The following is a 72089-nucleotide window of genomic DNA, read 5'->3' as shown; positions in this document are numbered from 1 at the left end:
TTTCAATTTGAACAACAATAACATATTATTATTGAATTTCTTTTACTAGTGTCTCATAGTTCTCATAGACATAGGTGCACCATTTTTTGAATAACTTTTGATATACATATCCAAATTTAAAAAAATTTATATATTATTGTAGTGCACTTGATTCTTTACAATTTAAAAAAAAAAATTGTATTTTCGATTTGTTTAGTGCAACTTATGCTTCACGCACGAACAGGGACCAAATTTTCAAGATGTGCTCGATTCGAAAAATCATAAAAAAATAAATACTCAACAAAAAAATACGCATTTCTAGTGCTCACTCTTAACTATCTTTCTGCCAAAAGATTTTTCAAAATACTAAATCTAACTATGACTTTTTTGATGCGCACGTCAGACACTATGTTATGTTTTTCAGAAGAAAAAAAAAACAGGGTCAGTTTTTCGTGCGCGAAGGATTTGACCCCCTTAATCTTATCCAATTTTTAAAAAGTTTAGTAGTTTGGAAACTAGATTCAGAGTACTATAATATTTGTTCTTTTATTATCTTCATATCTTGAGTGGATGACTTTCAAATTTTGCCTCTAAGTTCAGGTTCACCTGATTTCAGAAAAAAAAGTGTCCACTTATACCCCCCTTTTTGACCACCATCTTTGTGCACTTACCCACATAATAAAATTAAAATCTAATCATCCATAAGGAAATTATGCGTAAACAACATTCACTGAATCTCAAATCAAAGCATAAACCAACATAGCATAATATCTGAATAAAAACATCACCACATAGTGTATCCATAATAACCACTGAAAAGTCAACCACGGTCAAAATAGTATCAAAAAATTATGATCGAGGGAGGGGTACTACTAATCAACACTTATCTATCGATCCTAGACTTTCATTATGAGCTCATTTTGATTGTTGGGGATTCTTCACCTAGAATCTCTACATTTTTGTAGCCTCCTCTGGTCCATTATTTTCCCTTTTCTCCACCCTTGACTCCCTCTATCCCATAACATACAACCACTCCCTTGACCTAACTATCTTTCCCATACCATGTCTACCCCAGGCTGAAATGTAGAGTGTCATCCCATTTATGCTCACCTTGTAATCCTAATATCCTCCCATTATCCTAGCTCCTTCTACTCTCATACCTTTATACCATTTCTTCTCTTTTCCCACTACCTTATACTATACAACACCATTTCCCACATCCTATTAACTTCCTTCTACTATAATCCATCTTATTGTTAATCCTTTGAATTCTATTTTACACCCTACTACCACACTACATACTCTTATAGATCTTCTCATGAGTTATTTCCCTCCTACCATTTCCCCTATTATTTCTATTTTTTTTTTAATAGTTCCTCCTACACATGATACTTATACCATTTTTTGATCCATTAAGTGAGACCTTAATATTCCCACCCTAATACCAACCCCAATATATCTAAATTCTCTAGGCCATTACTATACCCTACTATCTCGATCTCCTCATAAGCCCTAGTTTGTCCCTAGACTACCTCTTATATAAGTAGAGGACTTCTATTCTTTGATACTTCAATCTCTCTCCCACCTTCTAGTATTCTTGCTATCATAGTGATCACATCGACTCTTGTTAACATAACTTTTGAGGATGCCTTCTTATGTTACATGAATTCACAGTCTATCAAAACATATCAAAAGTAGAACAAAAGAGAGAAGAGAACCAAATGAAAGAAAGAATTTTAAAAAAAAACAACTTACACTTAATAACGATGTAAAAGGAAACATATTTTATCATCATTAAAGGCTCAAAAATAAAATAAATACAATGATCCTAAGGCTTCAAAATTTTAAATATCAGGTCTTTACAAATAAATATTCTCACATCAACTCATATGAGCTCAATACATTCATAGCTAGATATTAGAATAGAAAAAGGAAGTATAGAGAAAAGAAAGAAAGAATGGACCATGAGAAAATGCACAAAATTGTTTACCACAAAGTAGACTAGCGGTTGGACCTGGCAAAGGTCCAATGTGTAACACCGATAGGAATTCAACTGTGCCCATTTTGCAGGTGAAGACTCTAAAAGAGGCAGAGCCAGTGCTGATAAGAACCTGAAAGTACAACGACAAGCTGACTCTGAAATGAAATAACATACATCTAGAGATGTTGTAACAAGGTCATCGCCTTGCTTTGAACTTCTCCCACGAACACGAACTTATTCCCAGTACCAGAAAATCACACAGAAGTAACTGCATTCTAGGAACCCAAGCTCATGAAGAAATTACATCAAGTGTCTACACGCAACTGATAAAGTTTTCAAGAAACCATTTCCAATCTAGAAACTCTAAGAAGACGCCCACAATTATATCTGTGATCGATTTTACTATATATGTTTTGATGGGAGTGCCTTCAACAGTAGCATAAAGATGTAGCTCTGCAACAACCATATGAAGATTTTGCAAGAGAGAAATAATGAGAGATGGATTATGAGAATCTGAAGCAGTGCAAGACAAAAAAAATTAGTAATCCAAATGTGAGTGTACACTTCAGCACTGAGGTTTTCAAAACTTGTTGCACTCTATTTTTTGGCTGATGAGATATATTATGACCACCAAGTCTTTTGTTTTTGTCAATTTGGTTTTCTTGAAAATTTGGGTTATCAGAGAAATTGGTAATGGGCATTGGGTTTCATTGCATTTGGTTTCAAAGTATATTTTATCTTGGTTTTTCATTCATCCCTTTCAGTAACCGTGACCACTAATTTTTTTTATCTTTGTTAATCTTCACTGGTTTTTAGAGAAATTGGTGATGGCTATTGGAATTGATTGGTTCGGGTTTTAAGTTCAATATAATCGTGGTTTTATATTTTCAAATTGGGCAACAATTGAATTTTCATGATTATTATGTATTTTTGGTCATTTCTTGGCATCCAACTATAGCTAAAGAGGTTTTTTTTAAATGTCACTTAGATATTTTAACTGTTAGGTTTGCTACATTGGATTCAGTCTTAATCAGGGTTTCTTGGGTTTGGAAAGTTCTCTGCAATTAAGTTTTTCAATTGGGCCGAGAAACAAGTTTTCCTATAAAATAATTTGAAATGGGTAGCATTTTAGTCCAAGAATTGTTATAAACTGGAATAGGGGCACTGCAGTGTGAAAATAATGGGAATTGATTGTATTAGATTAAAGCAAAAATATGCCCACAAAAACAACCGAGCTTGTTAAAGTCAATTTTCATGTAATTCTACCATACAAGCAATGAGGGAATTCATTGCAATGTAAGGCAGTAAAGGCAGTAATTGCAGTTAAGTCTTTTGTATTCACAGTGCAATATAGTCCCTTGTACTCATGTACATTTAGGAATTAAGCAGGATGGTTTTCGTTCCAATGTAGTTGAAATTTCTGCAATTTCCTTTTTAACAATTGCAATGGCTTTATTTCAGTATATCTTGAAGATGAGATCATAAAATCATAAAAACTCTGCCAAAAGTATGAAGACAACTCAGAAATATATGCAATCCCATGATATGCAAATATTCTAAAGCATGAAGCCAGTCATCTCAAATCCATCAACAAGACCGCTAGCAAATTACAATGAAACTAACAAATTTATATGCTCAAAATTTTGGGGGAAAACAACAAGAGGAAAAACCGACAATCAAGAAAACAAGAATTTCTCACAACAACCATACCTATTGGCTAAAAAAAAATAACTCTGGTTAATTCAGAATGCCCCAAATGATTCAATGCCTTGATGATATATTTGATCACTCGTTTGTCTCGAAGTGTCTGATTTGATTTCCCAGTTATGCTATGTTTCCACTTTTTCTTTCTTAAAGAAGTTTTTGATTGTATCTATTTTATCACCATGTTTATTCTGTAGTAATTGTTCAAGGTTCTCATAAATAACTTGGACTGTATATATTGATTTTACAATGATCAACATGTTAATTATTTAAAAATACTATACAAACCTTTGTTGCCTATGAAAGTTCATACTGCATGATCTTTCTCAAGATGAAGTTTTGTTTGGTTAGATTAGTGTTTGTGATATGGATGGCTCTATCAAATCTTTACCACCTATGAAAGATGCATTACAAATTTGTAATATAATTTTTACAAATTGATATATTTTTATACCCTAGCAATACCTGATGCATGACAAATTTGTAATACAACTTTTACACATTGATATATTTGCATACCTAACAATTGGCATCACAAACAGTTCCAGATACGATAGGCATAAGAGACTCTGTAGGTGGGATCTCAAACCTGGAATAGTCTGATATGCACTTTTCTTTCCTTACAATATAAGGTGGGACTTGGGCGGTGCGGCTGAATGGTGCGAAGGGCAAATGTTAACTTGTAGCATTGTTGGATGGCATGTTAAAGACGCGGAATTATCCACCTGCACAGCTGGTTATTATTAGTTGGCATGTATCATTGATAACCAAAGCCCATTGTTGCTAGATGAAAACGCTTTTTTTTTGGCTCACAAAACAGTTTGACACGAACAACCGCCCCTTTCATGCCATTTTTGTCAATGGAAACTCCACAGCTGCTTGGCCCTGCCATTAGAATGTTGTCTCACGCCAGTAAAATTCGACATCTTCCAAAAATTTATGTCCTTTAGCATGCTGAAATTTTAGGTTGCCAAAAAAAGGTTTACAATGCTTATATATCCGTTCACCGCTACGGGACTATTTTAAACATTTTTTAAGTGGAAGCACATATCATGCTTAATTGGATGTTAGATGACATAGATTTTGAAACAAGATTATTTATATAATCACTACCTACACTATAATTCACTGCCATAGGTGGAAGCACATATGCAGCAGTGAACAACGATTATAACTGAGGGCATTTGTCATCATTAATTTAGGGGAAAGTATATATTGGGAAGCAATATGCCAGATACTGCAACTCGTATACTATTGTTTCACATGATGAGAAGGAACATTACATTGATTCTAGGGAATGGGGAGGATAAATGTAATTATTGGATATTTGTCATTTTACACTTAAAATAAAACGGATTGCATTCCAATACTTTAATAAATAAATTTTATTTAAGAGGAATTATAAAGTGAATATTTTTTATACAAGGAAAATTTTAAGGAAAAGAATTAATCCTATCTTGATACTTCATCTTTTGATCAAAATTTAAATTAAATTGTTTATTTTTCTTTTTCTAAAGATTGTATTCACCACTTTGAAATTACTTATATAATTTTGAATTTTGGGTCCCATGATTGTAAAATTATTAAACATTAAATTAATAAAAAAAATTCTAATCATTTAGTTTTCCATTATTATTCAATAATAATAATAATACTCCTATCTTGATACTTCATATTTTGGTAATTATTAAAATGGTAACATCCATAAGTTTGAATTGTGAATTTAAAATAAAGAAGGACGCCCAAATAATAAATCGAAGAGGTCCTGGAATTATATAAATAAAACATGATTAAATTACCTCTATAAGAATATTTGCCATTAATTTACATACAAAGGTCCCATACTTCTTTTTGCATTCCCGTTATCTAACCCAAGTGGATCACTTATAATGCAAGGCATCGACAAAGGATAGCGCGGACAAAGGTAAAGGCAAGGAGGACAAGGACTTTAAAGGCCTATTCAAGTTCCTCACTAACGAATGGGCTAAGAAGCTGCTCTGTAAGAAGAGTCGTGGGAAAAAGAATTAATTTTCTACATGTGGAGAAGTTTTTTGTCTATGCGGTGTAGTAGGTTGGATAGGTCTAGTTTCGTCTTATGTTTATATTTTAATGCTTATAGCCCTACGTGGCACTGGAAGTATACTCTGACTGGTAGTATTTTATTGTTGATAAACTCTCGTAAGATGGTTTTTGTTTTTGATAGAGGTAAAAGGCTGCTTCTGTGCTGATTGTTTTCAGACAATGGTCCTTCCATTGTTCTCTTAATTGTACCCAATCAGCCCCCTCATTTTTTACTGCTTTTATTATCAAAAACATGCAAGGCACCAACTTTATGGTGCTCTGCACCGACTTTATGTGGTAGGGGGGTAACTTTACTGCCAAAAATGGCACCGGCGGTGAGTCCATTGACGATGCAATGGCTCGAACCAGCCAAGAAGAATTGATGACTTGGGATTTTAATGGCTTTGTCTGACCATGCTCCTCTGTGTGGCTGGCACATGTATTCACTCAGTTTTTAATTAAATTTAGAATCCCTATCTACACATCTAATTAAGGTTCCTATTGTTGCAAAATCTCTTGTAATCTCAGGAGTACGTTTAGTGTGGATTGCAGGAGTACGTTTAGTGTAGTTTAGCCTGATCAAAACTTTTCGGTGATTGAATTGACTAATAATTTTTCGACATAGCAAAAACTTACTGGCGTGACGTGAAATCAAGAATTCGTGGCGTGAGACTCTTTCCCGACATGGGCTACCCCCAAGGGGAATAGCCTATTGGCTAAAAATATTGTACGATCACACACAATATTTGAAGTTTGCCCACTTGGTTGAGTATAGCCCAGAAGCTGAAATGGCCATAGGATTGAACCCTCCTTGTAAAATTTTCAGCTAAACCTGCATAAGAGATTATGGATCTAGCTAGAAATAAAGGAAAACAGAACAAAAATAGAGCATTAAGAAATCTAAATCAAGTGAAATTCTTATATTAATTCATTGTTCTTTATAGTAGCTGAAAGCATGATTTATACAGCACTTGAACCACCGCATGATCTAACATTACGGTAAAGACAAGAGAAGACTGAAATCAGCAGCCTTAATTAAGGCAGAAAGAATGAATCTAAATCTAACAGAGATCGATTAGTAAGGTTAGTGATCCACAATCTGCGGTAGTGAACTAATAGTTATTTGAAGTTGGAATTAACCACCAACACCCACCCTTAATTCTAACCAAGGAAAGAGGAAAGAAGAAAGAATTGAGGAAAGAGGAAAGAGGGAAATCCTAGTGGGAATAAAACCCCCCCTCAAAATTAACACTAACTCTGCTTGATACCTAATATGCTACAATGTCTTGCGACCAAATATCTTGCAGAAAGTGCCTATTTGTTCCTTCACAAAGGAGAGAAAGAATGTCAATACAAAATGTAGCAAAATGAATGTTGTAGTAGGTTCCCGTGCAACAAATGATGTCTCTTCCTTTTGGAAGATAGAAACCTCGAGCTGTCAAACTACTGAATTCCCACTCAAGTGAAATGTATGAAGGAATAAAGATGAATGGCTCTAGAAAATACTCATGTTTCTCCAATCCAATGCTGAAATGTGACTTTTCCATACAAGATTCAGGAACACTGACAACTGAAGTGAGAGATTTGTTCGAATGTGAATCAAGATGTGTCAAGATAGTAGCATGGAGTGGCTGAGAGGGAACAAGAGAATCCAAACCAAAAGAAGATGCAACTTGATGTGAGCTAACATCGGAGAGAAGACATGTGCCCTCAATATTGTCATCATGATCTAGGAGAGATTCAACAAACAAATGATAAATGTCTAATAGGATGATATCTCGCACATCAAGTGGACAAGAATGAACCTGCTGAAGAGAATCTGAAGTAGCATTCGAAGAAGCCAAGATCTCTATCAAACTTGTAGTTGGAGGTGTGGAAAGAGGAGAAGCAGGAGGAGATGTCTCTGTGTAATCAAGACAATCAAGTCTCTTCCAATAAGCAATTTCATCTTCAGTGCCATCATCATACATAGGATCATCATCATTATCAAGGGAGAGAAGCATGTCTTCATCTGGAAATGGAGGTTCATTGGGATCTCCGTACATTTCCCATATAGTGGCCCAAAGAGTGCAAGGGCACTCAATGTGTGATAGAGCCCATGATGTATAGTCCCCAACAGTTAAACCAATTAATCCTAAGACATGATCATTTCTACTTTCCCATGCAGATTTCTGCCAACAAGTACTTGGTTTGGGAGTAAGTCCATATAAATGAGGCAAAAGATGAATCCAGTGACAATGCTTTAGAATTCCATTACGCCAAGACTTGTAATTTTCCTCTTCCAAAAAGATGACAGATTGATGATATCTAATTCCCATTTTAGACCAGACTACCCCTTTTGGAACTTTATTTCAGTTCATTTGTAATACAAAAATACCAATAGATTCCCCCAAAGCAATGAGAATTCCATTCTAAAACAGCTCAGAATTTCATTACCTGCAAAAAAATAAATGTTCTGCTCCTCCCTTCTAGCTTCAGGCTCTGATATCATGTAAAATTTTCAGCTAAACCTGCATAAGAGATTATGGATCTAGCTAGAAATAAAGGAAAACAGAACAAAAACAGAGCATTAAGAAATCTGAATCAAATGAAATTCTTATATTGATTCATTGTTCTTTACAGTAGCTGAAAGCATGATTTATACAGCACTTGAACCACCGCATGATCTAACATTACGGTAAAGACAAGAGAAGACTGAAATCAGCAGCCTTAATTCAGGTAGAAAGAATGAAACTAAATCTAACAGAAATCGATTAGTAAGGTTAGTGATCCACAATCTGCAGTAGTGAACTAATAGCTATTTGAAGTTGGAATTAACCACCAACACTCCTAACATACCCTGTGATGCCCAAGTAAGAGTAGAGGAAACCATCACTGTTTATCCCGCACACCCAACTGAAAGGAGGACCATGTTTCTATCCAATCTAGGTCAGCAATTAGCGTTCACTATGGAGACCATTCATTTATTTGTGCCAAATCCTGCAATAACTTCATCTGAAGCTACTGAGATGATAAGTGACGCCCTGAGTAAGCTTTTGGTGACCTACGATTTCATTGTAGGAAGACTTGAGTTCGATGCCCATGAAGAGGGTTCTGTTCACCGGTCAGTCTTAAATTACACACGTTAAATAATGTTTTAAATTTAAAGTGTCAGTCAATTCTGAATGTCTCATATTTTTAAATCTAAATGACTGTCTCACATTTTTAAATCTAAAAATCAAAGCTTAATATGTGTTCGCCTCTACCTCCACCAACTTATCACTCTCATTCCGCAATTCCTATCTAGATTAGATTCGTTCTCTCTCATTCCACAATTCCTATCTAGATTAGATTCGTTTATAAATTTAGAATATTAGAAGCTCAAATGGAACTCAAGTATTCTAGATACACTCCTTAGAATGAGACATATATTCACTTACAATACCAGTGGAGGAAACATTTCCATGCAATGGTGCAACTTAAAGCTGTGATTGCTTGCTTGCTGCTACTCCACATTTATTAAATAGATGGTAAGTTTGATTAAAACATTTAACGCTACTTCCCATTCTATATAAAAATAAGAGTTGTTCTATATAAAAATAAGAGTTGAATTTAGCAACCAAATTCATAGAATAATATGTATGATCAGCTAGAATAATAAGTCTATTTGATTTATTGCTCAAACACATATTTTTCTCCCTCTCCATTCAATTTCTCTTCTCTTTAAAGAGATGTCAGTGCCGCCGCTTCTTTTATTTTCAGTTACACTCAATCAGATTCTCTCGCCATAAAAGAATATTTGTAACATTTTTCAAATGAATGTCATTGAACCGAATAATATGGATGATATTAAAATCGAGTCCTCTCAAACACATTGATATCACCAACACTACACCGCATTTTCAAATATTATATGAGCACACACCATATTTGAAGTCTGCCCATTTGGCTGAGTATAGCCCAGAAGCTGAAATGGTTGTAGTATTGAGCACTCTTAATATACCGTGTGATGCCCAAGTAAGAGTGGAGGAAACCATGACTTGTTTATCCCGCACAGCCAACAGAAACGAGGACCATGTTTGTGTAATTCATTACTAAGGATCAAAATTTGTGTATGAAAATAATTCATTAGAAGACCTTATCCAAGAGGTAAAAATAAGGGTTTTTCAATTGTTTTGAATGTAATAAACATGGTCATAGATCTTATGAGTGCCCAATCTTACAACAATCTAGAGGAGTGAACATATCTGAAGAGGATAGGGGAATTGTTATAAACTGGAATAGGGGCACTGCAGTGTGAAAATAATGGGAATTGATTGTATTAGATTAAAGCAAAAATATGCCCACAAAAACAACCGAGCTTGTTAAAGTCGATTTTCATGCAATTCTACCATACAAGCAATGAGGGAATTCATTGCAACGTAAGGCAGTAAAGGCAGTAATTGCAGTTAAGTCTTTTGTATTCACAGTGCAATATATTCCCTTGTACTCATGTACATTTAGGAATTAAGCGGGATTGTTTTCGTTCCAATGTAGTTGAAATTTCTGCAATTTCCTTTTTAACAATTGCAATGGCTTTATTTCAGCATATCTTGAAGATGAGATCATAAAATCATAAAAACTCTGCCAAAAGTATGAAAACAACTTAGAAATATATGCAATCCCATGATATGCAAAGATTCTAAAGCATGAAGCCAGTCATCTCAAATCCATCAACAAGACCACTAGCAAATTACAATGAAAGCAACAAATTTATACGTTCAAAATTTTGGGGGAAAACGACAAGAGGAAAAACCGACAATCAAGAAAACAAGAATTTGTCACAACAACCATACCTATTGGCTAAAAAAAATAACTCTGGTTAATTCAGAATGCCCCAAATGATTCAATGCCTTGATGATATATTTGATCACTCATTTGTCTCGAAGTGTTTGATTCGATTTCCCAGTTATGCTATGTTTCCACTTTTTCTTTCTTAAAGAATTTTTTGATTGTATATATTTTATCACCATGTTTATTCTGTAGTAATTGCTCAAGGTTCTCATAAATAACTTGGACTGTATATATTGATTTTACAATGATCAATATGTTAATTATTTAAAAATACTATACAAACTTCTGTTGCCTATGAAGGTTCATACTACATGATCTTTCTCAAAATGAATTTTTGTTTGGTTAGATTGGCATTTGTGATATCGATGGCTCTATCATATCTTTACCGCCTATGAAAGATGCATTACAAATTTGTAACATAATTTTTACAAATTGATATATTTTTATACCCTAGCAATACCTGATGCGTGACAAATTTGTAATACTTTTACACATTGATATATTTGTATACCTAACAATTGGCATCACAAACAGTTCCAGATACGATAGGCATAAGAGACTCTGTAGGTGGGATCTCAAACATGGAATAGTCTGCTATGCACTTTTCTTTCCTTAAACTATAAGGTGGGACTTGGGCGGTGCGGCTGAATGGTGCGAAGGGCAAATGTTAACTTGTAGCATTGTTGGATGGCATGTTAAAGACGCGGAATTATCCACCTGCAGAGCTGGTTATTATTAGTTGGCGTGTATCATTGATAACCAAAGCCCACTGTTGCTAGATGAAAACGCTTTTTTTTTGCTCACAAAACAGTTTGATACGAACAACCGCCCCTTTCGTGCCATTTTCGTCAATGGAAACTCCACAGCTGCTTGGCCCTGCCATTAGAATGTTGTCTCACGCCGGTAAAATTCGACATCGGCCAAAAATTTATGTCCTTTAGCATGCCGAAATTTTAGGTTGCCAAAAAAAGGTTTACAATGCTTATATATCCGTTCACCGCTACGGGACTATTTTAAACATTTTTTTAAGTGGAAGCACATATCATGCCTAATTGGATGTTCGATGACATAGATTCTAAAACACGATTATTTATATAATCACTACCAACACTATAATTCACTGCCATAGGTGGAAGCACATATGCAGCAGGCACATATGCAGCAGTGAACAACGATTATAACTAAGGGCATTTGTCATCATTAATTTAGGGGAAAGTATATACTGGGAAGCAATATGCCAGATACTGCAACTCATATACTATTGTTTCACATGATGAGAAGGAACATTACATTGATTCTAGGGAATGGGGAGGATAAATGTAATTATTGGATATTTGTCATTTTACACTTAAAATAAAACGGACTGCCATTCCAATACTTTTATAAATAAATTTTATTTAAGAGGTATTATAAAGTGAATATTTTTTATACAAGGAAAATTTTAAGGAAAATAATTAATCCTATCTTGATACTTCATCTTTTGGTTAAAATTTAAATTAAATTGTTTATTTTTGTTTTTCTAAAGATTGTATTCACCACTTTGAAATTACTTACATAATTTTGAATTTTGGGTCCCATGATTGTAAAATTATTAAACATTAAAATTAAAAAAAAATATTCTAATCGTTTAGTTTTCCATTATTATTCAATAATAATAATAATACTCCTATCTTGATACTTCATATTTTAGTAATTATTAAAATGGTAATATCCATAAGTTTGAATTATGGATTTAAAATAAAAGAGGACGCCCAAATAATAAATAGAAGAGGTCGTGAAATTATATAAATAAAACACGATTAATTTACCTCTATAAGAATATTTGCCATTAATTTGCATACAAAGGTCCCATACTTCTTTTTGCATTCCCGTTATCTAACCCAGGTGGATCACTTATAAATTTATATAAAAAGGAGGTTACCCATGAAATGTGAAGATAAAATGAAGTAGATATAAATAACCCTAATGGTGCCCATTGATATCGGTGCCACTAAACCCTAAAATATGTAAAAATGAAGATTATTTTTTGTACAACAGTTTTAATAAAAATCACTAAAATATATTGTAAACATGTAGGCAACATGCAAGGCACGTGATGAGCTGTTCTAATTTCATGCAAATGCACACACACAGAGCATCTGTCACCAGTTGAATCGTGATGGAGTTGTTCGTAAACATAACACTGAAGAGGGCAGAGAACTTCATGGTGCTCTGTACCGACTTTATGTGCCAGGGGGGTAACTTTACTGCCAAAAATGGCACCGGCGGTGAGTCCATTTACGATGTAATGGCTCGAACCAGCCAAGAAGAATTCACGACTTGGGATTTTAATGGCTTTGTCTGACCATGCTCCTCTGTGTGGCTGGCACATGTATTCACTCAGTTTTTAATTAAATTTAGAATCCCTATCTACACATCTATTTAAGGTTCCTATTGTTGCAAAATCTCTTGTAATCTCAGAGTACGTTTAGTGTGGATTGCAGGAGTACGTTTAGTGTGGTTTAGCCTGATCAAAACTTTTCGGTGATTGAATTGACTAATAATTTTTCGGCATATCAAAAACTTACCGGCGTGACGTGAAATCAAGAATTCGCGGCGTGAGACTCTTTCCCGACGTGGGCTACCCCCAAGGGGAATAGCCTATTGGCTAAAAATATTGTACGATCACACACAATATTTGAAGTTTGCCCACTTGGTTGAGTATAGCCGAGAAGCTGAAATGGCCATAGTATTTAACCCTCCTAACAGACTCTGTGATGCCCAAGTAAGAGTAGAGGAAACTATCACTGTTTATCCCGCACAGCCAACTGAAAGGAGGACCATGTTTCTGTCCAGTCTAGATCAGCAATTAGCGTTCACTATGGAGACCATTCATTTCTTTGTGCCAAATCCTGCAATAACTTCATCTGAAGCTACTCAGATGATAAGTGACGCCCTGAGTAAGCTTTTGGTGACCTACGATTTCATTGTAGGAAGACTTGAGTTCGATGTCCATGAAAGACGCCTTTAAATCAACTGTTGTGGAGCAAGGGTTCTGTACATCGGTCAGTCTTATATTACACACATTAAGCAACATATTAAATTCAAAGAATGTCAGTCAATTCTGAATGTCTCACATTTTTAAATCTAGAAATCAAATCTTAATATATGTGATTTAAGCCGTCTATTATTCACCTCTACCTCCACCAACTTATCTCTCTCACTCCACAATTCCTATCCTATTATAAATTTAGAATATTAGAAGCTCAAATGAAACTCAAGTATTCTAGATACACTCCTTAGAATGAGACATATATTCACTTACAATACCAGTGGAGGAAACATTTCGACGCAATGGTGCAACTTAAAGCTGTGATTGCTTGCTTGCTGCTACTCCACATTTATTAAATAGATGGTAAGTTTGATTATAACATTTAACGCTACTTCCCATTCTATATAAAAATAAGAGTTGAATTTAGCAACCAAATTCATAGAATAATATGTATAATCAACTAGTTCACACGAAAATGTTAGATGATATATCAATTTTGCATTATTATTAGATAAATGTCGGAAGCTCCAATCGATCTTAAGTCTATTTGATTTATTGCTCAAACACATATTTTTCTCCCTCTCCATCCAATTTCTCTTCTCTTTAAAGATGTCAATGCCGCCGCTTCTTTTGTTTTCAGTTACACTCAATCAGATTCTCTCGCCATAAAAATAAGAATATGTGTAACATTTTCAAATGAATGTCATTGAACCGAATAATATGGATGATATTAAAATCGAGTCCTCTCAAACACAGTGATATCACCAACACTACACCGCATTTTCAAATATTATATGAGCACACACCATATTTGAAGTCTGCCCATTTGGCTGAGTATAGCCCAGAAGCTGAAATGGTTGTAGTATTGAGCACTCTTAATATACCGTGTGATGCCCAAGTAAGAGTGGAGGAAACCATGACTTGTTTATCCCGCACAGCCAACAGAAACGAGGACCATGTTTGTGTAATTCATTACTAAGGATCAAAATTTGTGTATGAAAATAATTCATTAGAAGACCTTATCCAAGAGGTAAAAATAGAGGGTTTTTCAATTGTTTTGAATGTAATAAACATGGTCATAGATCTTATGAGTGCCCAATCTTACAACAATCTAGAGGAGTGAACATATCTGAAGAGGATAGTGTAGAGTCATCTATTTATGAAGATGTACCAAAATTTGGAGAGTCGTTTCTCATGAAACAAGTGTTGTTAAAGCTTAACAAAGATATTTAAGAACCTGCTTAAAGAAAAGCATTGTTCAAAACCACCTACAAGACTAAATGTAAATGTTGTAAGGTTTTATTGATAGTGGAAGTACTGACAACCTTGCATCCACTAAAATGGTTGATAAATTAGGCTTAAAGAACACAACACATCCAACTCCAATTAAGGTGTCTTGGTTGCAAAAAGGACACCAAGTATTGGTAAATGAATAGTGGCAAGTAGAGATTCGTATAGGAAGTTACAAAGACCAAGTAACTGTTGGTATTTTGATGATGTTTAGTTGTGATTGTCATTGATGGACACACACTTGTTTGTTATATGAGTTATTCTCAACCGGTACTATGTGATGTATTGTTCAAACCGGTATTGTATGTCATTGTATGCATAGTCTTTGTTTGTTGAAGACTATTGGTGTTTGCAGAAGGAGCTTACCAATCAAAGCATGATCGAGGACCTAAAGGGGTATGAGGACTTCAAGTGGTACGAGGACCCCAAGCGGCAGCCAATCTTTTTAAGAACGGAACACTATGTTCCAGTTTATCAGTCTTTGTTTGTAAACCAGTAATCGGTATACTCTGTTTTGTTAACCGGCAAACTTGTAAAGTGTGATGAGTTATCATCCACTGACACCGATGCGATGATTCTGTGTCGTGTTACAAATTATGTCTAGATGCATTGTACCTAGGAAATTGTAGTCTAATCTCATTGGACCGACATGAAATCGGATTCCTATATGAGGACATCATGTCTAGGGTTTTATATATATATATGTGAGTAGAAGGATTGCATAAGAAGATTAGGTTTTTGTAAGAAGGTATCTTGTGACAAAGATTGAACGTGCGAAGGATAGAAGACTGAAGTAATGTTGCAATGCATTAATAGAGAGAAATCAAGCATCTAACCAAGCATTTTGTGCTACTTTGTAGATCACTTACTTGTTGATTACTAATATCTTTGACAAGTCAGAAACCCTTAACCGGGTAGGCTTAGTTAAGCCTGTTCAAAATCCTCTAACAAGGTGGTTCACAGTTGTGGATCTGAAATCCTTTAACAGGGTAGTCTTTAACAGAACTTATCTCCTAACAAAGATCAGGATTCCTAACAGGATCTATTTTGGTGAAGAACACTGTAAGGCCTTAATCGGTCTGGTTGCTATTCTGCAGATAGTAGACTTGTGAGTTTTACTCACCGTGATTTTTCCCATTTGGGTTTCCACGTCAAAATATCTTGTGTTATGGTGATTGTGTTATTGTGGGTGAATGCTTTAGTTGTTATTTGTCTTTTCTGTGTATTAATTGGTTTACTATTTAAAAGGCTATACCGGTCTGCAATAAATTTGCTTAAGTGTTTGGTAAAGTTTTTGGGTATACTAATTCACCCCCCTTAGTATTCATCAATTGGTATCAGAGCCAACCTTTCTTTAATTCTAACCACTTGAAAGGAGATATGGGGGAATATAGCATGAGCGAACTCACTCACCATCTGGCTAAATCTGAGAGAGCCTATGATGATAAGGTCAAGAATAAAGCCTCTTTAGCCAAAAGAAGAGAACTTGCTGAGCAAATGCTGTAAATTATTGAAAACAACTCTTCTGATGAAGCAGACATGGATGCCATAGTTGAAGAAGTGGAGAAACTGAATGAGCCCAAAACTAACCCGAGGAGGGAGCTGGAAGGACTATCCATTAGGATGAGTCAAGAACTGGAAAATCGAAGAAAAGTTGAAGATCTAGTGAAGGACAAGGAACACGAGATCTCTAAGTTGAAACAAGAAATTGGTACCATTACCACTTATCTACGAGAGGGTAAGGAAGAGAAAGAAGAAATGCAAGCAGAACTGAATGCAGCCATTTCTTAGAATGAAACCCTAATGAAGACTAATGAAGCTCTTTCCAAGGAACTTGCTGAGACGAAGGAGATACTTGCAAAGTTCAACCAAAGTGCTGCAAAGTTGGACCAAAAGTTGGAATCAATGAAGCCATCAAATGATACCTCTGGACTTGGTTTCTCTGCATATGAGGAAGGTGAATCCTCTGGAACCAAGACTGATGCACTAAAAGAGCAACCAGTACCTAAAAACAGTAGTAAAAGCAATGGTAAGCCAAAGTTCGAACATGTATGCTTTAACTATCATAAGGAAGGACATACTGCCAATGTATGTAGGAGCAAGGCTTATAATAATTTCCCTTACATGCAAAACAATGTGTATGACCACAAGGCTAGAACTAGTAGATTTAATGGTCATCGTTATGCATGCAACAAGTTTGGGCATAGATCTTTTGAGTGCAGGTCGGTTATGAACAACTCTAGAGGTTATGCATCAAGATCAAAAGGAGTTGTCCTAGAACCTCCTATGAACCGGAACCCAAACCGGTATAGAACCTATGACCATAGGTCAAATGGTTATGGAGCAACGAATGGTTGGAGAGAAACCTGTGTGATCTGTCGTGGTAGTGGTCACACTACTGCAACATGTAGGAGAAAGAATGGAAATGTAAACACCGGACCATGGAGAGTACCTGGTATGGTATGCTATCATTGTAACAAACCAGGACATATTTCCAGATCATGCAGACTGAGACAGAATCCATCGGGAGACAAACTGGTTGACCCAGAAGGAAAGGTCAATGTTGAAACCGTTCAAGCTGATATGGATAAAATTTGGAAAAAGAAATTTGAAGAGAAGCCACAAGGTGCACTAGTTTCTACACCCAGTGTGGAGAACCTTGAATCGACAAATTGAGATTTGAAAAGCTTAAGGGGGAACATATCAGTAACAATGTTTTGAACCCCCAAAGTATATTGGTAAATTTATTTTGTCTGTATTAGTTACCTGTCAACCGATAGAAGAAATGAAGTGGTAAAAGGTAAAATTAGGGTTTGTACCCTAACGGTGATGCATTTATTATGGTAGTTAGGAGCATGTATAAAGGTGACTCTTGTAGTCATTTTTACTTACCTATTTTCGAAGAAGAATTTTCTAACCTGAGCAGAGCGACAAAAGCGATCAATCTTGCATTTGAAGAAATCCAGAAAGAAATCTTGAGCTAGACCTTGCAGTCATTTCAAGTTATCCAGAGTGGAGGTCAAAGTTGTAAAGCAAGCTCTTTGAGAAGTGTGTTGTGCTAGACATCGGAGTGAAAAGGTATTTTTCATCAAATCACTCTTATCATTCAAAATTATTTAGACATGGCTTCTACATCCAAAGTCTCTTCTAGTTCTTCTGCACCTAAGGAGTCATCTGAATCTCTTAGGAAGAAATTAAAATGCAATGCCCTCTCTCAAATTCCCATCATAGTCATTTTTGAAGGGGATGTTTCTGGTTATATTGATTGCAGACAGGAAGACCTAGGGTCTCTAGTGATTCACTCCCAGTTGAGTTTGTTTTGTGGAAAAGATAAGAAGATTAAACCAGAGTACAGCATGATCAAGAAGAAGAAACTCCACAATGCAATATATTTTCTCAAGGAATTCAAAGAAGATCATATAAGAATTATTCTTAGTAGGGTTCATGGTGACAAAATGTATCTTGAGCAAACCCATGATATTACACCGGAGGCAATCTATTATGTGACCGGTTTCTACAATATTGGAGAAGTCCCTGTTCTTCGTAAGATCACAAAAACTAGAGTGACAAAGCTCACCGGTTTTGTGAGTGACAAGAGGGTAATGATTGTCAACACCATTGAAGATGACTTGGTGAAGTATGCATGCATGGCGATCAGGTATAGAGTATTCTATGCTAGCAGAATGAATTTTGTTCCTACAACTGTGATACATGCTACTTATCGGATGATCAAGGATGATGCAGAATATGACTTGTGTACTTGCATGCAAAAACAACTCATGGAGAATTTGAAATCCATTAAAGAGGACAAGACACTAAGGTTTAAATTTGGTCAACTACTTGTCGGATTGTTTTTCTACTTTCAAGGGTATTTTTCGGGAGTTGGTGATGTTCAATGGTCAAGTGACCTACCGGTTACAAGACAAATCAAGGAGAGTTTGCAAGCAGTGGGATCTACCTATCCGGATATTTTGAACAAGTATTTTGGTGAGTTCAGATTGAAGATGAACCAAAGAAAAAGAATATCAGGTGACCTGGTAAAGAAGTATGAAGATGATATATGTTTCACAACCAAAGTGGATCATTGCATAATGAAAGTGGTTGAGCCAAGAGATGATGAAGTTGAGCCTATGGGCTAAGAAGTGGTGAACGATATACTTATTGCGTATGCCTCTACACTACTTGCTTCACTGCTTGATCCAAAGAAGAAGAGGACCAGTACATACTCTGAGAGGGTTAATCCTACCATAGTACCGAAGCAAAAGAAGAGGAAAGTTGTGCCATCGGTATCGGCACTGGTTACATATGTTGCCAGTCCAAAAGTGACCAAAAGGTCACTAGCGAAGAAGAAACCAGAGGCTATTCCATCAAAGGTATTTGAGAGAAAGAGGAAAACCAAGAATGAAGCACAGGATTCAGTAGACACTGAATCGGAAGATGAAATAAAGAAGGTGAGGCAATCGAGTAAGAAGACCAAACCAACTGGTAATGTGATTGCAACCTCTACACCGGTAAATATATAGGTTGCTTCTTACAAGCCCATGACACAATATCAAAGGATTATGAAGAATATTAGGAAGAAAATTCTTGATGATCAAAAGATTATTTTGATGATCTTAGTGATACTGAAAAGCAGGAGGTAGAGCAAGAACTTATTAAGTATTTATGTGATAATGATCGGTCTCCGATTGATATTAAACCTATTGTTTCTAATTCTTTGTGTAATTCTTTGGATAATAAATGGTGCGCTATCATTGAAAAGGAGCAAGAAATTAGGGAGCAAATTTTTGCTCAATATTTTCCAGATGCCTCTAATTCTGAATTATTTGAGCTTCTTAATCAGTACAAAGGCATATTTTTCATGTGAAAGAGAAGACTTTAGTTACTTTGAGGTAAATTCTTTGAGGTGGAAAAAGACACCCATCTGTAGGCTAAAGAAGTTGTTAAGATGTAGAAGGTATTCGAAGAAAATTGGCAGGCTGAGCAAGAGCCTGACCTATCAAAATCTAAACCTGATGAAACCTTCAATGATCAGGGAGAAAGAGTAACTGAGAAAAATAACCCTATTGGTGTGGATGCATTAGATGCTGAAGGTACTAAACCGAAGGAAGCAGATAAGGAGAAAGCAAAGAAGGATAAGGAGAAAGAGGTGAAAGAGAAAGCGGAAAAGGAAAAAGCAGAAAAGGACAAATTGTAGAAAGAGAAAGCAAAGAAGGAGAAAATGGAGAAGGAGCCGGCAGAGAAAGAGAAAATGGAGAAGGAGAAGGCAAAGAAGGAGAAACTGGAGAAGGAGAAAGAGGAAAAAGAGAAGGTCGACAAGGAGGCTAAGGAGAAAAAAGAGCAGGAGAAGAAGAGACAAGAGGAAATCAAAGAAAAGGAAGGTGGACAGACTTTTGAGACTCCCAAGGCAATCAGAGATCAAGATCAAGTTAAACAAGTTGATTCCACTGGTCACAATGTATTGACTCTTGCTTGTCTCACCAAATCTATAGATGAAAATGAGCTCCTGATAAGTATTCAACTTTCTCAAGAAAGATTGGAGGAACTAAGAAGGAAAAAAGAAAAAGATGTTATTCAACTTGTTGTTGATACTTTTTCAACCTTAGTTCCCAATACTAATCTTTGTGGTACCGATTCCTCACTAGCCCAGTTGAAACTTCTATGCACAATAGTGGGTGATCAAGTAAAATCATTGGAAGATGCTTCCTAGGCTACTGCAGAGAAAAAGCATGCAAATGAACTAAAAATTGCATTGGTGAAGCAATTTAATGAAGACAGAGACAAGATAATACATTAGAGAGATGATATCAGTCTGGCCATGGCTGAAGGTAATAAACTTCTGAGCAAAATCTTCCAGCCCAATCTATTATGTGATGATGCTCTGAAGAAGAAGGGTCAACTCCAATCGAAGTTAAAACAATATATAGACAACTTCAAAGTGCCCTATGATTCCTTCACAGTGTATGGGCAGACTGTACAGACTCACCGACAACAGATTGACAGGATTGATTCAGAGATCTGCAAGCGGTCTCAAGATCTGCAGAAAATACAGTTGTTGTTGTTACCTAAGTTGCAGATTCTTTACAAGTGCTTTCTGAACATGGATGCTATTATTGTCACTCGGGAATTGAGTACTATTGATGCCATGGAGGAATTAGCATTCTAGATGAAGAATCAAAGTGAAATTGTTGCCTCACTCCTAAATACCTGGTCTACAGACATGGAGGAATTTTTAAAAAACTTTAAATTCATTTTTGAAAAGTTTTACTCATTATTGTCATAGACATATACTCTGTTTTCATGTTATGCAATATGATTTTGGCATGTTTGCATTACTTTGTCATTGTTGGCAAAGGGGGAGTGATATTGAATTGAAAATTTTATGGGGAGATGTATGGCAGTAATACATGCTTTTAATTTTGGCAAAGGGAGTAGTGTATATGCTTAAGGGGAGTAGTTTGATTATGGCATCATTTTTGTTTTGTAAGCACTTAGATGTCAAATTTTCCTAAGTGTTGCCATCAATGTCAAAGGGGGAGATTGTTGGTATTTTGATGATGTTTAGTTGTGATTGTCATTAATGGACACACACTAATTTGTTACATGAGTTATTCTCAACCGGTACTATGTGATGTATTGTTCAAACCGGTATTGTATGTCATTGTATGCATAGTATTTGTTTGTTGAAGACTATTGGTGTTTGTAGAAGGAGCTTACCGGTCAAAGCATGACCAAGGACCTAAAGCGGTATGAGGACTTCAAGCGGTACGAGGACTTCAAGCGGTACGAGGACCCCAAGCGGCAACCAATCTTTTTAAGATCGGAACACTATGCTCCAATTTATCTGTCTTTGTTTGTAAACCGGTAATTAGTATACTATGTCTTGTTAACTGGCAAACTTGTAAAGTGTGATGAGTTATCATCCACCGACACCGATGCAGTGATTTTGTGTCATGTTACAAATTGTGTCTAGATGCACTGTACCTAGGAAATTGTAGTCTAATCTCATTGGACCGACATGAAATCATATTCCTATATGAGGACATCATGTCTAGGGTTTTATATATATGTGAGTAGAAGGATTGTGTAAGAAGATTAGGTTTTTGAAAGAAGGTATCTTGCGACAGAGATTGAACATGTGAAGGACTAAAGACTAAAGTAATGCCGCAATGCATTGATAGAGAGCAATCAAGGATCTAACCAAGCATTTTGTGCTACTTTGTAGATCACTTACTTGTTGATTACTAATCTCTTCGACAAGTCAGAAACCCTTAATCGGGTAGGCCTAGTTAAGCCTGTTCAAAATCCTCTAACAAGGTGGTTCACAGTTGTGGATCTGAAATCCTTTAACGGGGTAGTCTTTAATAGGACAGTTTATCTCCTAACAAAGATCAGGATTCCTAACAGGATCTATTTTGGTGAAGAACATTGTAAGGCCTTAACCGCTCTAGTTGCTATTTTGCAGATAGTATACTTGTGAGTTTTACTCACCGTGGTTTTTCCCATTTGGGTTTCCACGTCAAAATATCTTGTGTTATGGTAATTGTGTTATTGTGGGTGAATGCTTTATTTTCTATTTGTCTTTTCTGTGTATTAACTGGTTTACTGTTTAAAAAGCTATACCGATCTGCAGTAAATTTTCTTAAGTGTTTGGTAAAGTTTTTGGGTATACTAATTCAACCCCCCCTCTTAGTATTCATTAGTAACATGTTACATTATGCCAATGGATGTCTATCACATTCTTTTAGGTAGGCCCCTAATAGTTTGATAGAAAAGCAATTCATGATAGAAGAAGTAATACTTACACTTTTCAAAAGGATGGAAAGAAGTACACAATCATACCTTTAAAAGATGAGAATTTAGTTAAGGAGGCCAGTTCTAAAGTGTTGATGGTGAGTAAAATTTAGAATTTCTACACCAACATAGAGATGAGGAGGTGAGTTTTGCATTGCTTGGTAACCCAAGAGTCATCATTACTAGCACAAAGATGATTGATCTTCCTATAAAAATTCAAGGTTTAATGATATCAAGCTTCCACAATCCATATCAAATTAATGCAACTATTTTTGGATTCAATTGAGAATTGAATCCAGAAATAGCTGCATTAATTCAAGGTTTGTTAAGTGAATTTGTTGATATTGTTGTGGATGAATTACCTATGAACAACCTCTAATGAGAAGGATTAACCATCATATAGATCTCATTCCAGGGGTGAATTTACAAAACAAAGAAGCTTACAAGATGCCTCCAAAGGATAATTAAGAAATCAAGAATCAAATATAAGAATTATTGAACAAAGGGCTAGTAAGAGAAATTTTGATTCCTTGTGTTGTTCCAACTATTTTGAGTTCAAAGAAGGATGGAAGTTGGATAATGTGTAAAAATTCAAGAGCGGTGACCAACAAAATCATAATCAAATATCTAGATTTATGTTACCTTGAATTGATGATTTGATGCATTGTCTAAGTGGTGCAAGATATTTTTCTTAGATAAATTTTAAAATTGGATATCATCAAATAAGGATCTGAGAGGGTGATGAATGGAAAGTATAATTTAAGACAAATGATGGGCTTTATGAATGTCTAGTGATACCATTTGGGCTAACAAATGCTCCAAGAACTTTCACGAGGTTTAAGGATTTCACCGGTAAATTTTTCATTGCATACATAGATTATATTCTAGTTGGCATCCATTCAAAAGAGGATCACCTTAGACATCTCAAAATTTTATGAATAAGTTACAAAAAGAGAAATTATTGACTTGTCTTAAAAGTGTACTTTCATGAAGATAGAGTTGATCTACTTGGGATTTTTTGTATCACAAGAAGTATTGAATATGGAAAAGGAAAATGTTAAATCCATAATAGGATGACCCTCACCGGGGAATTTCTTTGAGGTAATAATCTTTCATGGTCTAGCTAGCTTCTATAGAGAGTTTATAAGAATTTTAGTGGAATTGTGCCCCAAATGTGGAAATAATTAAGGAAAATAAGAAGCTATTCTAATAGATTCGGTAAGCTAAAAGAAGCATTTAGTTACTTAAAATGAAAATATTATAGATCAAACTATCCTAGCCTTACCTAATTTTAGTAAACCTTTCCAATTAGAATGTGATGCTAGTGGGATTGTTGTAGGCATTGTCTTAAGTCAAGAAGGTAAGGTAATTTATTACTATAGTGAGAAGCTTAATGATGCCAAAAATAATTAGTGTTCGTATGAAAAAGAATTTTATGTTCTTGTCCAAGATCTAAAAAATCAGAGGCATTATTTAAAGCCTAAAAAAATTGTATTGTACACTGATAACCATGCCTTGCAATTTATTAGTAACAAAACTAAATTGAATCAAAGGCATGCAAAGTGGATTGAATTTTTGTAGACCTTTACCTTTTTTATCAAGAACACAAGTGCACAATCTAATAGAGTGGCATATGCATTGATCAAGAGAAATCTTATCATGCAAGAGTCTAAAGTTAATATTTTGGGATTTGATGGGCAAAAGAACAATGTTGTGTCGCCTTTTGGGCTAGTTGGCACAGTCTGACTGAACTTAGTTCGGCCTGACTGAGTTTGGTTGAACTATGTTCCTAACACATGGCGTAGTCGTAGTGCCTAGATGACACCAAGAGTTTGGCCAAACTAAGTTATAACTGTCAAGTGTTCAATTGAACTCACCTATGTGTCAGGTGATGTGGCAGCAAAATCACCATTTTGTCTGCATTTCTGAAACTTTTCACTTCTACTCTATTTTTCTTTAGGAAAAATAGTTTTTACAAAAAAAAAAAAAAACCCTTTTGTAGAGCTCGAAGTCAGGAATTTGGATGTATAATTTTTTTAATGTTTTGATTAATTTTAATGTTTTTTTTTTAATTTTTAAAAAACTGCAAGTAGTTTTTTTAAGTTAAAAAAGACGCTAATTTGAAATTTACAAAAATATTAAATAATATTTTTTAAAAAAAAATTTTAAAATCACTAGATGAGAGAATCTTCTCCAAAAGGGTATAATTTTTTTTTGATAATGATAAATTTAGTAGACAAAAGGTGATGCTGAATGAAAACTACCAAATTTAGTTATGTTGGACTTTAAAATATTTTTACAAGAAAAATATACATCAAAATTTATTTTTTTTCTTTAGCACTGCATATATATGTCCTCTATTTGGAAAATTAATATCAGAAAAAAAATAAGTTCGTTTTCATTTTTTTTGGTGACACCAACTAGAACCCTTGATTTCTAGCAATAATAAATTTGTCTCTGAATATATTAAAAAACTGTTAAGTTTTTTTAAAAAATTGTAAAAATAACAAACATAAATTTCATTAATATTTCTACATTTGATCAGTTTACATTATTTTGAAATTTAATTTCTAGAAATATCACTTTTATGCAGTCGAAGTTAAATAGTTTTAGTTGTGTTGGTTGCTTCCTTTATAAAAAGGTGACACAACATTGTGCTTTTACCCTGATATCTTGAAAGACATACATATAATGAGGATTCATACTTCATAGAACATTATGTAGTATGTGAAAATCCCATAATCAAATATAGGTGTCCATGGATGGACTACATGATTTAGGAAGGACTACTATTCAAGGGAAGTAAGTTATGCATTCCTTAATGTTCAATGTGAGAGATATTGTTGAAAAGAAACATAGTGGCAATTTGGCAAGACATCAAGGGCAAAACAAGACACTTGCTCAATTGAATGCATATTATTTTTGGAAAGAAATGCAATTTAATGTGAAGAGGTTTGTTCAAAGATGCAAGATATGCTAGCATGCTAAGTGATGAAGTCAAAACACGGGATTATTTCAGACCTTGCCTATTCCTAATAGGCCATGGGATTCAATCAATATTGATTTTACACTTGGACTACCAAAGAATCAAAAAGGTAATGATTCCATAATTATTGTAGTTGAAAGATTCTCCAAAGTGACACATTTTATAGAATGTTCTTAAAAAAATCATGCAACTCATATTGCAAATTTATGTCTCAAGGAAGTAGTAAGATTGCAAGGACTTCCTAGAAGTATTATTTATGATAGGGATACTAAATATGTTGGTTACTTTTGAAGGACTCTTTGAAAAAAGCTAGGAACAAATCTTAGTTTCAATTCATCCTATCACCCTTAGACTAATGGGAAAATTGAGGTAGTTAATAGAAGCCTTGGTAACATCTTGAGAGGCCTTGTAAGTGAACATCCCAAATAATGGGATCATGTATTTGTACAAGAATTATTTGTTCATAATGATTCACCTAACAGAAGCACAAGTTCTAGTCCATTTCTAATTGTGTATGGTTTGCATCTAAGAGGTGTTTATGAGTTGAGAAACTTTGGTAAGAAAGAGATGAAAAGTGTTGATGTTGAATAATTTGCAAAAGTTATGCAAGACTTGCATGAAAAAGAAATAATGGCTTCAAGAGAACACATGTAAGTACAATAAAGGAGAAGATTTGAAGAGGAGACAGGTAAATTTTGAAGTGATTGATTTGGTTCTAGTATGATTAGTTTTGAGGGTTTTATTGATATGTAGTATTGTTGTCACATTTTGCAGAATTTATTATTCTTAATATTTATTCACTAGTTCTTGCAATTAATATCTCAAAACTAATGTAAAACAAAACCCTCAAATGCCTATGAAATAGAGCTTCCAAATGATGTTCAAATTTCTCATATATTTAATGTTTCATATTTGTATCCTTTCAAAGGAGAAGAAGATTCAACAAATGTACCTGAACTTGAGGATGATCATATTATAAATTAGGAACATCAACTACCTAAAACACAACCAAAGGAGATTGAATCAATCCTAGACAAAAAGGTAGTGAAGAAGACTAGAAATAAATAGTATCTTCAATGGTTACTTAAGTGGAAAGATCATCCTCTTAAAAATGCTACATGGATGACAAATTTAGATACATCAAAGCATGGTAGCAATAGTGAAAAACTAATGGACAAGATCTCATGAACAAGTCTTTTGTTCCTTGGTAGTCTGATGTAGCTACATAAATTATAGGTGCATTAATAATACATTGGAATAATTCTATATTTTCTAGGGTCATGCATGCACATAGGTTGGAATCTATTATAATGAGCCAACAAACAAACAAAATTTATTTTTTTAAGCCTAAGTATAGAGAGGTTAGAGAAATTTAGGGGTAGTTGTGATTTCTCCCAATAAAAGGAAGATTAGTGCGAGTATATTTTAGTAGTCTTTGATGCATAAAATCAGTCTTGTTCTTAGCACAAAACAAGGAGAGGTTTGTGCAACAGTAGTGAAATGAATAAAGTCTCACTTAATAAATACATCAAAGACAAATTTTGTGAGGTTTTTTGAGTGATATTGATTATGTTTTATTATTGTTGTATTCAATTTGAGGGATAACATCTCAACATCAATAGGTTAGATGCATCAAGATTATCTAGATGTTCCAATGTAACTTTAGTTGATTCAATGTTATCATGGCATCTTAACTTGGGTGAAATGAGTGAAATGATTTAGTTGCCATACTAAGTAAATATATGATAGATGGTCTTGTTTATTATTCTATTAGGATTTTTTTTGTGAGTATTGTGTGCTATAAAAATATAATATCTAGTATTATTTTACTCTTGAAGAACTAGAAATGAAGGCTTTGGAGAGTGATGTGTTTGGTTCTATGGATATCCAATTCATAAATAAGTCTCTATATTATTTATTATTTATTATTTATTAATTATTGTTCTTAGCATTCTTGGTTTATTTTCTTAAGAGTAAGTTTAAGGTGTTTCTAAATTCTAAGAAGTTTGCAGCTCTTATTGAGAATTAAAATAGTAAAAATATCAAGATACTAAGGATAGATAATGGTGGTGAATACTTTTTATAAATTTAAAAAATTAAGTAAGTACAATTAAATTATGAAGTACAAAGGACAATTCCATGCATACCGCAACATAATAGAGTGATAGAGCTTGGTTAAATAGAACCTTATTATATTAGGTGAGAAGCATGTTGAGTAGTGCTAAACTAGGATAGTGAGTTATCAGTTGAAACAATTAGCACCACCTACTAATTGAATAATAGATATCTTATATCATATAAAACAAAATTCCATGCACGAAGTGTGGATTGAAAGAAAACTAGTTGTATCACATTTGAGGCTCTTTGCCTATAAGGCATTTTTTCTACCACAAAAGGAGATGTAGTATAGGTTAAATTGTAATGTGAAGTGTTGTATTTTCATTAGTTATGGTGAGAATGTTAAAAAAATTGAAGATTATCTACACAAGAGATGTTAAATTCAAGGATTTGTTTGATTCTTATAGAAAGAAAAATAGTCAGAGGAGAATACTATGAAAAATACAATCCTTAAAGTAAAATTGGAGAAACAAAATGCATTTGAAATCGAATGGAAAAGTTGGTATGATAGTTTGGGAGAAGAAGTGATGTTCATCTCTATGTGTTTTACAAGTAAATAAGTGGCCACATTCTAATTATTATTTTATATTGATAAAATTCATATATCATTATAATAATAAAATATATTAATTCTAAAACATTATTTGCATATTCATCTAGTAAGTTTGGCATAAAATACACAGAAACTACTAGATACATAATTGGTATGTAGTTATGCAAAATATCAAACTATGGCTAAATTAGAGGAAGTGTATTGAAATTGTGTAAAGCCAACCTTCATGGCCTTTTCAAACATCATTCCAACCTATAAAAAAATTGAGCTTTGGAAGAGGGTATGGAAATCCATTGAAATGTCATTAAAATTTATTTTCTTTCACACATTATAGTTTCAAGTTACTTATAGAATATTTGTACTAAATGAAAAAGAATAAGCAAGATATGAAAACTATTTGACAAAGTGCCTCAAATGATTGATATTACAATATTATTTCCAAATTAAATTTTATAATGAATTTTGTATATAAAGTATATCACTAAAATGCATACACAGATTGAATTGTCATCTTCCTCCTATGCTTTAGAAGACCTTGTATAAATTAACTTCCCTCTAGTGTTAAGCCTCTGAATTGTCTCTACTCTATAAACCACTAGTACTCAAATCGAATGAATATTGGTTGCAATTCCTTCCATCCAAATTAATAGACACTGGGAAACATACATTTCTATATGAAACACCTAAATTCATGAATGAATGAAATGGAGATAAAACAAGAAAAAATGTTACCATAAGTTCCTACTAGAATTGGGTCCATTGATATCATTGATTCATTAAGTGGGGAATCTTAGGTATGCCATTGGGAGTGAATTACACAATGATATTCCTATTTTTTATTTCATTAGAAATATTTAAATTGGTTTAAACATTTTTAAAGGCCTAACACTTATAGAGAACAATTGATAAATTTTATTTATCATAAATGTGAATGAAAATAAAAAAAATAAAACTAAGAAGCAATGTAAAAGTACTATCATTAAATTTATAATTGACCCCAATGGTGACAATGTTCTTGATGGCATCAAATTTTAGATAAGGTGCATTTAAATCCACTAGAAATAGTTGTATGGATTTTACTTGAATATTTTTTTTTGCATTATTAGCTAGTAGATTCCTCACTCATTCCTTTCAATTCTCTAGAGTGGTAAAATTTGTTCTATTGTCATTAGTTTTTTTATCATTTTTAAAAATTAACCATGTACTACAAGTGATTTAAAAACAATTCTTTCATATTGCATAATAAATAAAATGTAAAGAAAAGATAGTGAATACTACACCAAATATTCTCTCTTGATATTTAAGATATCTCTTGTGATTATCAAATCAAATAGTTTTCTCTCAAGAAATAATAATTAGACTATTTATTTTAAAGGTTTAAACTTAGAAAATGACCTAAATCTCCAAGATCTAAATTCAAAGAGAAAAATCTAAGAAAAGTTTCTAAATTATAATCTCTAGTACTTCCAATCTCTAAAAATAGTTTTTAAGAATGCAATTAAACAAGCATTTATTCTATAATCTTAAATACCTTTCCCAATAAAATTTTAGATATATATATATAATTTTGATCATAGTGAAAAATTTCATATATATATATAAAATTTTGATCATAGTGAAAATTTATGTAATTGATCAAAATTTATGTAGCCTAAACAAATCCAACAACAAAATAATTAATAAATATAAGATAAGAAGACATTAAATCTTATTTTTTAATCCTCACACAAATTCTTCCTCAAAATTTACATAAAGACCCACAATAATAAAAATTTAAAACTATCTAACCATTAAAGTTAGAAACACCTAACATTTTCCAAAGTTAAACCAGTTATTTTCCAACATGAATATTGTGCAATGTTTCAAGTTAGAGAGGCCTTGAATTTTTTCAACAAAGAAAATAACAACTATCATCCCCATTATCTATTCCACACTTTTAATACAATTATCAAATGGGTATTTCGAAAATGAGAATTTTACTATGTCTAATGGGTCACATGATAGTATATTTGATTAATAAAGCTATAAATAACATAATTTGAAAAAGATGAGCATAGTGGTTAGTAGTTCAGATTTCTTTAGCTGGTAGACATGATAGTAAATAAATCTCCATGCAAAGCCAATAAAGTAGAATATGTTTGACATAAGATTAAAAAACGGTTATCTAAGTATTATATCACATTGTATTTATAGCAAAAAGTCGACTAAAGGAAACATGAAATAAATAGGCTAGAACAAAACTATCAAAAAGCCAATTATAGGTAGAAAGAGGTAGCACCTAGAAGCAATGACCACCTACAATTATATATGCCTTGCAATCAATTTTTGGAGGAAAACTTAGAACCCTAAAAATATCTTACAACCCATTATTTTTGGTCTACTCCATTCAATGGATGTTTTTTATTAAGGCAAAAACAGGTTTTGAAGGGACATCATCCATTCAATGGATGTTTGCTAATAAACATAAACAAACATTTACTGTTCAATTAAAAAATTTAATAGATTTGATTTCTAATTCGTCAAAATATTAAAATTATCTCCTACCTTACAAACAAACTTTTGGGAAATGTTTAATCTCTACTCATCTCCCTATGCTATTGGTTTAGTTTGTTTCTTTGTTTTCAAAAGTAAACATAATCATATAAATACAATAGCATTAGAAAACATCTTTATCTTTTTGGGTCTATATAATTTCTTAAATAAATCTTTGCAAATATTAAATATTAACATCATCTGAAAATATTTAGATTGATATAATTTTCAATAAGCATTAATCTAGAAATTGATCATATGAAAACATAAATCTCTACTCTATTGACAAGGACTAACCAAACATATCCTAATAATAACACCTAGAATAAGATGCAAAATAATTGCTTGAGTTTTCAACAATTCATAAAGATTAGATATGATCGCTTTTGAATTCAATAATGTTTTCTAATTGATGTTTTGAATCACACTACTCTTTACGATAATGAATCACAAATATAGAAATATATTCACTTACAAGACCAGTAAAGGAAATATTTTCACGTAATGGCACGACTTCAAGATGTGGTTGCTTGCTTGCTATTATTGCTCGATATTTATTAAATTGATGGTAAGCTTGATTCAAACATTTAATGTTACGTTCCATTCTATATAAAAATACAAATAAGAGTTGAATTTAAAACCAAATTCTTAGAATGATATATATCATCAGCTAGTTCACACAAAAATGTTAGATGATATATCAATTTTGTATTGTTATATATCAAAGAATTAGATAAATGTCGGCATCTCCAATTGTTTGCTGAAACACATTTTTTCTCCCTCTCCATCTAAATTTCTCTTCTCCCTTTAATGAGATGTCAAACACATTATTTTCAGTTACATTCAATCAGATTCTCTCGCCATCTAAATATACAGTCTGGAGTAGAGTAGAGTCATAGGTGGCAGGGTGGGCAGCTCTACTTTCACACTGTTAACATACAAGATTATGCACAACATAAGAAAGATAAACACTGATTTCTTTTGGATATCTCTCAAATAACTATTCTTAAATATCATCTAGTTCTTTAGAATTTTTCCCACACAACCAATCTTCATTATCGCATAACCGATTTAACAATGACAAGTTAATTTTTACCAATAAAACAGTGACAAATATTTATCCACACAAGCAATCTTCATTATCACATAACCGATTCAACAATAACAAATTAATTTTCACCAATAAAACGGTGACAAATATTTATCACACTTTCAAATAAATGACATTGAACTGAATAATATGGATGATATTTAAATAGAGTACTCTCAAATATTGAATGAGCACACATTATATTTGAAGTTTGCCCATTTGGCCGAGCATAGCCCAGAAGCTGAAATGGCTGTAGTATTGAGCCCTCCTAACACACCCTTTGATGCCCAAGTAATTGTGGAGGAAACCATGACTGTTTATCCTGCACACCCAACCGAGAGGAGGACCGTATTTCTGTCCAATATAGATCAGCATGTAGTGTTCACTATGGAGACCGTTCATTTCTTTGCGCCAAATCCTGCAATAAATTCATCTGAAGCTACTCAGATGATAAGAGACGCCCTGAGTAAGCTTTTGGTGACCTATGATTTCATTGCAGGAAGACTTGAGTTCGATTCCCATGAAAGACGCCTTCAAATCGACTGTTGTGGAGCAGGGGCTCTGTTCGCCTCTGCCTCCACCAACATATCACTCTCTGAGCTCCATGATATCGCCTATCCCAATCCCTTTTTCAAGAACCTGGTTCTACAGCAATGTCATCAGATCCCTAATCTCCAGGACTTGCCACTCTGCTTTTTACAGGTTTGATTTTCACTGGTCATTTTGTGCTGTTTTTCAAGCTATAAATAGGTGCGTTCTGCTATCTTAATATTTTGATATGTAAATGGTTATCAAATCTGTAAAAAAGAAAGAGGTTTTGTTAATATGTTCACGTCATTATATTAGATTATAGTTTATGATTCGTTTTGTTCTTCTTTTCAGTTATATATGTGGACACCTTAACATTTGGTTCTATGCTTAGCAGCTTTACTTAGATACCTGAGAGATCTCAATATCTTTATATGTAAATGGCTATCAAATTTAAAATAAAAAGAAGAGTTTCCATAATATGATTGTGTCATTACATTATATTGTAGTTTATGATTCGTTTTGTTATCTTTTTTAGTTAGCTTTGTTTAGATATTTTAAATACATATATCTAAAAGATATAGAGAGATCTCAATATAAGATTTTGATATCGATTCTCTAAATCGTATTAACTAGGGTTTGTCGTCAAATTTAAGATTAAAAAAAGAGATTTTGTGAACATGATCACATCATTATAGTAGATTATGTTAGAATAAATCAAACTGAATTTTACACTTATTACCTATGTGTCAATAGAGTTTGAATAGGAATCAATAAAGAATTGGAGAGTTGTCCAGCAATAAGTTCTATAGTTTGTTGTCAATCTTCAGTACTTAGTTGTATATCTGTTTAGTAGATTTCTAGGGAAGCAATTTGTATTCACTGCTTTTTAAATATATATCATTTGATCAATAAAACGCATCATCAAATTCCTTTGTTTCGTCTATTTTTATTCTCTGCATTATTTTATTTTAATTTGGTATCGGATCCTTCATTGGAGGTCCCATTGCTGTATTTTTTTTGGTATAATCTTTCTTAGCTGCTGCAATTAGAATGGCATAAGATTGATAGACTCCGAGGTGCTTTGTATCGTTGTGTTTGTTCTGCTAAGGAGAAGAAGTTGTTGCTAATGTGTGAGGGCGTAAATCTGCTACTGCTATAAATCATGCTAAGTGCAACATTCAAAGGTATTTTGTTGTCTTTCATCATGGAAGTATTTGAAAATGGAGGCACTTTTAGAAAAATATAATGGTCTTAATTTTCACACATGGTAGGTGAAAATGCAAATGCAATTGATCAACAAAAGTTTATGGGGTATAGTTCATGGTACTGAAGTAGTATTTATAGCTGCTAAAAATAAAATTGATTGGGAAAATAGAGATGGGAAGATAGATGAGAAAGCTAAGTCTATTATTGATCTTGTTTAATCAGAATTACATCATGTTGATTTAGAAAAGATCATCTAAAGAAATATGGGATGAATTCAATAAGTTGTTTGGAGCAAAAGCAACAAATGCAAAGTTCTCTATGAAGCTGCAGTTATTTAGATTCAATATGTTTGATAATATTACTATATCTAACCACATAAGCAATCTGAGATCTCTCATTAAATAGCTAGCATAAGTTGGTGTTGTGGTTGACAAAGAAGATGATAAAGCTCTTTTGTTGAATAGTTTTCCTTCAAAATATAACAATGTATATCTACTCTCGGTCAGATTTTAGTGCTCTTAGCTGAAGAAAAGAGTGCAGTTAAAGGAGATTCAGGAGAAGATGCTCCACCCGAACTTGCATTATACTCAAAGAAAAAGATGGGAAAGAGAATGTTAGGTAAGAATGAGATTGGATGTTAGGTAAGAATGAGATTGAATGTTACTAGTGCAAGAAATTAGGTCATACTGTAATTAATTGTAAAATTCATGCAAATGACATTCTCAAAGGTAAAGTTAAAGAATCCACAAATATAGCTATTGTTGGGGAACCACTAGATGTTGTTAGTGATGATGACACCATTGAAGATGAAAAACTTGTATTGTTTTGAAGAGGCCAATGCTTTGAAGATAGGAAAGGATGTAGTAGAGGCTAGATGGATGCTCAATAGTCTGAGGTGCTAACGGGTCGGAGAAACTATACCTCATTAGGGTTATGAAACATACATGTAAGGATTGGTGTGCAATAGTTCGGGAGAAATCAGAAGATCTGAAAGTTCAACATCATATCTTTACGAGAGTGATGAGACACTTCATGTGCAAATGGTGTCCAATGATATTGGGAACTTGGATGATAGTTGCATGACTATACTAGCAATTGGGAGCAACTTGAAGAAGTCTTACTGGTCTATGAACTATCTTCAAAGAATAGCTTCTATATAATGTATTGTTTTGTGTTATATTGCTAGCCAATTTAATTTCTAGTTTGTATTATGTAGATATGTTAGAAGTCCATCAAAATTTAGTTATTCCTTAAGGGGGGGTGTTTAAATAAATCAAATTGAATTTACTCATATTGCTCATGTATCAATAGAGTTTGAGTAGAAATCAATAAAGAATTGGAGAGTTGTCCAACAGTTCTAGTTTGTTGTCAATCTTCAACAGTTTGTTGTCAGTCTGTTTAGTAGATTTGTAAGGAAGTAGTTTGTATTCATCGTCGTTTAAATATGTATCATTTGATCAGTAATATGCATCATCAAATTCCTCTATTTCAATTTATTTTAATTAATTAGAGCTTGTGATTCATTTTGTTCTCTTTTTCAGTTTTATATATGTGGGCTCCTCCTCTCCCCTCAGTTCTATGTTTAGAGACTTTGCTTAGAAATCTTAAATATGTAAATGACTATAAAATTTCAAATAAAAGGAATAGTTTTTATTAATATATTCACATCATTACACTCCATGTAGAATGCTTCTCGATATTAATAAAGCAAATCAAAACAAAAAAAATTGTTAACATGTTCACGCCATTCACGTCATTTTCATTCAACTCCAATTGTAAAAGGTGTCTTGAAATTAATTATTTATATATTTGATTTGTAAATAGAATGTATTTGTACAAACAGGTGACTCGGTTTAAGTGTGGAGGCTTCTCAATTGGATTGGGAACGAATCACACAGTGATGGATGGGATGGGCACAGTGACCTTCATGAAAAACCTTGCTTCCCTCGCTTCAACAAACACCTTGGCCATCATCCCCTACACTGACAGAAGCCCATTAAAAGCTCGCTCTCCTCCATTGATTGAATATCAACATCCTGAACTTGTAGGAATCCATGATCATCAAAGCTCAGCACTTTTCACAAAGGTCACAGAATCCCACACTGTACCATCCCATAATATCAAATCAATTGACCGCATTTTCAAGCTCTTCCGACTCTCTGCCGACTTTGTGATGAGTTTGAAGAAAGGAGCAATGGCAGACGGGCGAGTGGCAAAGTGCACCAGTTTCGAGGCGGTGACTGCACATATATGGAAATGTCGAACAGAGGCGGTGGAAATGAAGGAAAAGGAGGAATCTTGTGTGTTGTTTGCAGTGAATGTGAGGGGACGAATGAATCCTCCGCTTCCAAGTGAATTTGTGGGAAACGCTGTATATCCTGCCTATGCGACTGCAAATGCTGCGGAGATGAAGAAGAATTCGCTGTCGTTGTGCGTGGAGAAGGTGAAAGAGGGCATGGGCAGAGTAAGCGATGAATATGTTCATTCGGGCATAGACTGGGGGGAAGAAAATAAGAAGGGCGGGACTCGAACTGAGGGAGGCATCTTTGTGTCGTCATGGTGGAAGCTTGGATTTGAGGACGTGGAATACCCGTGGGGGAAACCTCTGTATTACGGCCCTATTCTCCATGAATTGCAGAATTTTGTTCTGCTGCTTCCCAATAATGTTGATAGAAATGGTGTTCATGTCTTCCTAGCTCTGCCACCGCACCAAATGCCCAAGTTTGAACAGCTCTTTCTCACTCCTGAACACTGATGGAGAATTAGCCCAACGAACAATACTCTATAGTAATTATATGCATTGCACGATATAGCTATAGCTACCTATGAACTTTTGGTCAAGTAATATTTTTCTTGAGTTGTCAGATCGAAACTCAAATGTTAAAAGATGAAAGAAAGCTGCAGCATTTTCATCTTCGCTTCTTGTCGATGCTTTTTATTTTTATTTTGTGCCATGGCTCCATCATTCTCATTCTATGACTGCACAGAAAGCTGTAACATTTCATCTTTTGCTTCTTATCCATCTTTTTCATTTACATGCTCCATCATTTCCATTCTCTAATATTTTGTGCATGAAGAACCTAATGTATGAAAGAAGAAGGAAAAGTTTGATGCCAACAATATGTACAGAATATGTTATTAATATATTAATATAGTTAAAAAGAAAGAAAGACGGATTTTTTAATAATCCACAATTTCAGATGGTCTGTATATGAGTGTATAGGTGGCTTATAATAATATGGGACTACCCCATACTCTTTGTGTAAGGCATCTAACTGTGCTACAATTGAGGCATACATAACCTTACCCCCTATGGGATTTTAAGTTGTGACTTCTCTTTTAAGAGAACAAATTCTCCATTGCTAGGCCAAATCAAGCTATGTAGCCAACTTCAAGAGCACAAGGATATCTTAGATCAAGCGATGTGTTACATTTGAGTTTAAAAATTTGTGTGTGTATTGATATTTCATATTTTGTTTTTTTGTCTATATTTGCAAAAGATAGAATCCCATTTTAGAGTCATTAACTTAATATTTTAGTAGATTTTTTCTCGCATGACGATATAAGTGTCCCACTTTTATCTTGACTTGTTTGGACAAGTGTAAGAGCATCTTGACTAGTCCTTATGTAGGTTGCATATTACAAACTCTTTTGACATGGAAGGGGGAGTTTAGATTAGAATTTTGAATAGCTTTATGATAGCATTGGAAACTTGCCATGAAGAACCTTATGTGTGGAAGAATCTATTATAGAGAAGTTTTCCTTGGACACAACACACAAAATATTAGCTTTAAATGCCTTTGGAGTTATATGACATAAGATCAGCAGATTCATTCATGATAATTCATCAACACCAATACCAGAGACATTGTATTACATTAACTTTATTTATTCAATCCCTAACCTTTTTTGAGAGTCTAATCTTGTAGTGTAAAAATTTATTTTCTAGTTTAGAAGAATTTTGTTCTTCAAATTTAGGTGATCATATTTTCTATTTTCTAATAGGTGAAGCCCACTTCTCCGTGATGAAAACATAAACATATAAGACCCATCTTCTTGGCATTGCCTAAATCTTTATCCTTAATTTATTTCTCTAAAGTGAATTAAAGTATAATTTAAATGTAAAACATAAAGGTCCAATAAAATTGTACCTCTTCATAGAGAGCAAGGTTTTCCTTATGATTAATAGGGAGTTATACTAGAGTAGGTAAGCTTAAAGCTTTTGCTAACAAGATATTACAATGTACAAAGACTCTCACTCATCAACACCTTAGTTTTATATATATATATATATATATATATATATATATATATATATATATATATAGAGAGAGAGAGAGAGAGAGAGAGAGAGAGAGAGAGAGAGAGAGAGAGAGAGAGAGAGAGAGAGAGAGAGAGAGAGAGAGAGAGAGAGAGAATAAGCATTCAAAACCACAGGTTTAATGTTTAAATACAAATACCAATCTACATCACACAAATGTCCACATATAGAAAACATTTTCTTGAAATATAGTTAAAAGCAAGGACTTGTTTTTGAAGTTATTAAAGAAAAAATAGTGGTTGAAGAAGTACAATCTATCTACTTTATTCTTATAATGATTTCTTTGTTGTTTTTATGTTATATTGTCATGAATTACCTAGATTAATTGGTGATGACTAGTTGATAGATAAATTATATAGCTCATCCCTTGCATTATTACTCTCAAACTACCTCAAATGGATGAATATGTAGGTATGGATATGAGAAAAGGAATTTTTTTTCAAGATAAGAAAGACACATTTTTTTTTAATATTAATAAACATTGGTTGAAGGTACCTTAGAAAGGAAAATACCATATTCCAAAGAATTTAAAAAGGCCTCAAACAAGATAATGGAAAATAATGAAATGAATTATTTTGAATATTCAATGTGTCAATCCACTATAGTCATTGGTTATGGATCACACTAGATCAATTGGGAAAAAGACAATAAGTGATGATTTTCATGATAAATTGGTGAATTTTTAAATGGTGCAACATTTTTACATGTCTTTATATCTTTCTTATGTAATTGCAAGAATGAAGCTAAGTCATCTACCATAGTAGTAAGGGGCCTATGATAATGTAGTGTAAATTTGTGATTTCCACCATAACTCTAATTTGAAATCAGCAATAAGAACTTTAGGTGGGTTAATCATGCTTTCGCCATGTTAACTATAAGGGAACTAGATAAAAATATTGGACTTACGACTTCTCCTAAGGTTGTGAACTTGATCACTCAATTTTATAATTATTATATTCAATTTTTAAGATTCTCATTTACCAAGATATATGGTTTTGATTATTATCCTTACAAGCTAACTCACTATGTAAGTGATCACCTCACTCTCATTGAATTATGTAAGCATATGAGGTCAATTAACAAAAAGTGTATAAAAAAGGAAGAAAGTAGGATGCCCCTTCCCCTTGAATCTGAGTTATTAGACTTGTCAATCAATATCTTCAAATGTTCAAAACATTGAGAGATATCTTACAAGGCAACTTTTCACTTCTATAGGATAACATTCCCCTTCAATAGCAAGACTTGTGTCAAAGATCACTTGCATTTTGGACTAGAGGACTCAAGATACATGCATTTACCATATTTAGAAGACAATTAGGAATATTATAAAGATGATTTTGAAGTTAGAAAATGAGACTAGATGAAGCAAACAATTGAAAAAATCATTATTTAATATAAAATGGGATATAGCTGATGTTGAAGATGTTGGCTAAGATATATTAGATTCATTCTATACTTCTACCATCCAATTGTAGCCACTTACCTAGTATAGATTCATTCTAGATACTGAATGACTACACAAATATACAAAACTTAAAGATTTTCTAAAATCAATATATGAGAATTCTCTCAAGAACCAATTTTTTTTCATCCTCTAATTCTATAAATCAATGGGCTTTTGTACATCGATTGCAAACTCTTATGGTTTTTCATCCACAAAAGAAAACTTTATATATATATATATATATATATATATATATCAAACCCTCTTTTGGGAGGGAAAATAAATTCAAATTTTCTAACTCAACCTACTCAAAAATGACGAGCCAAAAATAGTGAGTTGATCATTACGAAAAATGTTTTTTCTTAAAGAAAAAGGGTGTCAAATGATCTTAGATATTTCCCGTACCCCCTACCTAATATTATTAAATTTAATATTTAATTATCTCAAAAGATGTGAGTAATCAAATAAATATTAAATATATTATTTTGTTATGATCTTTTGTATTAACCCATGGGAAATAAGATGGGTTAATGAATAATTCTTGAACTTACTATTTTTGAAAAGGGTATTTGACAAGTCCTCCATCCCCAAGATTGTTTTTTTTTCTCACGAAATGTTGAACCTATATGCCAATGTTGTTTTAAAGTAGTCTACCAATCAAATAAATTTTGGGATTCCAAATTTTTGTGTCATCGTAAGCACAAAATGCCTCAAGTGGAATCATACCAATGAATTTGAGGCATATAGAATTGTAGAAACAATGTTCAAAGTAAAATTATCTAACCCATTTTCCACAAACTAGAGGAATCCAAAGATAAAATATATAGAGATACTTTCCCTAATGTGCTTCTTGATGTCCTCATTAAGTTACATTTGAAGAATCCACTCTATTCTCTACTTATATATTTTGTGTTGCTCTAGATGGACCATCAAAAAAGTATCATGAGTTGCCTTCAAATATCTCCTCTTTACCTTAGGCTCAATAACAATTACACCATATCCATGTGAAAGATGAGCACATTATCATCCCTGTAACTATCATCCTAAAACTTATAACCAAAAACCATCATGGAAACTTCTATGTCCATCACCCATATCTGTATGTTCTCCTCTGTTGAAGCTTCCTACTTTGAATCTCCTCCAAATCAGAGTTATGATTGCTAGAGTATTTGAAACTAATCATGTGATGACATTCTTCTAACCTCATTATGTAAGGAAACCACCTCCAAGTGTGACAATCTATAGTTGTAAAAAATAGAAGTGATCAAAATCAACAATATACCAATGATGTAATAATTGCAAAAATGGCCAACCTAAGTAGCAATCATCAATTTGGTCCTTGTAAAATGGGAAAAAATATTTAAGGACTAAAAATTATCCATGTGTAGTTACAAAATATAAATTTTTGTTTCTCATGTTTATAATTTACATTAGAACATAAGGTACAATACTCATGAATATGCTCATATCAGCCCATATGCAAGTGTGCAAGATTACAATTATTCATTAAAAGTTGGTAAATATTATAATAATAAATAGAAATGATATAAAATTGTAGTAAACTAACAACATGGGCCATAAGAAAGCTTGAATTAACCATACAATGATAGTGAATCCCTCCACAAATATTTGCACACTAATGAAACTCTTTCCTATTAAGAGAGATAATTCATGCAAAAGAGCATTGTAAAACTTTCTCTCTCTATCCTACATAAAATTATTGTACAAATCATGAATTTTGATCACCTCTTTGAAGAACATCTTGATTTCATCAAAATAAATATATAAAATAAATTTGCATAACTCACATCATTATATGTGCAATCTTTTAAAAAATCCATAATGCAATTCATGATTAAACCTTTCCATCTTTGTCTTGGATAAATCAATAAAGGAAACAAACTCTTTTTAATCTCCTCTTTGAAGTGTTAATAAATGATGTCTTCTTTTTAATGATTGTAAAATCTCATGTACCTATAGAGTTTGGATTCCTTACCATAAGTTGCTGACCTGAACACTTTATCAAGTTAAAAACCAACATTAATATCCAGTATGGTACCCTTTTCATATGCATTCTTCTTGATAAGGCTATCTTGGAACTCCTTATAAACTAGTAATATAGAAAATGATATGACCAAAAACTCAATGCAACTCATGAAGATTCTAAAATATGCCATGTGCACATGTTCCTTGCAAACACCAATTTGATGGTAACTTGGTTCTAGAAATGCCATCCCATGCTTAGTCATAAAATCCACAACAAGATTATATATATAATTCTTAAGTATCATTTTCCCATAATAAGCAACTTGTTGTGTTTATCTCTATTTGTCAACTACTTGAAATATTATCTTCAATTATGGGCTTAGCTCCAAGGAATGGTCTATGAATTGTGAGTATTGATCCTTAACAATATGCTTATTAGATTGTACAACAAACCATATATGATTCCTTACCAAATTCCTTTCAATCAAAATGCATGTCATGAGGACTTCTATTGCACTTTCTATTTCCACAACCTAAGCCAAAATCTTTCTAGGACATGCATAAGATTAATTCAAGAATGAAGAACAAATTTGAGCTACCCTTCTTGACTCGAGTTTTTATGTGTGACTCTTTGGTCAAGTTTTGGTGACTTCCTTCATTTAGTTGTATAGTATGGTGTTGTCATATAAGTGCACTTGGTGAACCCTTCTTTCAACCAAATCAATTATCCTATCACCAAGAAAACACCTTGATCGTATCTATTGACATCATATGAGATATCTTCAAGAGATGTCTAATTTGAGATTTCAAATGTCTTGGTTTGGGTTTCATTTTTGAACTCACATTAGGTTTCTATGGTTAAATTTGGGCTAACTCCTAGAATTTGCATGATACATATTTCTTATATTGCTTCTTCTAAATACACACATAAATTAATTGAGTTGTATATTACTATAATTTCATGAGTGACAATCATTATAAGTTTTCTAAGAATGTATGCAACCTGAAAAGGATTGCATACTCATTAAATTGAAATTTGAATTTTAAATGTTTAGAGTGGACAACACTTCATCCACAAAGATCAAGTATTGAACTTCAATGATGATAATAAATTGAATAATTAATATTTTATCAATGAAAGTAAAAATAGATAATCCTCTAAGGAAAATATATAACCATAGAAATTATTAGATCATGTGTTATTTCATATATATTTATTCATTGAACTTATCAACCTAAGCATCTAAGTTTAAAATAATCTAATTTATAGTAGGAAATAGTTTAATTAACAATCTATTAGGAAGGTTGTTACAATCATATCTCACGATGTTTGATAACATTCATATTGTGATGATGAAGTTGGAGATAAATTTTTGAGACTAGTCAAATTGACAAAAGGGCCAAGGGTTTGATTTGGGTGGGGACACTAGACTTTGGTGAGATTGACTTCTTTCTTCACAAGATCTTAAAAGGCTTGGTTAGCTTGTTTCTTTATGGCAATTGAACAATACAAGAAAAGGAATATTTTTTTCAAGATAAGAAAGACACATTTTTTTCTAATATTAATAAACATTGGTTGAAGGTACCTTAGAAAGGAGAATACCATATTCCAAAGAATTTAAAAAGGCCTCAAACAAGATAATGGAAAATAAGGAAATGAATTATTTTGAATATTCAGTGTGTCAATCCACTATAGTCATTGGTTATGGATCACACTAGATCAATTGGGAAAAACATAATAAGTGATGATTTTCATAATAAATTGGTGAGTTTCTAAATAGTGCAACATTTTTACATGTCTTTATATCTTTCTTATGTAATTGCAAGAATGAAGCTAAGTCATCTACCATAGTAGTAAGGGGACTATGATAACGTAGTGTAAATTTATGGTTTTCACCATAACTCTAATGTGAAATCAGCAATAAGAACTTCATGTGGGTTAATAATGCTTTCACCATGTTAACTATAAGAGAACTAAATAAAAATATTCGACTTACGACTTTTCCTAAAGTTGTGAACTTGATCACTCAATTTTGCAATTATTATATTCAATTTTTAAGATTCACATTTACCAAGATATATGGTTTTGATTATTATCCTTACAAGCTAACTCACTATGTAAGTGATCACCTCACTCTCATTGAAGTATGTAGGCATATGAGGTCAATTAACATAAAGTGTATAAAAAAGGAAGAAAGTAGGATACCCCTTCCCCTTGAATCTGAGTTATTAGACTTGTCAATCAATATCTTCAAATGTTCAAAATATTGAGAGATATCTTACAAGGCCACTTTTCACTTCTATAAGATAATATTCCCCTTCAATAGAAAGACTTGTGTCAAAGATCACTTGCATCTTGGACTAGAGGATACATGCATTTACCATATTTAGAAGACGATTAGGAATATTATAAAGATGCTTTTGAAGTTAGAAGATGAGACTAGATGAAGCAAACAATTGAAAAAATCATTCTTTAATATAAAATGGGATATAGCTGATGTTGAAGATGTTGGCTAAGATATATTAGATTCATTCTATACTTCTACCATCCAAATGTAGTCACTTACCTAGTATAGATTCATTCTAGATACTGAATGACTACACAAATATACAAATCGTAAATTTTTTCTAAAATCAATATATGAGAATTCCCTCAAGAACCAATTTTTTTTCATCCTCTAATTCTATAAATCAATGGGATTTTGTACATTGATTGCAAACTCTTATGGTTTTTCATCCACAAAAGAAAACTTAATGTATATTAATTCCACAACCTAAGCCAAAATCTTTCTAGGACATGCATAAGATTAATTCAAGAATGAAGAACAACTTTGAGCTACCCTTCTTGAGTTGAGTTTTTTATGTGTGACTCTTTGGTCAAGTTTTGGTGACTTCCTTCATTTAGTTGTATAGTATGATGTTGTCATATAAGTGCACTTAGTGAACCCTTCTTTCAACCAAATCAATTAGCCTATCACCAAGAAAACACCTTGATCGTATCTATTGACATCATATGAGATCTCTTCAAGAGATGTCTAATTTGAGATTTCAAATGTCTTGGTTTGGGTTTTATTTTTGATCTCACATTAGGTTTCTATGGTTTAATTTGGGCTGACTCCTAGAATTTGCATGATACATATTTCTTATATTGCTTCTTCTAAATACACACATAAATCAATTGAGTTGTATATTACTATTATTTCATGAGTGACAATCATTATAAGTTTTCTAAGAATGTACGTAACCTAAAAAGGATTGCATACTCATTAAATTGAAATTTGAATTTCAAATGTTTAGAGTGGACAACACTTCATCCACAAAGATCAAGTATTGAACTTCAATGATCATAAAAAATTGAATAATTAATATTTTATCAATGAAAGTAAAAATAGATAATCCTCTAAGGAAAATATATAACCATGGAAATTATTATATCATGTGTTATTTCATATATATTTATTCATTGAACTTATCAACCTAAGCATCTAAGTTTAAAATAATCTAATTTATGGTAGGAAAATAGTTTAATTAACGACCTATTAGGAAGGTTGTTACAATCGTATCTCACGATGTTTGATAACATTCATATTGTGATGATGAAGTTGGCGATAAATTTTTTAGACTAGCCAAATTGACAAAAGTGCCAAGGGTTTGACTTGGGTGGGGACACTAGACTTTGGTGAGATTGACTCCTTTCTTCACAAGATCTTAAAAGGCTTGGTTAGGGTGTTTCTTTATGGTAATTGAACAATACAAGGAAGTTGTAGTAAGAGTAGAATTGTCATACAAAGAAAATTTAATTATATATTTTATAATCAAATATTATAATGTAAATAATACTTTTTAAAAAAATTATTTTGAGATCTTTATCATCTTTTATATCATTTTTTCATATAAAAAAATTGAATTAACCTCGCCCATTTTAGAGTCCACTATAGAACCATCATTAAATCTTCACTATTCACATTCCTATTCAAACATTTATAAATTCAACAAATCCTTCTATTAATAAAATTGGCATACATTTTATTCTTTTAACTCTCTTTTAATTCAATTAGAAATATAATTTGACTTTGAATAAAAATGGTTTACTACTATTTTAATCTCTTTACATCTTTTTCCGAAATCTTAGATCCATGGCTCTCTATCTCCTCCTTATTTCTTTAAATTCTTTATGAACGTTGAACCGACAGAAGTAATCTTAGATATATGACTCTTTATCGCCTCCTCCATATGACCGTTTCTTACCGTTTCTTTAAATTCTTTATGAACGTTCAACCCACAGAGCTAATCTGCACCACACAATGCTCTTCAAATATGGCGAACATTTTCTTTTAAGTGGGTCTCTCTCTCCAGGTTATAAACTCCAAACCCATCTGCTATTCTGGCTGAACTCTACACAATAATAGGAGGTATTCTACCATTCAATTCATATGAAAATGGCTTCCATTCCAAAGACATTTTCTTCTTCTTCCTCACATTGCTGCAAGCTATGCCAAAACAGATTTCTGGCCCAAGATACAAATGATCGCCTCTATTGCTCCATAGAATGCTACCATCTTGGCGATGAAATACAATCTTTCTGGGACCAAAATAATCTTCATATGAAAACACCCAACTGCCCTAACTTCTGTGATTGCAAGGCCCTGTTCTGGAAATTCATTCAAAAGAAGTTTTGTAATGGTCAATTAAAAGATAATGCATTGAGAATCAAGAAACCCATCAAGGATTTTTTCAACTGGTATATTTTAATGGCAGCTGGATTTGATACAGAGTATGTGATTTATGAGTATATTTTTCTGTTTCACTTTTTCTTTGATATTATATGTTTCTGGTATTCTTTATTGATTGATTGAAATTTGCACAGGTCGTATAGCAGCTGTGGCAGTAATTAGTAGAAATGTGAACAGGGATTTTTCTCAGTGCGAGATTTTTGAGAAAAAATAATTCTCAAGATTTGTCTTCAAGATGTATTTCAGTTTTCTCAGGTGCACCACCCATAGAAATCTCCTATTAGGGTTTTTTTTTTTTTCAGTTACAAGCTATTCCAACTTCAATTCAATGGAACAAGATATTATCAGTTGATAAATTATTCAATTGCAATGGTTTACTTATTTGCCAGTTTTCGATAAATTATTAAGTTGGACATGAAATCAATTGCAGTCCAGTGTATTACAATCTTGCTTCAAAATAGAATTAGCGTTTGTGATTAAAGAGTATGTACTTTTTATTTCTTGAATTAGCGTTTGTGATTAAAGATTCTAATTTCGATCTTGATTTTCTTACGATTCTTTAATTTTATTTATTATGATCTTCATCTTCGTTTTAATCTTGATTTTGATCTGAATCTCACTTTTCATGGCCAAAGTCGATAAGGTGTACATACCCTATTAAATTAATGTATATTATAACTAATATAAGCTTTCAATTTTGTAAATATATGCTCATGCACCTTATTTAAAATTATCATCTTTAAATACCTTTGGAGTTACATGGACATAATCTAACCTTATTTGAGAGTCTAATCTTCCAATGAAAAATCATTTTCTAAATTATAGAAGAATATTGTTCAACAAATCTAGGTGATTATATTTTCTAATAGGTGAAACCTAGTCCGTACCAAAAAAAAAATACATATAAGACTTATCGTCTTGGCATTGCCCAATTCTTTATTCAATGAGATATATTTTAAAAAGAATAAGATATAAAAATCCAACGAAATTGTATCTCTTCATAAAGGGGAACTTTTTTCTTACAATATAGTGGGTAAGCTTAAAGTTTTTGATATTGCAATACACAAAGTTTTAGATGTTGTTGATTAGCATGATTATATAGGTCTTTTATGCAGATCTCGGCCATTTTTTATACCATTTAGAAAAATTATTATTAAAAAGTTCATTCTTTCATAATCTCCTCTGAATCTGCACGACAAATGTTGTCCACATATAGTAAATATTTCTTTCAAATTAGTTAAAAGAAAGGACTTGTTTTGGAATTTTATCATCAATGTTGCATCAGTAGATGTTTCGGAATCTTATCAAGGATTGGTTTGACCAATATGTCATATACTAGTTGAAGGAGTGTAGTGTATCTGATTTATTTCCATCTATTTCTTTGTTTGTTTTTTTGTGCTATATTTATATCAATTACCTAGATTAATTTGGCACAACTACAAAAGAAGAAAAGAAAACAGAGACACTTCTTAAAAATAGTATTTGATAATTAATTAATAAATTGTTTCTTGCAAATTTTTGTTTTTAAGTTCTTTTTTTAAATTTTGAGTCACCTTTATGACTTTTTGAGTTAATATTGAACAAATTGTGATGAGTAAGAATTAACAAAAATTTCTATGATTCTTTTCTTTTGTCAAACATTTTGAGATTCCTCCAGCTTAATCAATGTTTTCACGAGTTCATGAACTCCACAAAACCCTGATAAGACTCTCTTTTAAACCTTTGTTGGAATTTTTCTCGGTTCTCAAACTTTTAAGTTTCCAATAAATAATCTTCCTTTCACTTGGTGCAGCTCCGATATTTTAAAACTTCTAAAAGTTTCAACAAATAAGGAATCAAATATTTTTTAAGTTTGTGAACCTTTGAAATCACCAACAAAGTTTTCCTAGAGCTCAAAGCTCCGATCAAAAGTTACAAAGTTGAAAAGAAGTCAATGTCAGTAGGTTTGTGAGTTTGTAAAATCACTAAAACATCAACAAATGGTTTCAATATATTCATAAGCTCTAATAAAGAATCTTTGGAGATTATATGTCAGTGAGCTTGAAATTATCAGAAAAAAATTAGAAATCCCAAAAACTTTAATGGTTGTTAAAAAAAGGATACATTTTGGGTATGTGCAAGATCATGGTGTGCCAAAACAGGCCCTTAAGTGGCAATGAAATTTCAGAAAATCAGAGTTATGCAACTTGACATGAAAATTTGAATAAGTTGTGAACATTACTTTTAAAATATGTAAGAAGAGAATCTATAGAAAATTGAATGTAGTTTCTAAGCTACTAGTTTTTTTGTTTTTTTTTTAAATCCTATTTGATGAAAATTTCAAATTTCAATGCAGTGGTACTAAAATTTTAGGAAAAAGATAAGAAGTAGACGTATGTCTAACCACCCTAATCACAATCAAATCATAATATTTTTTTATAATATTTATAATATAATTATTAGACTCATGTTCGGATGTGACACATATTTATTTATAATTTTTTATTGTGTAAATAATTATTTATGAATTTTTTACTACAACTTTTCAGAAATTCAGAAACTCCTACGTCTGACCACCTTAACTTGGTCAAAACCTTATGAAATTTTTTTATTTTTTTATTTTTCCCTATAGTAGACAAAGCATAGGATGTGATACATGTTTCGGATTCAAAAAATAGTATACCGTTTGAAAGTTATGAGTATTTTTCAATCAGTCTATCAATCAGGACTGTTGTCAGAATTCAATTAGAAAATAAATAATAATTATTTATTAAAGTCAAAATAGGACAAACCTTATATTGTTGGAAATTTGAGAATGTCCTTAAAAAACCCTTTTCGTTTTATCAATTTTGGCTACAAAAAAAGTCGTCAGCCACCAATGTCAAATCCCAAAGCATTCCCGAGCCAAAATTTGAAATTTGTACAAAAAAAATCAGATATCCAATTTTAATAAGTAAAGTCACTAACTAAATTTGCACATAATTAATCTATTGTTTATTTATATATTAATATATAATATTTTAATATATTAATTTATAAATAAATTAGTATATGATATTAGGGAGAGAGAGAGAGAGAGAGAGAGAGAGAGAGATTATGGGTCCTATGGTGTCCTAAGGGGTCATATTGTATCCTACAACCCCTTAGGACGCCATATAACCCCGTAAGACACCAAATTATGTCGTTATGGGTCATATTGTGTCATATGACCCCTTTAAGACACCATATGACCCCTTAGGACACAATATGACCCTTTGTGACTCTATACGATGTCGTTATGGGTCATATGACCCCTTATGACACCATATGGTGTCGTTATGGGTCATATGACCCCTTATGACACCATATGGTGTCGTTAGGGGTCATATGGTGTCCTAAGGCATCATATTGTGTCCTACGACCCCTTAGGATGCAATATGACCCCTTAAGACACCATATTGGGTCGTTATGGATCATATGGTGTCCTAAGGGGTCATATTGTGTCCTACCACCCCTTAGGATACCATATGACCCCTTAAGACACCAAATTGTGTCTTTATGGGTCATATTGTGTCCTAAGATGTCATGCAACACCATATGACCCCTATGGACAACATACGACCCCTTATGACACCATATTGGGTCGTTATGGGTCCTATGGTGTCCTAAGGGGTCATATTGTGTCCTACGACCCCTTAGGACACCATATGATCCCTCAAGACGCCAAATTATGTCGTTATGGGTCATATGGTGTCCTAATGGATCATGGGACACCATATGACCCTTAAAGACAACATACAACCCCTTATGACACCATATCAGGTTGTTATGGGTCTTATGGTGTCCTAAGGGGTCATATTGTGTCCTACGCCCCCTTAGGACACCATATGACCCCTTAAGACACCATATTGGGTCGTTGTGGGTCCTATGGTGTCCTAAGGGGTCATATTGTGTCCTACGACCCCTTAGGACACCATATGATCCCTTAAGATGCCAAATTATGTCGTTATGGGTCATATTGTGTCCTAAGGGGTCATGGGATACCATATGACCCCTAAGGACAACATATGACCCCTTACGACACCATATTGGGTCGTTATGGGTCATATGGTGTCCTAAGGGGTCATATTGTGCCCTACGACCCCTTAGGACACCATATGACCCCTTAAGACACCAAATTGTGTCGTTATGGGTCATATGGTGTCCTAAGGGGTCATACCATGACCCCTTAGGACACCATATGACCCCTTAAAACACCAAATTGTGTCGTTATGGGTCATATGGTGTCCTAAGGGGTCTCTCTCTCTCTCTCTCTCTCTCTCTCTCTCTCTCTCTCTCTCTCTCTCTCTCTCTCTCTCTCTCTAAAATATGAGTAATAAAATCAGATATCGAATTTTATCGGATATTCAATTTTTGTCACTACCATTAATGTGTCAACAATTAAAAAAAGGCGGCAATGGGAAAAAAAATTGGGACCACAAATTTATACATTAAAATTGGATATTCGATTTTTGTAAATAAAAAAGAGCCTTGTGGGCCATTTTGTGGATTCCAATGGTCCACAGCCTTCACATTCTATTGTCTGTCCACGATCATGGGTTTTCAGACAGGTTGAGACAAATTTGTGCTTTTCAGAGATTCTTAAAGTCAAATCTTACATTGTCAATCATTTAGGAGCATCTTTGTGGAGGTAAATGGGGAGTAGTAAACGTCGGAAGTCTAAACGCAAAAGAAAACTTTAAAATGACCAAATTGAAGTGTATAGAGAAAGAGATAGAGAAGGTCATAGGAGGAGGAGACAAGGTATGTTAAATATTTCTAATGTTACTTCAAGTGAAGAGGAAATTGAATTTGAAAATGTTGAACAAGTTATTGAAAATGAAAATGTAGATTTTGAAAGTGAAAATTTTGAATATGTTGAAAATGTTGAAAGTGATAATGAAAATGCTCAACATGGCATGAGAATGGAAAGTGAAAATTGTAGAAGTTGAGAAAGCCAACTTCACAGACCCCGAAGATCACTTGCATGCAAATAACCTGTCACAGAAAGAAGAGATGGAGACAAACAAGCAAGGGTGCTCTAAAAGCTGAAAAATGTATTCATCCAAGAGAGAGATAAATTACAATGATGAATCCTTATAAAAGGATATTGTGCAACCCTAAAAGAAACCCTAATAGGTAGACATTTAATAATTAATATAATTATTAAATGTCACAAATGCAAACTAAAGTGAAATCTTAAGAGAGGAATAAAGGTAATTTAATCAACATGATTAAATTAAAACCTTTACTCTAACACCCCCCCTTAAGATGAGCAAAAGTGCAATTACAAACATGTGCAAGAAAGAAAAGGTAACTACAATGCAAGAAAGTAAACTTGGGTCCCGACAACAAGGCCTGATCAGGTACCCAATTACAACCAAATCTCTGTAAAGTGGAGAAATAGAGAAAACCTCATGGGAAAAACTCTACTCCAAAAAGAGATGAAAGAAATAAATGCACTAATAACAGAAGGATAGGAGGTGGATAACATGATACCCCCCATAGACAACTTCTATCATATAAGTACATATACAATGGTCTCCATAGGAGAAAAAGAAAGAGACTAGAAGCCCCCCCCACAATGAAGAAACTCCTGTCCCACATATGGATGCCTGAGGTAGAATCCAGAAAGAGATCCTGAAGCGGCATATAATATTCTTCCCCTTGGGAAGAAATGAATCCAAAGGATGAAGATGAAGAAAACCTATGAAGAGAGAAGAATCAATCTGTCTCAAGATGTGTGCCATAATAGGATGCTGAAGAATCCCTCTGTCTGAACTGAAACAAAAGATGTCAAATCCAAACTGAACTGAAGACTCAAAAACTGCAACCTCTGAATGCACAGATGATGGTGGGCTAACAGCTAGAATATGGCTGTCAACAAAGAGGAGCTGAAAATCCTCAAAGTAATCCTCCAAGTCTGCAATATAGGACTCTACAAACAAAGACGAAATGCCTGCAAGATAAGAATCCCAAGTAGCCATGTCTGAAAGATGTATGATGTCCTGCTTAGCTGAATCAATAGGAGCCAAAGAAGAGGCAATATCAAACTAATCAGGAACAAAAGGAGATGATGTTGATACATGTATAATCTCAGTCTGAAGAGTAGGAACTGTGAGACAATCCTCTGATTCATCGGAATATGTAAGGGTGTCTAAATATTGAAGTTCCTTTAAAGTATCATGATCAAAAGGTGTGTTATCTCTCCAACCAATGGGTACAAGACAATCTGAAGCAGGATCCTTTGGGAATGGAGAAAGACTGGGGTCTCCATAGATCTCCCAAAGATGTGTCCAAAGTGACTGAGGACAATCAATGCTCGATATAGCCAACACAGTGTCAGAATCAACACTAGACAAAATAACTCCTACTATGTGATTTCTAATGATATCCCAAGCTAGTTTTCCCTCTAAAGCTGCTGGTTCAGGTATGAGATCATACAAATAAGCTAAAATATTAAGCCACCTACAGTGTGTAAGTATGCCCTTTGCCCATGACTCAAAATTACCCCGTTCTAGAAATACAACTGAAGGGTGAGTAGAAAAACCCATGATAACTCTTCAAATCAACAAATCTAAGACTAAATGACTTTAATACTGATAAAGCAGATCAAATAAAGCCATCCCACGCAAACAAATCATTTCCAAGTGATGAAACGTCCAAGTAATTGACAGATGTATAAAAACACAAAGTACTGAATAAAATGTACCTGGTGTAGATTCTAGAAAAATAAATGACAGATCTGGAAAGAGCACAGAAACCCCTTTCCAATGCCTATTCGTTTGCGAAAATGGGAGTCCGTATGCAAAAGATATGGCTCCTGGAGTGCAAAAAACTTGTTCTGACTTTGACTGGCAAAAAATACTGCAAAACGGCAAAATCAGAGAAAAAGTATCCATCAATTAGATCGGACAGAACCAGCTTTCCAACGCCTATTTCCATTCGAAAATTCGAGCTAAAATGCCCGAGTTATGCCCAATTTGGTAAAACAGCTCCAAAGTGACCCAAACAGCCCTGCTAGCCCTCAGGGGCTTAAAAAAAATGGCCCCTGGTCAGCTGGGCGACCAGGGGCTAGCGCAGGGGTGTGGTGGAGCTGAGGCAGCACAGTGGTGGCGCGCGGGCAGCTGGCGGTGCGCGGGTGGCGCGTGGGCGGCGCACGGGCGGCGCGTGGGTGGCTCGTGGGCTGCGAGCGGGCGGCTGGCAGCGCTGGGCAGCGCAGCGGGGGTTACCGCCGGCGGCGGTGGCCGTCGGGCTGCGCACCGGCGACGCTAGACTCCAAAGGGCTGCGGCCTTTTTAATAAAACTGGCTATGCTTTTTTTAATTAAAAAAATAGCGTTTTTTGATATTTTTTGAATTTTCGCCTCGGTTTTCGTGCCCTAGGGCCGTACGGCCTTGCGGCAAAAAAGATTTGCCTTCTGGAGCAACTGTGTCCAAATCGAATGAATTTTATATGGAAATAGGGGTTTTTGGGCGCTACGAGCTCAACGGTGAAGTCTGTTTGGGCTCAAAGTGCACCGAAAAAAAAACCCCCTATTCCAAAATAAAAATAGAAGACAAACACATATCTGATGCAACCAAAACCTGAAAGTCAGATCTAACCCTCGTAGCTCCAAATTCTTCAGAAGACGAATAGGAAGCAGCAGGTCTGGAGCTCTGATACCATGTAGAAGTTGAGAAAGCCAACTTCACAGACCCCGAAGATCACCTGCATGCAAATAACCTGTCACAGAAAGAAGAGATGGAGACAAACAAGCAAGGGTGCTCTAAAAGCTGAAAAATGTATTCATCCAAGAGAGAGATAAATTACAATGATGAATCCTTATAAAAGGATATTGTGCAACCCTAAAAGAAACCCTAATAGGTAGACATTTAATAATTAATATAATTATTAAATGTCACAAATGCAAACTAAAGTGAAATCTTAAGAGAGGAATAAAGGTAATTTAATCAACATGATTAAATTAAAACCTTTACTCTAACAAAAATTCAGGAGTTGACAATGAAGGTGTCCATAATTTTGGTTTAAATATGAAATTTTTTGACATTGGAGGTAAAAATGTAGAAAATTTTGACATAGGAGGTGAACATGTGGAAAATTTTGACATTGGAGGTGAAAATGTGGAAAACTTTGACATTGAAGGTGGAATTGCTCGACCAAGTGAACAATATGTAACACCTAATTACTTTAGAAATGAAGACCCTCTCATGGATGAAAGACAAATTCAAAATCCAAGACCTTCAAGAACCCCAAAATGGTTACTTGAAATTGATGAGAACATTATTGCGAATCTTGAAGGCAAGAGATCAACAAGAACCGTTTGGTTGTGGGCCACACAACTTTTAGACCAAAATTTTAGCAATAAGACATTGACCAAGCAATTCCAACTCTTTGTTCAATTGCTAAAGATGATAAAGATGAGACCATTGCTAAACAAATTGAAGATTTGTATGAACAAGAAGATGGAGAGAAATTCTATTATTGCCAAAACTCTATTCGATGCTCTCAATTCTATTGGAAAGAATACCAAAGAAAGAGATAAGAGAGTTGCTCGAAGAGTGATTACAACCTCCTTAGTAAGCCATCAATTGAGGAAGGCTCGTCAAATGAGACAAACTTGTGTTGATTTGAACATAAACCGTAAAACTTTGGATAGAGCACTTGCACAAAGACAAAGACTTGGCGATCCACTTCAACATGATAGATGGGCTTTTGGTGGGAGGCTTCCACGTGTTGATAGAAAGTTGGCTGACAATGTGAAGAAGGAGATTCAACAATTTTGGCACTCTAATTCTAGAGTGTCTCCCAATGTAAAGGACGTTTTGAAATTAAGAATTGGCAACCAAGACCGCACACCGCATCCCAAACATTTCTTGGAATCAAGCCAAAACATGTTGTACAAAAAAAATTGTGAAGTACATCCAACTTTGCAAATATCATAAATGGCCTTTGAATCTTTGAAGCCATTTTATTGTGTTCCTCTTAAGATTCGTAATACTTGTTGTTGCAAGTACCATGTGGAGTTTTCAATGTACCATGAACTTTTATGCCATATTCGTTCTACGATGCATACTAATGAGATGTTGCAGGGGTGTGGTACAATGTTATTTCCGAGATCATGAAGAGACTTGTGAGATCTATTTTTATTCCCTAGAGATGATTGCTGCTATTTTTATAGAAATGATTGTTTGAATGAGAAGTGCTCAGAATGTGGTGGGTTGTCAAATTTCATTTCATGTTTTCATGAGGGCAACGAACATGAGTTTGGAAAGAATTATGTTGAGAAAAAAAGATATGAGACAGTGAAATATACTTTGAAGAGTGGAGGTGAAGGTTCTAGATGCGAATTAGTCTCAAGAGAAGTGAGTGTTGCTGATTTTATTTTGGATTTTAAGGAAAATATTTTCTACAAGTATGCAAGGCACACCCATAGGTCTCCATGGTTGGATCAACAGTTCAGGATGTGTAAGAACTCTTTCTCGATTGGCACTCTTGTATCGGTGGTTGATTTTGCAGAGAACTATACATTGCAACCACAGAATGAGGTACAATCTCAGTACTACAATTCAATCCAGATTGTTTTTTTTGTTCACATTAGATATAGACATGCTCCTGATAGTACAGAAGAGGATAGGAAGATAATCAGGGAGTATCATTTTTATATGAGTGATGATAGATCACACTCCTCCGAGTATGTGCAACATTCTTTCCAAACAAAATTTGAGTTCTTGCCTGAGAAAGATATTGCAATTGATCGACATATCATATGGTCAGATAACTATACGGGTCAATTCAAGAATGCTCGTATGTTTTAGTGGTTGAGTAGAATGCATGTAGAGAGGTGTATACCTCATATTTGGTGTTTTTTTTAGGCAGGGCATGGGAAGGGGGAGCATGATGGAGCAGGTGCATGTTTGAAGAGAGCTCTAGTTAAGGAGCAATTGAGGATTTTGGGTGCAAATTTCTCTGATGCACGTTCTATTGTTGATTAGTGTAGTTCAGCATTGTCACATGGAGGTACTCTTGATTCAGCAGTGACCAGATTCTTTTGGTTGGTTGAGGAAGGCACAGTGGGATATAGATTGGATTGTCAAACAATTAAAGATTCTTCAAATATGCATTCATTTCTTAGCTCAGATGCAAGTACATGGACCATTTGGACACGATCGTTGGCTTGTTTTTGTCAAAGTTGTGTTCAGTGTGATTGGGATCAGTGCGAGTCAAGTGAGTGGGTTGATACATGGGTTCCCCAATATCTAACTCCTTTATCTCAAATAATATCCTTGTCAAACGATGACATGGAAAGTTCACTTGAGTATGATCGTCTATCAGATCTTGTATAGCCAGGACATGTTTTTGCAGTTGTTGCACTGCAAGGGAATGAAGAGAGATCAAAATATTGGTTGGCACGATGTGTAAAGGGAAAATGGAAGCTAACACAACTAGTGATAGATGATGACGGGTTCACATATCCTATAGGTTCAGTTGTTGTTGTGGGAACTTGGTTACGAACATACATGATTAGAAATAATGGCATACCTGCATTTGAAGACTATGAGAGACACAAAACCATTCTAATGTATTCACACCTTATTATACCTACAAATGTCAAGTTGTTGAAGCATCAAGCAAAACCGAAGACCAAAGAGCTATGGACAATGACTATTGTTGATCATGAAGCATTACTGGATACTCTTAAGCAAAGAGATGACCCTTCAGGCATACATGAGTAGTAGGTCTTTAATGATGCCCTTTTTTTACACCATGCATTTGTTTTCAAACAATGATCATTAAACCTTAATGTTCAAATTTGTTACGTGTATATTAAGGATGTGTTCAAAATGCAGGTCTATTGATGAACGTTTTTTTTTTCGCAACACGATTTTTGCATGCACATAGGGTACATTATATAATTGGAAGGGGTGTATTTTTGCAACACGACTTATTATCATGCATTTGATGAGCTTTACAATTTTTGTTATTAGACAACACTATTTGACAATTTTTTATGATATAATTATCGCAAAACCTTTATGCTCATGCAAGTCTTTTTTGATGATATACAACAGTATCACGTTATGATTTTTGCATCAACATAGTGGGTTCTCTTGATATAATTTGAAGGGACATATTTTTATGGTATATAATACCACCTTTTCATTTATTATCATGCATTTTAGTTGAAGTGATTATCATAAAGCCTTTATGTTCATCCATGCATTTTATGTGTAGACTAGCAATTCTTAAAAATACAGGTTCATGCTAGATCATTCTCTGTTGACTAGTTTACTCTTGGTGATGGTACATATTCCTTTGTGCATTAATGAGATTAAATTTTGTGCATAAACACTAAGTCAATTGAATGTATTTCTATTTGGAAATGACCATATCTACCATCGTCTTCAACCATGCAGAGAAATGCAATGAGAAGGGCTTTAATCAACATGCATCTTTCTTCAAAGTTATGCTTGTATACTTTGCAGAGAAACTGGTAAGTTTCATAATTATACAATCTTGTACATCTTAAAAATGTTTCAAATGATCTATTTATAATTTGACAAAATAATTTGTATTAAGTGTTATAATTTGTTTCTTGTAGCACATTCATTCTGCATAAAAAGGTTGCTTATTTTGGTCTTCATTTATATGCAGAAATTGTTGTACGTAAGCTTTTCTCTTAGGGCATGAGGATGTCTCATGTAGATGAAGTGGGATGTTGTATTTGTATATGGATGTGAATTTATGTAACTTTGTTATGATGATATACAATGTCCATGAGCAAATTGGTTTAGTTATATTGATGATATAAAATGTATATGTACATGAGTACATTTGTGTAGTTGTATTGATAATGAAAAAAAATCTTGTTTGCATATCCCTTCATGGATGTCACATGCAAGTGTAATGGTAATTATGTGTATACAATACATGGAAATATTGATGATCATTATGTGTCTACAGTGTAATGCTTGTTTATCTATATTTTTCATTGAGTGAGACTGACCATTTTTTGCCAACCGAAAAAATCTTGCCCTAATAAAACCGTAGGGAAACTTGAAAACTGAGATAGGATTTTGTAGTCACCCCTCTTGTGGCCACGTAGGTTCAAACGTATTGTTTGTAGGTACCGTAGATTCCGAGTTAGGGCCCGTCAAAGTTTGACAATTTGTAGCACTTAGGGTGCTCAAGGGACGACGTCGGTAGGGTATGACCCCGAGCATTCGACCGAGTGGGGGCCCAAAATAGGAGCATGCATAGGGTAATAATGCCTAACTAGACATGTCAAAGCTGACAGTTTGCTATCACAATGAGCGGAATGAGAAATTGGCCACGCAACAACATTTGATTGAATGAGACTGACGATTTTTTTGCCAACCAAAAAAATGTTGCCCTAATAAAACCATAGGGAAACTTGAAAAACCAAGATAGGCTTTTGTAGGGACCGCTCTCATGGCCTCGTAGGTTCAAATGGATTGTTCGCAGGTGCCACGGATTTCAAGTTAGGGCCCGTCAAAGTTTGATAATTTTTAGCACTTAGGGTGCTCAAGGGATGACGACGGTAGGGTATGACCCCGAGCGTTCGACTGAGTGGGGGGCCAAAATAGGAGCATGCATAGGGTAATAATGCCTAACTAGACATGTCGGAGCCAATGATTCATTATCACGATGAGAAGAATGAGAAATTGGCCATGCGACAATATTCGATTGAATGAGACTGATGATTTTTTCGCCAACCGAAAAAATGTTGCCCTAATAAAACCCTAGGGAAACTTGAAAAACCGAGATAGGATTTTATAGGGACCCCTCTCATGGATTCGTAGGTTCAAATGGATCATTTGCAGGTGCCACGAATTCTGAGTTAGGGCCCGTCAAAGTCTGACAATTTTTATCACTTAGGGTGCTCAAGGGACGATGTCGGTAGGGTATGACCCTGAGCGTTCGACCAAGTGGGGGGAAAAAATAGGAGCATGCATAGGTTAATAATGCCTAAATGGACATGTTGAAGCTAATAGTTTGTTATCACGATGAGCAGAATGAGAAATTGGCCATGCAACAACATTCGATTGAATGAGACTGACGATTTTTTTGCCAACCGAAAAAATGTTGCCCTAATAAAACCGTAGGGAAAATTGAAAAACCAAGATAGGCTTTTGTAGGGACCCCTCTCATGGACCTATAGGTTCAAATGGATTGTTCACAGGTGCCATGGATTCCGAGTTAGGGCCCGTCAAATTTTGACAATTTTTGGCACTTAAGGTGCTCAAGGGACGACGCCGGTAGGGTATGACCCCGAGCATTCAACCGAGTGGGGGGATAAAATAGGAGAATGCATAGGGTAATAATGCCTAACTGGACATGTCAGAGCCAACGGTTCGTTATCACGATGAGCAAAACGATAAATTGGCCACGCGACAACATCCGATTGAATGAGACTGGCGATTTTTTCGCCAACCGAAAAAATGATGCCCTAATAAAACCATAGGGAATCTTGAAAAACAGAGATAGGATTTTGTAGGGACCCCTCTCATGGCCACGGATTCTGAGTTAGGGCCTGTCAAAGTTTGACAATTTTTAGCACTTAGGGTGCTCAAGGGACAACATCGGTAGGGTATGACCCCGAGCGTTCGACAGAGTGGGGGGCCACAATAGGAGCATGCATAGGGTAATAATGCCTAATTGGACATGTTGGAGCCGATAGTTTGTTATCATGATGAGCAGAACGAGAAATTGGCCATGCGACAACATTCAATTGAATGAGACTGACGATTTTTTTGCCAACCGAAAAAATGTTGCCCTAATAAAATCATAGGGAAACTTGAAAAACCGAAATAGGCTTTTGTAGGGACCCCTCTCATGGACCCATAGGTTCAAATGGATTGTTCACAAGTGCCACGGATTCTGAGTTAGGGCTCGTCAAAGTTTGACAATTTTTAGCACTTAGGGTGCTCAAGGGACGACGTCGGTAGGGTATGACCCCGAGCGTTCGACCGAGTGGGGGGAGGGCAAAATAGCAGCATGCATAGGGTAATAATGAATTGTATTGTATTTTTCATTAAATGAATTGTATTGTATTGTTCATTAAATGAATTGTATTGTTCATTATAAAAAACAACACTTACAATGAAATGAAATGAATTGTATTGTTCATTAAATAACCATTATTAACCATTGTTAATTATTGGAATTAAGATTAAATATTTCCATGATAACACCATGCACAGATGAGAAACAATTTATATGATCAAATATCAACTTCTGTATATATGAAAATGTCAAATGATTACAAGTGTATGTCCATACACAAATATGGCATAAACGCCAACTCAAACAAAATGTATGTCTATATACGTGAATGTATGTCCATACACAAATATGGCATAAACACCAACTCAAACAAAATGTATGTCTATATACGTGAATGTATTTCCATATACAAAATATACATGCCAACTAGACATGTAAGCATCCCAAAACTATCTATAACATCCTAAGTTGCTGATGGATCATCCAAATCGATCCTCTTCACTGCGCTGCTCGGCTCTAAAGGATCCTACACAAGAAAAAACAAACCACGATTAAGATTAGTTATATTATATAACTCACATTCGAAAATTTAACATAAAAATGAACTATAATTGAACTATTCTTGTTTACCTCATCTCCACATTTTCTCTTCAGCTTTGCAGGACTCTTGATGTATTGTCTTCGGTAGAGGAGTTATGTTTTCAATATTTTCATACACAACCTACATATGTTCACAAACATGACATTGATACAAGTTAGCATATAATTGTCACTGATAATAACAAATTATATTTACTAAACACAAAATAAAATAAACACACATGTACTCGAGGCATCTCTTCTTCTTCTTCATTTTCAGGTATATAGGGTGTAGTCAACAAGGATGTGAAGCCAAGAATTCTCTGTACATATACACAAGAAGTATATGAAACTATCAATCTATGTCTAGACATGTATAATCATTATAAGTTATTTAAAAAATTCATTCAATCATCTTTGCATTCAATTACCTTTCCCTTGTCTCTAACTGCACTACCAGATCCTAAATCACACAGGCCCACACTCGTGTTGCATGTGCCCTACAAGAGTAAAATAAGATATACATGCAAGTTACTACATAATCTAATTAATACCAATATAAATGATGAGCATGTATGTACAATAAAATACAAACAACTAGGTGCAATAATATATGTATCGTCAAGCTATCAAGGCCAAATGAAATGGTTGTCAAGGTGCCCTCTTGGATATGTGTCAGCTCCTCCTCGGTCATCAACTGTTAAATAGACCATGTAAATAAAAATTAGTACTTAATATTATCTAGATTATAAATATTCATTTAAAATATAGAATGAACTGTGAAAATACAAATCTTACCACTACATCATCAATGTATGATGAAGGTGCCTCCTCTCCTCTATCATGCGAGGACTCCCCAAGGTATCCTCCAGTCTGTGTCATAACATCTGGTACATCGTGCATCTCATACACCTCATTATCTGCACTATTCACAAGAGGATCAACAGGTTGTCCAACTGGACCCAAGCATACGTGCCCACACATGACACAACTATGGGGCATGCAAATGTGTGGAGTCGAGGAGGATGTGTCAGCGCCACCGGATGCACCGCTACCATTAAAAGTAGGTTGAGCTACTGACCCAGCCTGAGAAACCAAAAGGCTACTCAAAGAGTGAATAGTCGATATGGTCTATGGTGCCACCTCACAAATGATATCTGGATGTTGCACTGGATGTGGGAGATCAATAGGAGGAGGGGGGACATATGGGCCCTGGACTACTCTGACTGCCCCAGGTCTATTTTGGGGCATACCTAAACCCACACCCTGGAAAGGTTGGATGTCAAAGTAGTTCACATGTTTTCCTAAAACAAACTCAGCATACAATTTTTTTATGAAGTAGAAGGGGACATCAAGATTGTTGTTGGGTGGTTTGTTGAAAACAATCCACCAACAATCCCAAAAAAATTTCACAATACCATCATTTGTGCACCATTTAATAGAAAGTTTTCTTTTTTGGGGGTCTGCGGGTTGACCAATGCGGGGATTCACAAAAAATGCGGTGATAGCGGCTTTGGATATCTCGAGATCCTTGATCTCCTTATAGGACAAATCTGTGTATTGTTCCCTTATAGATATAGGAGTTGAGAAATACAACCCCACAGTAGCTTGAAGATCTTCTGCAAGCCGAATAACCTATTACAAGGAGAAGCAATGAAGCAAAATCTAAAGAACATACAAAACACAGGAAAAATATTCTCCAAAAATGAGAGCTCCTATTCACCAAAAATGTATTGTGAAAAGATAATACAATGAAAAGAAAAAGTAACCTCTAATAGGTCAAGAAACTGTAAAAAGGGAAAACCCTAGGCTTGCACATAATAATTAATTAAAATAATTAATTATATGCACCTAATGTTAGCTTAAGTGTAAAAAGATCATTGGGAACTTACAGAATTAAACAAATATTGTTTAATTAATCAAGTAAAGACCCAATTACTCTAACACCCCCCCTTAAGCTAGACTTAGGGAGAAGCTAAAACCTAGAACAACTACTGAAAGCATGAAAGATGGGTCCTGACAACAAGGCCTGATCAGGAACCCAAATACAATGAAATCTCTATGAAACGGAGACAAAGGAGAAAACCCAGTGGGAAAAAACTCCTCTCCAAAAAGAGATAAAAGAACATGCTGAAAGAAGAACAAGGAAGGAAGGCGTCATAAAGACCCCCCAAGGACAACTTCCTTCACCCTAAGCATAGAGTGCAACTGAAGATAGCGCGGCGATGCAAAAGGTTTCGTGAAGATGTCTGCAACCTGCTCAGAAGTGGGAATGTACTCCAGAATGAGAACACCATCCTGAATCAACTGACGGATGAAATGCATGTGAAGCTCAATGTGCTTCGTTCGCTGATGCTCTATGGGGTTGCGGAAATATGAATAGCACTCTGATTGTCACACCAAAGAACAGTGGGACTATCAAGAGGAAAACCAAACTCAGTCATCAACTGTCGAAGCCATAAGATCACCTGACTAGAGAGCACAGCAGCGCGGTACTCAGCCTCTGTAGATGATAATGCATGAGCAGTCTGCTTCTTGCAAGACCATGTGATAGGACCAGAGCCAAGACAGAAAACAAAGCCGGAAGTAGACTTCCGATCAGTGACATCACCAGCCCAATTTGAGTCAGTGTAGCCAACAATATGACGTTCCCCTGATGTATAATGAATGCCATGAGAACTAGTGCCCTGAATGTACCTCAAAATACATTTGGCAGCTTGCCAAGGACTCTCATGAGGATCATGGGAGAATCGAGAGACAAGACTAACCGCAAAGGAAATATTAGGACGGGTGTGAGTCAGGTACAACAAACTGCCAACCAACTGCTTGTAAAGTGTAGAATCGACAGAAAGAGTGGGACAAGATGTGGTCAAAACAACCCCTGACTGAAATGGTGTGGGAGCAGGCTTGCAATCAAGCATGCCGAAGCATTGAAGCATGTCAAGAGCATACTTCTTCTGGTAGAGAGAGATCCCATCAGAAGACTGAATCACTTGAAGACCAAGGAAATAGTGCAACAGACCGAGATCTGTCATCTCAAACTGATCCATCAAGGCACGCTGAATATGCTGAATCATAGATGATGAGCTACCCATGATGAGAAGATCATCAACATATAGCACAAGAATCAAGATGTCACCCTTAAGAAGTTGAATGTAGATGGTGTGATCAGAATGACTGCGGGAGAACTCAATGAAGAGCAAGAAAGAGTCCATCTTCTCATACCAAGCCCGAGGGGCCTGTTTGAGACCATACAATGAATGCTGAAGTTTGCAAACCAAAGAACTATCCTGCACAAATCCCTGAGGTTGTTCCATGTAGATTTCCTCCTGTAGATCCCCGTGCAAGAAGGCACTCTTCACATCCATCTGAAAAGCAGGCCAACGCCGAGAAGCTGCAAGAGATAGTACAAAGCGAATGGAATTCATCTTGGCAACAAGGGCAAATGTCTTGGAGTAATCAATACCCTCAACCTGTGAAAACCCCTTTGCAACAAGACGTGCTTTGTACTTATCAATGGAACCATCAGCAGCATATTTAGTGCGATATAACCAGCGACACCTAACCATCTTTCTGCCCTTAGGAAGAGGACAGAGATCCCATGTATGATTCCTCATCAAAGTAGAATACTCCTCCTCCATAGCACAATCCCACTTAGGGTGACCTGTCACCTCTGAAAACTTCTGAGGATCATCTGAAATAGCATGACTCAAAAGACTAGAACCCACAGTATGAGAACGAGTGCGACAAGTATCGGAAGGATCACTAGCCAGAGGACCTGCCGCTGCAACAATAAGGCAAGCCCACTTGGGCATCTGAGGTGGAGCAGGTGGAGGTGGGGATGGTGGGGGTGGGGATGGTGGATCATCATAATCATCCTCAAAAAGATTCTGAAGTGGTGCAGTGGCCGGAGTAGGCAAAGGAGTAGACACTAGAGTTGGGGTATCCACTATGGGAAGACGCTCATCAAACTAAACATCTCGTCGTAACAAGACCTCTCTGGAATCAGGATCAAACAACCTGTACGCCTTAACATCCTCACAGTAGCCAACAAAAATGAGGGGTCAGCTCTTCTGCTCCATGGCTTTCCTCTGAGCATCAGGAATAAAGGCCCATGCCGCACTGCCAAATACTCAAAAAAAGGAAACATCAGGCTTGTCATGAGACCAAACCTCCTCAGGAGTCATATGTCGAATAGCCTTGTGAGGCATCCGATTCTAAATATAGTTGGCACAATTGATTGCCTCAGCCCAAAAAGATGAATCCATGGACTTGGACTGAATCATACAATTCGCCATCTCCCGTAAAGTTCTGTTCTTTCGTTCAGCGACACCATTCTGCTGAGGGGTGTAGGGAACAGAAAACTGATGCTGCAAACCATGCTCAGTGCAAAAATCTCTAAAAGCCTGATTCACATACTCCCCCCCATTATCTGTACGTATCCACCAAATAGAACAGCCAAACTGCTTCTTAACATATGTCTTGAAAATTCGAAAGGAATCAAAGACATCAAACTTGTACTTAAGAAAGTACACCCATGTGTGTCTGGAGAAGTCATCAATAAAAGTGAGTACATACTTAGCCCCTGAAAAAGAAGGAGTGGGAAATGACATGAGGTCACTGTGAATCAACTCCAAGGGTGCCAAAGCACGAGAGGCTCTCCCCTTCGGAAAGGGATCTCTATGATACTTGCCAAGAACACAACCATGACAAACACCATCAGTGCAGGAAATCTGTGGGAGCCCAAGAACAAGTGCCTGTGTACTCATCTACTGAAGATATCTATAATTGACATGGCCCAATCACTCATGCCAAAGCTTACTCACTAAAATCTACATGTGCTATGAGAGATGAACCTGTACCCGAAGAGGGCTCAAATTCGTCAAATATGTAGAGACGAGATGCAGAATCCACACTACCAGAAGCCACAACCAAATCAGGGTCATGGAGGTCCCAAATAACCACATCATGTGGTGAGAACTCAACTGTCTTACAAGAGCCAGAGTGGCAAATCTGATAAATGGACAGGAGGTTCGTCGAGATGTCAGGGACAACTAGAACATCCTATAGAGTACCCCCATCCAAAGAGATAGAACCTGAACCCAAGACGAAAAGTTGAACTGAGTCACCCACTGCAATCTGTGAAATACCACAAGAGGCAAGAGAAGTAACCAACTACTGAGTGTGTGTCATATGGTGAGAAGCACCAGAATCTAGAATCCATGTGGACCCAGAGGTCGAAGCTCTAGCAGTGAGAGCATGACCTTTCCCTGTGGAAGGAGAAGATGCCTGAGGTGAGGAAATGTGATGTTGCTGCATGGCTTCCTCTAAAGCCTCTAATCGTTTCCAGCACCTGGAAACTGGATGTCCATCATTTCCACAAAAACTGCAAGTGTCTGATTATTTCTTCTTAGTCTTGGAGGAAGACTCACCGGACTGTGAAGATTTCCCTTGTTTGGGAGGAACTGGTGTTGAATCAGACTTAGGAGCAGGCTTGGAGGAATTCTCATTACCTGCAGAAGGTTTTTTCGGCTTCGGTTTCTGCTTCTGTTTCTCCTTCTCCTTAGAGGACTGAGCAACCAATGCTTTGTTCTTGGAGCCTAAGAGCATATCCAACTGAGAAAGATGAGTCTGCTCATGAGACAATCGCTCACAAAAGACATCAAAGCTAGGCATGGTGAAATTAGTACCCAAGCTATCCATGGTGGAGTAGAAAGCAAAGGCAAAAAACTGAAAGGGACCCCGAAGCTTCGAAAGAATCAAATGAATGCACTTTGTATCAGTCTTGTTCTTTCCACATCCCTAAAGAACAGATCTAGTAGTCTTGAATTTGTTCAAAAAATCCTCAATAGTGGGAAAGGAATCAGATAACAAAGAAGTCAACTCTGCCTCAATCTGTAATGCCTGAATCTCATTGACCCGCCCGAAGAGAGAATCAAACTTCAACCACATATCCTGAGGAGTAAGCAACTCATCAAGGTGAAACAGAAGACTATCAGAGACATGCAAAGCGATCAAACCCATCGCTTCATCCGGCTTCTTCCGGTACATAAGAATCCCATAAGGACATTGTAGGACTGGTTGAACCTCATCCAAAGAAGCCCACAACCCTCATGACCTGAGAAGCCTCATGATGCGGGGCTTCCAGGTGTGATAGTTGTGTGAAGTCAACAATTCAACTAAAGGATCTGCCATGAGAACAAAGAAAACTCTGCACCTACACCTGCTTGTTGGTTGTTTTTTATTATGTGATCTTTCATAATAGACTAAAGAAGCATAAGGGTTTGTTTGTTTTGAGAGTTTAGGTGGTCTTTATTTCTGATATAAATGACAGAAAGCAAGAAAAAAAACACCCCCCCACAATGGAGAAACCCAAACCCTAGTACATAGTAATGAGAAGGAAGTAGTGCATAAGCAAAAAAACTTCAAACTGATATCTCATGTACCTAGTGAAAATTATAAGAAAAAAAATCATAAATCTGAATAGAGGATGCTGAGATCTTTCCAACGCCTATTCGTTTTCGAAAAACGGAGTCCGTTTGCCCATTCTATGGCCCCAGAAGTGCAAAAAGGAATCCCGACTTTGACTGGTAAAAAACATAGTCAAACAGAAGATTTAGGAAAACAATCCACCACCACGAGGTCCGGCTCAAAATCACCTTTCCAACGCCTATTTTTTCACCAAAATCTGACTCCGGATGCACAATCTAGGCCCAAAAAACCAACCCCCTCTCAAAAAGACTAGAGAGGAGGAGTTGGTGGTGCTCCGGGCAGAGGTGGGGCTCGAGCCGGGCGAAGGTGGGGCTTGGGCGGAGCGGTGCAGCGGCCAGGTGGAGGTGGCATGGCCCGACGGAGGTGGCAGTGGCCAGCGGGGACCGGAGCGGTGTAGAGGCTTGCCGACAGGGGTCGGAGATCGGGGCCGGAGCGGCGGCCGACGACGGGAATCTTCGCCGGCGGGGGCCGGAGCAGCGGCTGGCGACGGGAATCTTCACCGAAGAGCATCGCTGGAGCGGGAGTCTGTAGCCTGCGGTGCTAGGTGGGGCCGGCCTGACAGGTCTGCAGGGCCATACGGCACCAGACTGTCAGGTCCGGTTCCCAAGCAATTTTTTTTTTGTAAAAAAAACTTTTGGTTGCCTTCCCTTTGTGGGATTTTTCTGATTTTTTTTTTGTAATAATTTTTTTTTTAAAAAATCAAAAACAATTCAGCCTGCATGCCATAAAAAGGCAAAAAAAAAAAAAAATTCTCAAAAAAAAATTTCTCGATTTGCATGCCAGGGTCGTACGGCTTGGCTTGGAGAAAAAAAATCACCCAGATGCTCAGGGGTCAAAAATGGACAAATTTTATATGACTATAGGGGTTTTTGGGTCGTCTGAGCACAATGGTGAGGTCCGTTTAGGCCCAAAGTGCTTAGAAAAAATTTAAAAAAATAAAAAATAAAAAACAAAAAAAATTTTAAAAAAAAAACCTTAACCTTAAGCACACAAAAAATGTCTGGAACCCCAGATCTACTTCAAATGCAAAATTCGCAAAAAATAGGAATAGGTAGCTGCATATCTGAGCTCTGATACCATATAGGAGTTGAGAAATACAACCCCACAGTAGCCTGAAGATCTTTTGCAAGTCGAATAACTTGTTACAAGGAGAAGCAATGAAGCAAAATCTGAAGAACATACAAAACACAGGAAAAATATTCTTCAAAAATGAGAGCTCCAATTCACCAAAAATGTATTGTGAAAAGATAATACAATGAAAAGAAAAAGTAACCTCTAATAGGTCAAAAAACCCTAAAAAGGGAAAACCCTAGGCTTGCACATAATAATTAATTAAAATAATTAATTATATGCACCTAATGTTAGCTTAAGTGTAAAAAGATAATTGGGAACTTAAAGAATTAAACAAATATTGTTTAATTAATCAAGTAAAGACCCAATTACTCTAACAGAATCTCACCACAAAAGAGCGGTATTGTGCTCCTTAGTCATGGTTTCCATACTCTTTATGATCAACATGAGGGGATCAAACATTGGGTTCAAGCGAGGGATCCTACGATATACATTTGCAATCCCCCTCAATTGGTTCAAATTTTGTGCAATTAAATCCTAAATTGAGGGGGGGTTTGGCAAAGGAGGGTTTGGTTGTTGCGGTTGTGGTTGATCAATATTTTTACTGTTATCCCCCATTTTTAACCTAATTGAATGTAAACAATTGAATTTACTTAACAAATTTAAACAATAATTTAAAAAAACCTAGTTTTCATGAAAAAAACCATATTTTCAATGAAAAAACAAATAAACATTAAAAAAAATACAAAAATTGAACGAAAATGATTGAAAACAATAAAAATCCTACCTTTTAATGTATTTTTTAGCAAATTTGGGTCGAAAAACCGGATATCGGATTCCCAAAAATCGCGTAGCCCGTGGGTTAAAAATAACTCACAGGCTATCACAGTCCAATTATATTGTCTCAGAAAATCGGGTAATCTGATTTTTATACTTAAATTATTTTAAAATAACATTATATTATATAATATAATAATATATTATATAATACGTATTATATAATAATATATTATATATTATATATTATATAATATATAATATAATATAATAATATAATATATAATATAATAATATATTATATAATACGTATTATATAATATACTATAATTTATAATATAATATTATATTATGTATCATGTATTATGTATTATGTATTATGTATTATGTATTATGTATTATGTATTATAATATTATAATATATTATATATTATATAATATGTAATATATAATATATTATTATATTACATTATATATTATATAATTTATTTTTTAATTTAAAATTACAAATAAAAATTGGAAATCTGATATTATCGGATATCCGATTTTATCTGATATCCAATTTGCTTAGGTGTTTACCATGCCAAGGTGTACTGACACCCAGGCCAAGCAAAAAGTCAACACGGATTTTCACATTTTTAGGCAAGTGGAGAAGGCTATTTTTTTCGCATCGCCACTTTTTGGCCCTCCATGATCCTGCACTAACCCTTTTATAGCTCAAAACAAAAAGCATTGATAATTTGAGGATTTCAAAACTTTCCAAAATGTCAATAGAGTTTTGACGCAATTGAACAACACTAACCAACTTAAAAAATAAGCTATAAAAAAGGTTTGTGTGCTCATTTATATTGGACTAATTAGGTTATCGCCTTAGTAATTAATAAATTAATCAATAATTATTTAGGTCCCCTATTACTTTATTACAATTAAGCTAAACTTAGAATTGTTCTTCTATATTTATATTGAGTTATATTTAGGTCATGTTCTCTTGTAAAATAGGATGATGAGACTTGTCATGATTTAACTAAATCCTCACCTAGGGTTTTATCAAGGTCTTTATCTTTATATTTTTATAAGCATTCATTTATATCATTGTAATCAATCCAAATATCAAATTCAATCTAGGTTACCTATATTCATCTTAATATCAGATGATTCTCTCATGAATCAATCATTCTCTCAAGGTTGCATGAGCACATCAATGGCTTTTTCTCTTCAAATGTAATAATCATTTTGGTTGTAGGTTATTTATGAGAGCTATGGGGTTCACTATCAACTTAAACATGGTATTTATAGATCTATAGTTTTCCTATCTAAATTCTAAGAGATAAAAAAAATTTGACCAGTTCAACTTTTACTCAATGTATTTTGAAGAAAAATGATTTCTAGGTTTTGTTCACAAATACAAAAAACCTTCAGAGTATCTATTAGATTTTATAGATAGTAAGTAGATCTTACAAAAAGATGTCAAAATAGCATGGTGTGATCATTTTCCCTCCATGTTGAAATTTATTTTTTTACTAAATAAAATATTTTGCTTCTTGGAATTGTAGGTATATGTTAGTTTTTGCATGAAATGAGTAAATTTTACAAAAATAAAAGTAGAAGGGTCTTGTCTACTAGATATCAGATGGTGAAATTTATCTTTTTTTAAATTCACAACTTGGGCATACGATGTTGAAATTGAGCAAACGAGATATCATTAGAAATATGTTTTTGAACACTTTCTAGTAGTGCAGATCTCATTATCAAATTTTTTTTTTAAGTTTATTTTATTCTTAGTCTAAGTTAAATAATCACTTTCTACATTTGAGATAACAATTTTTGCCTATATTTTCATTTTTCGCAGTTCTTATTGTAGACACATAAAAATTTCCATTAATATTGCCCTCTTCAATCAACTATAATTTTCCAATCATTAAGTGGATCCAAATTATTATGTTTCTCCATATTATTATATTCATCCATAATATACTCATTTTTCATTATTTTTTCAATTACATTTAATAATATAATCGATTAAATAATACATATTTCATGATTCATTAAACTTACAAATTCCTAAATCCTATTAGTATATCAAATGCATCCCCCATTTATCCTATCCCACTCTATGCATTTCACTTATCTTATGCATATGGGATAAACACTCTTCATTTCTACACCAACCCTTTATCCCACTTCCATCCTGATATTGGATTCACCCTTGAGGACAACTATAAAAACCCAATCCCCTCTCTCATTTCAACCACCTAGCGTTTAGTTCATCTTTTGCATTTTGCATTCTCGTTATCTCGTATTTCGCTTTCTCTTTTAATCATCTTGCATTTTGAATCTTCATTTCCTCATAGCCTTTTGTGCGTGCTTCTGAGAGCAATATTGTTAAAAACATAAAATCTTGAGGAATAGTAGTGCAATGGAGTAGTTTTGTCATAGAATGCATGTTTGTTTTTAGATTAGATATTTGTATTTGCAGGTGTGTGATTTGCAAGTATCTCCATTGTTGGATGTTGGAAACAAATTTGAATCTTTGATTCAAACACCCCATTTCCTCCATCTACACTTATGGTGTTGGTAAGGTACTTTAGAGTTCTTCAAATCCATTCATGAACTTTTTATAGAATCTAACCCAAGCACCTTTTTTTTTGTGATTTCACATTTTGATCAATTACTTGGACATTTTGGCACCTAAAAAGGAGCTATTTGCATGGGATGATTTCATTTGATCTTCTTTACATACATTAAAAGGTTATTGGTCTCTATTTTTTTCATTTTAGGAGGTATCATGCATTTTTATATTCATCCTTATGTTGTCATGTTGGAAAAGGATAATCATGAGTCTTGTGGAAACAACATCTTGACACATCTCAAGTGGCTTGATCTTTTTCCTTATCTATATGGATGCATACCTACACTAGCAATATGAGGGGGTAAATCATCTTGGGGTAACATCATTGACCATGTTGTAAGGTTTATTTGTTCTAGTGTTGATCT

General features: G+C 34.6%; 2 protein-coding genes across 2 annotated transcripts; both read left to right on the top strand.

The window, feature by feature from the left end:
- Nucleotides 1-32121: 32121 nt before the first annotated feature.
- On the top strand, nucleotides 32122-36585 carry LOC131049051 (acyltransferase GLAUCE). Its single transcript, XM_057983053.1, has 2 exons — nucleotides 32122-32633; nucleotides 35512-36585. Exons 1-2 carry the CDS (start codon nucleotides 32178-32180, stop codon nucleotides 36421-36423), a joined length of 1368 nt encoding a protein of 455 aa, XP_057839036.1. The 5' UTR covers nucleotides 32122-32177; the 3' UTR covers nucleotides 36424-36585.
- Nucleotides 36586-45625: 9040 nt separating this feature from the next.
- LOC131049075 (uncharacterized) lies at nucleotides 45626-46574 on the top strand. Its single transcript, XM_057983090.2, has 2 exons — nucleotides 45626-46193; nucleotides 46287-46574. Exons 1-2 carry the CDS (start codon nucleotides 45853-45855, stop codon nucleotides 46312-46314), a joined length of 369 nt encoding a protein of 122 aa, XP_057839073.2. The 5' UTR covers nucleotides 45626-45852; the 3' UTR covers nucleotides 46315-46574.
- The last annotated feature ends 25515 nt before the right edge of the window (nucleotides 46575-72089 follow it).

Source organism: Cryptomeria japonica, chromosome 4 (assembly GCF_030272615.1).
Source record: "Cryptomeria japonica chromosome 4, Sugi_1.0, whole genome shotgun sequence".
Classification (NCBI taxonomy): Eukaryota; Viridiplantae; Streptophyta; class Pinopsida; order Cupressales; family Cupressaceae; genus Cryptomeria; species Cryptomeria japonica.
This window is presented reverse-complemented; position numbering and strand designations above follow the sequence as displayed.

Bases quoted from the DNA above. Each gene is read 5' to 3' on its own strand.
- LOC131049051 (XM_057983053.1), top strand. From the start codon at position 32,178: ATGGCTGTAGTATTGAGCCCTCCTAACACACCCTTTGATGCCCAAGTA. The intron at 32,634-35,511 runs GTTTGATTTTCA...TTGTACAAACAG, and splicing joins TGCCACTCTGCTTTTTACAG to GTGACTCGGTTTAAGTGTGG.
- LOC131049075 (XM_057983090.2), top strand. From the start codon at position 45,853: ATGAAAATGGCTTCCATTCCAAAGACATTTTCTTCTTCTTCCTCACAT. The intron at 46,194-46,286 runs GTATGTGATTTA...AAATTTGCACAG, and splicing joins GCAGCTGGATTTGATACAGA to GTCGTATAGCAGCTGTGGCA.